This window comes from Eumetopias jubatus, unplaced genomic scaffold (genome assembly GCF_037043125.1).
Source record: "Eumetopias jubatus isolate StellerSeaLion01/CBP00866 unplaced genomic scaffold, mEumJub1_p1.0 scaffold_12, whole genome shotgun sequence".
NCBI classification, from domain to species: domain Eukaryota; kingdom Metazoa; phylum Chordata; class Mammalia; order Carnivora; family Otariidae; genus Eumetopias; species Eumetopias jubatus.
The window spans coordinates 93344256-93409438 of NW_028274818.1; the positions used below are offsets into that span (position 1 = coordinate 93344256).

At 56.9% G+C, this 65183-nt stretch overlaps 5 protein-coding genes and 1 long non-coding RNA gene across 14 annotated transcripts in view; 3 read left to right on the forward strand and 3 right to left on the reverse strand.

The window, feature by feature from the left end:
- Window positions 1-1094: 1094 nt before the first annotated feature.
- Window positions 1095-6958, reverse strand: CD19 (CD19 molecule). Of its 4 annotated transcripts, none has more exons than XM_028096924.2 (15): window positions 6831-6958; window positions 6336-6590; window positions 5826-6029; window positions 5400-5693; window positions 4262-4369; window positions 3945-3993; window positions 3574-3662; window positions 3030-3143; window positions 2794-2898; window positions 2643-2711; window positions 2478-2534; window positions 2322-2378; window positions 1683-1775; window positions 1474-1581; window positions 1095-1286 (listed from the first exon to the last, which is right to left on the reverse strand). In XM_028096924.2, the coding sequence occupies exons 1-14, from the start codon at window positions 6916-6918 to the stop codon at window positions 1484-1486; spliced, it is 1680 nt and encodes a 559-aa protein (XP_027952725.1). In that variant the 5' UTR covers window positions 6919-6958; the 3' UTR covers window positions 1095-1286; window positions 1474-1483. The 4 variants fall into 4 exon arrangements, with proteins under 4 accessions (XP_027952725.1, XP_027952723.1, XP_027952724.1 ...); XM_028096922.2 differs by having other exon boundaries at window positions 2478-2537; XM_028096923.2 differs by having other exon boundaries at window positions 4262-4372.
- A 4647-nt stretch (window positions 6959-11605) lies between these two features.
- Window positions 11606-24386, forward strand: RABEP2 (rabaptin, RAB GTPase binding effector protein 2). Its single transcript, XM_088029065.1, has 13 exons — window positions 11606-11772; window positions 12233-12442; window positions 15660-15817; window positions 17865-17975; window positions 18062-18409; window positions 18639-18734; window positions 18832-18930; window positions 20707-20862; window positions 22488-22665; window positions 22785-22796; window positions 22883-22938; window positions 23204-23320; window positions 23737-24386. Exons 1-13 carry the CDS (start codon window positions 11712-11714, stop codon window positions 23836-23838), a joined length of 1704 nt encoding a protein of 567 aa, XP_087885191.1. The 5' UTR covers window positions 11606-11711; the 3' UTR covers window positions 23839-24386.
- On the reverse strand, window positions 24342-39386 carry ATP2A1 (ATPase sarcoplasmic/endoplasmic reticulum Ca2+ transporting 1). Of its 3 annotated transcripts, XM_028096790.2 has the most exons (23): window positions 39160-39386; window positions 38802-38819; window positions 38308-38390; window positions 36762-36866; window positions 35960-36098; window positions 33948-34028; window positions 32985-33070; window positions 32535-32832; window positions 32222-32388; window positions 30606-30694; window positions 30226-30328; window positions 29872-30003; window positions 28409-28531; window positions 28062-28280; window positions 27042-27377; window positions 26688-26908; window positions 26360-26562; window positions 26084-26169; window positions 25859-25992; window positions 25614-25731; window positions 25339-25456; window positions 25031-25074; window positions 24342-24633 (listed from the first exon to the last, which is right to left on the reverse strand). In XM_028096790.2, the coding sequence occupies exons 1-22, from the start codon at window positions 39275-39277 to the stop codon at window positions 25070-25072; spliced, it is 2982 nt and encodes a 993-aa protein (XP_027952591.1). In that variant the 5' UTR covers window positions 39278-39386; the 3' UTR covers window positions 24342-24633; window positions 25031-25069. The 3 variants fall into 3 exon arrangements, with proteins under 3 accessions (XP_027952591.1, XP_027952588.1, XP_027952592.1); XM_028096787.2 differs by lacking the exon at window positions 25031-25074; XM_028096791.2 differs by lacking the exons at window positions 24342-24633; window positions 25031-25074; window positions 25614-25731 and having other exon boundaries at window positions 25375-25456.
- LOC114203445 (uncharacterized) lies at window positions 38838-43437 on the forward strand. Its single transcript, XR_003607983.1, has 2 exons — window positions 38838-38900; window positions 43108-43437. It is a non-coding gene; the product is annotated as an uncharacterized LOC114203445 (long non-coding RNA).
- SH2B1 (SH2B adaptor protein 1) lies at window positions 43408-51573 on the reverse strand. Of its 4 annotated transcripts, XM_028096792.2 has the most exons (10): window positions 51497-51573; window positions 48435-49465; window positions 48026-48127; window positions 47690-47781; window positions 47399-47574; window positions 45680-45892; window positions 45273-45484; window positions 44894-45121; window positions 44384-44483; window positions 44111-44200 (listed from the first exon to the last, which is right to left on the reverse strand). In XM_028096792.2, coding segments are annotated over exons 2-10 (2067 nt in total). In that variant the 5' UTR covers window positions 49377-49465; window positions 51497-51573; the 3' UTR covers window positions 44111-44198. The 4 variants fall into 4 exon arrangements, with proteins under 4 accessions (XP_087885190.1, XP_087885189.1, XP_027952593.1 ...); XM_088029063.1 differs by lacking the exon at window positions 51497-51573 and having other exon boundaries at window positions 44087-44200; window positions 44950-45121; window positions 48435-51387; XM_088029062.1 differs by lacking the exon at window positions 51497-51573 and having other exon boundaries at window positions 48435-51388.
- Window positions 51574-61542: 9969 nt separating this feature from the next.
- TUFM (Tu translation elongation factor, mitochondrial) overlaps window positions 61543-65183 on the forward strand; it is a 3712-nt gene continuing 71 nt past the window's right edge. Inside the window, exons 1-10 of the mRNA XM_028110213.2 lie at window positions 61543-61839; window positions 61943-62137; window positions 62558-62724; window positions 62961-63065; window positions 63154-63318; window positions 63459-63591; window positions 63679-63783; window positions 63899-64050; window positions 64153-64272; window positions 64891-65183. The exon at window positions 64891-65183 is cut by the window's right edge and continues 71 nt beyond it. Coding sequence (XP_027966014.1) covers window positions 61797-61839; window positions 61943-62137; window positions 62558-62724; window positions 62961-63065; window positions 63154-63318; window positions 63459-63591; window positions 63679-63783; window positions 63899-64050; window positions 64153-64272; window positions 64891-65064 — 1359 coding nt within the window. The 5' untranslated portion in view covers window positions 61543-61796 and the 3' untranslated portion in view covers window positions 65065-65183. The remainder of the gene's footprint in view (window positions 61840-61942; window positions 62138-62557; window positions 62725-62960; window positions 63066-63153; window positions 63319-63458; window positions 63592-63678; window positions 63784-63898; window positions 64051-64152; window positions 64273-64890) is intronic.

Consider the following 65183-nt stretch of genomic DNA (forward strand, 5'->3'; position numbering starts at 1 on the left):
TCATGAGATGGAGCCAGGCATTGGGCTCTGTGCTCAGCAGGGAGTCTGCTTGTCCCTCTGCCTGCCCCTGCTCATGCTTTCTCAAATAAATAAATAAAATCTTGGGTGCCTGGGTGGCTCAGTTGGTTGGGCGACTGCCTTCAGCTCAGGTTATGATCCTGGAGTCCCCGGATCGAGTCCCGCATCGGGGTACCTGCTCGGCAGGGAGTCTGCTTCTCCCTCTGACCCTCCCCCCTCTCATGTGTGCTCTCTCTTTCTCTCTCTCAAATAAATAAATAAAAATCTTTAAAAAAATAAATAAATAAAATCTTTTAAAAAAAGAAGAAGAAGAAGTAGTAGTTTATCAGAGAGTAGGCACACTGGCTAGAACTGCAGCCAGATTTCTGGGTTCATATCTAGTGCTGTGAAGCACCAGTCATGTGACCTTGGACCTGTCACTTGCCTCTCTGACATTCAGTTTCCCATCTACAAAATTGCAACCAGAAAGGGAGAGTGTCAAGACTGAGTATAGGCTCTGGAATTAGACTGTCAGAGTTCGAGCGCTGACCCCAGCTAGGCAAGGTTGGGCATGTTCCTTAGCTTCTCTGCCTCAGATTCTCACCTCTGAAATAGGGTTGATTATGAAGATAAAATGAGCTAATATACATAAACCTGTGTGTATAAATATATATATATATATATACTATATACATAAAACAGACATAAATACTTAAGATACAATCCTGGCACCTAAGTGCTTGATGACCTTGTGAGGTTATTGTAGAAATGAAATGGGTTGACTGGCGTGGGAACAGAGGAGATGCTTAGTAAAGGCTGGTGATGACCATGCATTCCTGTCCAGCTTCCTCTTCCCTGGGCCCCCACCGCCGCTGAAGCAACGATCACTGAACAACTGGACGGTGGCCATGGCAGGCAAGTGAGGGAGACAGGGGCAGGCAAAGCCACTGGAGGGAAAAGGCCCCTCCTTTGTACCCAAGATTCAGCTCTCCCTCTTCTGCCGGATTCAAGAGAGGGGTGGAGAACACGCATCCTCACCTTCCCTTCCCCTCCCATACAAGGGCACCCTCCCATATAAGGGCATTTACATCCAAGGATCGGAAGAAGTCATTGAGTTTATTGGGGGAGTGCAAGGGAAGCCAAAGTTTCATTGGTGTACACACACACACACACACACACACACACACACACACATCCAAGGCAACGTTGCTCCAGAGGTTGATGCTGTCTGCTCAGGGTCCCAGATTTCAGAATCAGGTATGGATCTCAGGGGCCTAAGGAGGCCCAGGCTATGGAGAAGAAATGGTGATGCGGAGGTTCCAGAAGCCCGCCCACCCCCACCCCCCACCCCCCCCACCCCCACCTCCGAACACCAGGTCTTGGGAACCCTTTCCCCTCTCCCTCCCTGAGAATCACTTCCACCCCTACTCATCTCCTTCTTTCTCCCCCTTCCTTAGAAGGCAGTTCCTGGCTCACGTGAAGGGAATCATCTAGTGCTCCAGGTGCCCATGTGGCCTCCTCCTCCCCATGCTGGTTCTGGCCCATTGGGATTATCCATGTCCATGTTCTCATAGGAGTCTGCATCTGATTAGCACCAGGAAAGGTAAGATACAGCAAGAGCCAGAAGTAGGCTGGGAGGGGGTGAGACTCAGAGGACAACAGGGGACAGAAGCAGAAGCACCCACCTTCCTCATGGTTGGGACCAGGCTGGGCCCGAATGGAGCGGAGCTGGGGGGCTGCATACAGGATCCCTCTCATATCCTCGTACGACTGGGAGCCTGCTTGGGCAGGAGAGTTGGTGGCCTAGAGCCACATTGGACTTGGGGAGGGGAAGTGCAGCCTAAGACACAGAGGGAATCTGAGGGGCAGGGGAAGGTGGAGGGCTTGACCCATGCTGTACTAGGAAAGAGAGATTAGGTTCGGTGTCAGATTCAAGGCCCTTGTTAAGGGTTTGGTCAGGTGTGGGTTAGATTATGATCACTGTCAAGAACAGAACTGGCAGAAGTCAAAGTCAAAGTCAGAGCCACGAGGAGGTTGTAGAGACAACTGAGGTCAAAGCTGTGGTTTGTACGGGGGCTGGCGTGAGGTAGAGGTCAAAATCCAGGCTGGAATCACAGGGGGCTCAGAGATTATGTTCATAGTTAGGGATGGGGTAAATCCTGGGATCAGGATTGGGGTTGAGGTTAGTGTTAGGAATCGATGCAAGGCCAGAACTACACCTGGGGTCAGAGTCAAGGTCAAGGTTGAGGTTGAGCCCGGAGTCAGAGCTGAGACCCAGGTCAACCCAATCGGCCCAAGGCAGGATGGTTCCTAGCATTTCTCACCAAGAGAGGTTGCTTCCCTGCTGGGGTCCCAGGCTGACCCATGGGGGCTCAGGAAGTCTAGAGAAGAGAAAGGAAGTTATTCCTCCTGGGCTCGGGCTCACACATACACTCCTGCCACCCCACAGCCCACATTAATGTGACTGTCCTCACACATACCTACTGTCCTGGTGACTGGCTGGGCCAGGTCTTCATCCTCATTCTCGTAAGACTCGGCTGCTGCAGGAAAACAGAGAACTCCAGGGGCCATTCCTGCCCTGTAGGGGCTCCAGGGCCGTCTGGGTCCTCCCAAGCCTCTGAGGCCCCACAAGGACCCCAAATTACCGCTGGAGAAGGAGTCTTCATCCTCAGGACCCAAGGCCCCATTCTCAGGGTTCTCATAGCCGCTGCCATCTGGTGGAGAAGGAGAGGGTCCAGCGAGGGCCCAAAGCCCAGCGCTGAGAAGGTGGGGGAGCCTCGGGGGGCGCAGTCCTACCCTGGGAGAGTTGGTCCTGCCCACGGTTGGAGTCGTTCTCGTAGAACTCGGAGCCCTCCTCACTGTCTGGCTCCTCATAGGCCTCCCCCTCCTCTTCTTCTGGGCCTGGGTTTCGGGATGTGAGTGGGAACCGAGTCACAGCCCCCTTCCTCCAGGCCCCAGTCCAGTATTCCAGCCGCAGACCGCTCCAACACCCCTCACGTGAGGAACCCCCCTCCAGCCCCACAATCAATCACCTGCCGGCGGCGGGCTCCGGGACCCCGCGGCTCCGGGCTCCGGGCCGTCGCTGCGCGGGCTTCCGTAAGACTGCACGGCGGCCCCCAGGCCTGCAGCCCACCTCAGGGCGCGTCCTGGCGGGAGGAGCGTTGTAGCGGGACAGAAGAAATAGGGGCGGTCAAGGCTAAGGGTCTGCGAGGCTGGCCAGGGGACGGGAAGCTCCCGGCTCCAAGGGCGCCTTCGCGGCTGGGCACCCCCCGCCCTCGCCCTGAGCCGAAGGGGCGGGATCTACACCTGGGGGCGTGGCCTCGGTCTCGGGGGCGGTGCGGCTCTCGGAACGGGATCAGGTCCCGCGCCCTAGGGGCGGGGCCATGAGCTCTGGGGGCGGGCTCTGGCGTTAGGGGCGGGGCTCGGATCTGGGCGGGACTCCGCGCCCCGGGGCGGGCTCTTTTTTCTGAAGGCGGAGTTCCGAGCTCGGGGAGGCTGGGCGCTCCGGGGATTGGAGTGACGAGGAAAAGGGGTGGGGCTCTAGCGCGGAGTCCGAGACCTGGCGGTGCCTCCTACCGGTGCCAGAGGAGGGCGTGGGAAGGGAGAGCACGTTCCCATACTGATTCTGGGCCCCGCTTCCCGGGGGAGGCGTCACTTTGAAGAACCTGGCGGAGGAAGGGGAGTAGCACTGTGAGACCGGGCCCTCAGAGGATAAAATGTAGTCACGTGTATTTAGCTCCTCTGTTCTGCCGCAGCCTACAGAGGGGTCTGGGATCGCTCCAAGGAGTCTTCACGAGGGGAGGTAGCTTTGGAGCTGGGCTCTGAAGCTTGGGCAGTATTTCAGCGGTAGAGGTGGGGAATGACACGCTGAGCCGAGGAAACGGTAAGTGCAAAGCTTTGAGCAAAAGTGCAGGGATGGGAGACTGCGGGGGCCCTCGCGTCATTACCTTCTGGTGGGATCTGTCATTCGCTTTCTTTTCCTCCTGAGGATCAGGGCTGGTGAGAGTTAAGGGGCGTGATCAGAGGAGGCAGGGTGAAGATTGACGGGGCACCGGGGAGGTCACTCGGGTCAATGGAGGGGAAGGGACTTCAAAGTCCCAGGGGCCTGGTAAGTTTGGAGGGCGGTTAGAGGAGTGGGGAGCAGGACTGGAGGTCCGTGGGGGAGGTATGGGAGGAGAGAAAGGTGGTTGTCAGACTGGCCAATGTGGGCCATCCTGGGGAAGATGGGGTAGCTTGGGCAGATGGGCTGGGGGACATGACTCACCTCTTCGAAGATGAAGAAAGCTCACCAGGGAACCCAGGCAGAAGATCAGATAAAGTAATGGCACAACAGGGACTTTCCAGCCACCAGTATCTAGCAGCCAATTCCTTACTGCTGGGGAGAAGCAGCTATGAGACGGGGACCCCAGGCTGGCGTATTGCTTCCCAGCCTCAGGACCTCAAAGGGCCAGAAGTCTGGGGGACACGGACAAGACACAGATCTTCAAAATCACAAGCTACAAGGAGGGCTGGCCTCCCTCTGAGGTTAGGCACTACGCCCCAGAGCCTGACCTGGGGCCTGGGATAGTATCTATGCAACAAACCATGACTATAGTCAGACTCTATGTTAGGATTCAGGGGAACATGATGATAAGCTTCCTGATGCAATTAAGGACAGTCATGTTCAAAGTGAGGGCCAGAGTCAAGTTCACAAGGTGAACTTAGAGGTGGGAAGCAGCAGGGTACTGGAGTGAAGTGTGAAGTGAAATTTGAGGTTGAGGTTGAGAACTGTGGTTAGGGTAGCATGGGAGGATTGTATTAAGGGAGACAGAAGGGGCAGAGCACTGTGACCAGTTTGATGGATGGATGGGTGAGGAAAAGGAAGGATACCCAGGTTTCTGGCTTCGGCCCGTGGGCAGGTCCTTCACTGACACAGAGGCACCCAAAAGACTACCCTTGGGGAAGATGTTGAGTTTGATTTTGTATATTTTGAGCCTGCGGGGGCATCAAATGACAGGAAATGGCTGGGGGTGAGGTGTATGGAGCCTGGAATCGGGTCACTAAGGCATGCTGGCCTAAGGAGCCGTGAGAGTAAAGGAGGTCAAACAGGAAGAGAGTGTAGACAAGGAAAAGAGAAAGTGCTGATGAGGTGAGACAAGGCCTCAGAGCTCCAACAGTGAGGAGTGCAGGAGGAAGACCCTTCCAAAGCGGGTGGGACAGAGCAACCAGTGGTAGGAGAAGACCCAGAAAAGTAGCAATTTGGAAACGAGGGAGGACAGAGGTGGAGTCAGTGGTCAGTATAGAAGCTGGGGTTTGGGATGAGTCTGGTACTAGCTCTCAGTTTGGGGGAGCCAAGGTTGACTGGCTCCCAATTCTTCCCAGTAGCCCCCACACAGATGCCCCACAATTGGGAGAAACTCTACCTGACTGGGCAGTGACCTTCAGCTCCATCTTGATGGTCATGTTGCCATGATAACAATGATAGATGCCAGCATCTCGAACTGTGGCCTGGGGCAGCAACAGAACAGCCCCTCCCCTGAGGGTGCCCAGGACCCACATCTCTCTGCCTGGGTCATCCTCCCTCAGGTTTAAGCTCAGCAAGGAGATGTTATGCTTCTTAGGGCGCACGTGGGTCCAGGAGATGGGGCCTCTGGCCACGGAGGCAGGGGGCACCTCACAGGGCAGCCAGAATGTGGAGCCAGGGGCTACGGTGAGGTCTGGGGCAAGGAGAGCCAAGGCTAGGAAAGTGTAATCCTTGGGGTCTCCCCCGCCCGGCAAACCCTCTAGTTCCCAATCACCATCCCCCATCCCTGGAACCCCCACTTTCTGGCATCTCCCCAACACCTTACCTTGGTTGAGGCTCTGCTTCAGACTGCCCCTGGGCAGGGCACATTCAGGGTCTATCTCCCAGATCTCAGGGTGGTCTTTGGCCCACACATACACCTGGGAGCTTGTGGGGTAACCAGAAGAGGGCTTGGGGCCCTCTGAGGACCTGTTCCCCAGCCCACAGCCTGAGTCATTTAGGGCCGAAGCATTCCACCGGAACAGCTCCCCTAGGAAGAGACCCAGAACCAGATACGGACACATCCAGGAGAGGCAGAGAGATACAGAGACCCAGAGACAGAGACAAAGACCCAGAGAGAGAGAGAGAGAGAAATGACAACTCAGAGAGAGAAGAGAGTGAAAGACGGAATAGCTCAGTGCTGAAGTCATGAGGCCACTGGAGTTCTGAGGAGCCACCTAGAACTAGCTGCGTGCTTGTCCCTCAGCCCCTTGAGCCCCTCCCTCCAAATCCGTTTTAGCGGCCAGATGTCCTCCCTCTTCTCGTCCACCCCTCCCTGCCCCGGCCCAGACCTCACCACTGCCTTCCACGCTGACTGTCCAGCCAGACTGCCACGCCTGCTCGGAAGGGGGCCCTAGCTGGCACAGGTAGAAGCCCCCCATCTGGTCAGAGACGTTGAAGACGAACAGCTGGACGCCAAGGGACCCCTTCTGGATGCCCAGGCCTTGGGACCTGTGGCCCAGCTCTGACCGAGACCCCTGAAACAGGGCCTGCTGCAGAGGAAGACCATCTGAGGAACCTTTGAGGCATGGCAGCTCAGCTTGGCCTCCCTCTGAGGAGAGAGAAAGAGGGAGAGGAACTCTTCGCCCCCTTCATTCCTCACACTGGGTTATTACCCAACGACCCCACCAGCTGGGAGTGGATAAGCTCTCAAGAGTCCTTCCAACCCCTCCCTGAATTTTACAAATAACAAAATGAAGGCCCAGAGAGGGTAAGTGACTTGGCCAAGAGGACCCAGCCAGACCCAGGTTTTCCAGCCCCAATTCTTTCCATCTGTACCCTCTGGACATACCTTTAGCCTCCACCAGCTGTGGTTCCTGGGGCCTGACTCCCTCGGGTGTGAGGAAGAGGAGGAAGAAGAGAAGGAGAGGAGGTGGCATGGCGGCCCGACTCCCCGGGGCACCCAGCTTGGCCGCGCGGGGGATGCTGGGGCAGGCGGGGGCCTGGGGGGCGCTGAACCATGAGCGTCTGTGGGGGCGGGCAGGCGGGTAGGCAGTCCCCCCAGGGAGGAAGGGGTGGTCACGCCTCCAGTCCCCTTCTCCATGCACCCCTCCAGACCCACAAAACTTGTCTCCTCCCTGCCACACTTTTATTTTCATCCCGACACTTACCACCGTGTGAAATGACCTTGTTCGTGTGTCTGCTTGTTCACTTTCTGTTCCTCCCACTAGAATGTAAGCCTCTTGAGGCAGAGCCTCGGTCTTGTTCAACACCACATGCACCGTGCTCTGGGACAGTGCTTGGGGCATCGGGGGCGCCCAATAAATATTTGTTGAGTGGCTCCAGTTTTAAGGGCTCCATCCTTCTCCCCCTCCCTCCTTCAACCCAAGGCTCCAAACCCATTTCTCTTCGCACACACACCCCCATTCATTCACTTGGGCCACATTTCTTGGGCCTTCTTCCCACTCTGTACGACCAGCCCATCCCATATCCTTTGAGATCTGGCCGACTTGACTTTGAATCCTCCACGTCCACCACTTGGCTAAACGTCTTTCTCGGCTTTTGTTTCTTTCTCTGTAAACTGGGGATAATAATAGTGCTTTCAAAATCTTGTTTGTGAAGATTAAACAGGGCAGGGGCGCCTGGGTGGCTCAGTCGTTAAGCGTCTGCTTTCGGCTCGGGTCATGTTCCCAGGGTCCTGGGATCAAGCCCCGCATCGGGCTCCCTGCTCCGCAGGAAGCCTGCTTCTCCCTCTCCCACTCCCCCTGCTCATGTTTCCTCTCTTGCTGTGTCTCTCTGTCAAATAAATAAATAAAATCTTTAAAAAAATTAAAAAAAAATAGGGCGCCTGGGTGGCTCAGTTGGTTAAGCGACTGCCTTCGGCTCAGGTCATGATCCTGGAGTCCAGGGATCGAGTCCCGCATCGGGCTCCCTGCTTGGCAGGGAGTCTGTTTCTCCCTCTGACCCTCTTCCCTCTCGTGCTCTCTATCTCTCATTCTATCTCAAATAAATAAATAAAATCTTTAAAAAAAATTAAAAAAAATAAATAAAAAGATTAAACAGGGCAGTATACGTATGGCACTTTTAGCCCAGGGCCCGGCATGTAGTAGGCCCTCAGTTAATGAGAGACAGCATCAGCCAACGGCCGAGCGCAAGCCAGGTTGCCCCTGAAGTGCGTGCGCGGCAGTCCCGAGAAATGACTGGGGACCAATGCCCCTTTGTGTCCCACTTCTTCCCCAGGAAGCCTCTGCTTCAGTTATGGAAGGAACCCATTTAGAAATGGGGACATTGAGGCCCCCAAAGGGCAGGGTGTTGCCTGAGGTCACACAATGAGCTGGTGACTAATAAGCACTAGAACTCAGGGGTCCTGACTCTGAAATCTGTGCTTCTGCCCCTCCCCTCTTCACAGTCTCTCTCCTCCTTCCTCCTCCTCTGGCTCTCTCTCTCTCTCTCTCTCTCTGCATGTTTGGTGTATCTCTGTCTTTCCCTCTGTAGTCACTCAGGGAAAGGGTCCAGGGACCCAGGAGACCTGCTCTCTCAGTTGCCCGTTCCCAGGCCCGGGCTTGCTGGGCTGCAGCTTCCTGTTTGCTTTAGGCAAACCCCAAGGGACCCTCCAGCTGTCAGGGCCCCCACTTCCCTTTGGTCGGTTTGGGGTGGCTTGGAGGGGGAGCGTAGGACATTGGGGCATGCAGAGGGTGAGGTGGCAGGACCCCGTTTGCCTTTCTTTCAACAAAATCCCTCCAATCCCCTTCATTAGCTTTCCATCAGTCTCACAGGCGGTTTCCTGACTAGCGCACATCAGTCCCCTGCTCAGAACGCTGTGGTGGCTTTTTCTCTACCTCAGATTTTTCTCTACCTTTTTCGCTGCCCTGCCCCTCCTCCAAACAAAGCCTTCACACTTGTGCTCTTCCTCCTGGATCCCTCCTCAGCTCTTCCGCACCCTTGGCTCCTTTTCATCCCTCAGGCCTCCATTCAAATGTTACTTCCTCAGAGAGGCCTTTCCTGACCCCTCCCCCCCGTATTTTGATTTCACACACCTGGTTTTTTTTTTATTAAAATTTTTTTTTTTTTAGATTTTATTTATTTACCTGAGAGAGTGAGAGAGAGAGAGAGAGCACATGAGAGGGGGAAGGGCCAGAGGGAGAAGCAGACTCCCTGCTGAGCAGGGAGCCCGATACGGGACTGGATCCCGGGACTCTGGGATCACGACCTGAGCCGAAGGCAGTCGCTTAACCGACTGAGCCATCCAGGTGCCCCTATGCCCCTGTTTTATTTCCTAACCAGCATTTGCCCAGTTCCCAGATATGCTTGTTTCTTTGTTAATCTCTCATCTATTTCCTGCCCCAGAATGTTCGCTGGCTCTTCCACAACAGGAATCTTTCCTGTCTAGTTCCCCGGTATCTAGTAAGTGCTCCATAAATATTTGTTGTATCAAGTGTGAAAGTTCATAAAGGGAAACCAGGCCAGAAGGGGGAGCTCTCACGCTGAACCACTACCTCAATTATAGGAAGCGGGGTCAATTACCCAACAGAAGACCCCTCCACAGGAAAGAGTCATCAGTTACAGGCCCCAACAGGAAAAGATGTACATTCGTACATTGCATCTCCTACAAGAAATCGACCACCCCTGCAACTCAGCCAATGAAAAACCATCATCACCCTGAACTCCTGCTTTTCTCCAATGGGCTTTCTTCCAAACAACCCCTCCCAACTTCCTCCTTCTCCCTAAAATAACATTCCTCTCCTTTGTTGGTTGGGCTAGCCTATAGTTTTTGCTGTAGCTTGCTTATCCTGAATTGCTATTCCCCAACCCAGTTATTGCTGGTAAAGTACCTTTTATTTTCAAGGTCCACAAAAGGAAGGAAATTCGGAAGAGCAAAAGAAAACTTTCTCTTCACTTCCCTCTCATGCACTCAGTCGCCAAGGCTAGTCCAGTTTTCATCCTAAATATTTCTAGAATCAACTTCCTCTTTTTTGACTCTTCCCTTCCCAACCAGAACCACTTCAACAGCCTCTTTTCTGGGCTGTCTTCTCTTTTGCTTTCTGCCTACACTTTACACAGAAAGAATTTCCTTGGTATTAGTCATGTGCTTCTCATGCTCAACAGCCTTCAAAGGCTCCCAGGGTCTCAGGATAAACTCCAAGCCTGGGAGTTGACTAGCGCCTTATAGTCATTATTTCACCTCCTTCTCAAGAAACTCTGCCTCGCACACAGAGAATCTCAGGGCAGTAAGCTACTGAGGGCAGTAAACTGCTGGGGATTTATAAGCAGGAGTTAACCTGGCCAGATTTTTTTTTAAGTTTATTTATTTGTTTTAGTGATCTCTACACCCAAGGTGGGGCTGGAACTCAGGACCCCAAGATCAGGAGTCACATGCTCTTCCAACTGAGCCAGCCAGGTGCCCCACAAACTATCATACTCTGTTCCAGGGTGGCTATACCATTTACATTTACCACCAGGAATATAAGAGAAATCCAGTTTTTCCCACACACTGACCGGCATTTGGTATTATCACTGCCATTCTGGTAGGTGTGCAGTGTGCAGTGGTATCTCCTTGTGGTTTTGCCTTTCCCTAATGGCTGATGATGGTGAACATCTTTTCGTGCACATATTTGCCATCTGTGACATCAGTGAGTTGTCTATTCCTGTCCTTTGCCCATTTTCAAATCGGATTGAACTAGAAGATTTTAAGCTGACATATGATCTGTTTCGCAAACATCACTCTAGTTGCTTTGAGAATTAACTAAAGGAGCCAAAAGGGGCCACAGGGGAACAGTTAGGAGGTGTTGTAGAAGTTCAGGAGAGAGATGGTGTTGCTGCTGGAGAAAAAGAAAAAGGGACACTTTCTGGAATATTCAGTCCTTTGGAGGTAGAGCTTACAGGACTTAAAGGCTGCTGGAATGTACTTCACAGAGGGAGAAACGGGTTTGGGAGAAGAGGAATCCAGATTCTGGATTTAAGTTTGAGCTGCACGTCACCGTCCAAGGGAAGATGTCAGGTCGCCTGTTGGAAAGTTCACAGATAGAAACCTTGATTTAGGGCAGTGGCCCAGGGAAGAGAGGAGGGATTTGCGAGGCCCAGGGAGGGGGAGGGGGGATTAGCAGCAAACCCTGACTGGTTGAATATGAAGGTGGGGGTGGGGACGCAGAAGTTTCTGACTTCTCCACCGGACTACGCGGGACTCCTGCGCCCTGAAAAGTGACGCCGACCCAGCCCTGCCCCGAGGGACGTTTCCACCAGGGCGGAGGTGCAGGCAGGCCCGGCCACCATTCGCTGTAATATGAGCCAGGCCCCGGCGGGAGGGGGCCAGGGGACCACGGAGGAGCTAGCTGCGGGCCTCGGAAGAGACCGCGAGAGCTTCGCCCCCTTTAGGCTGAGGCCGACAGGCGTCCCGGAGGAGGTGTAACTTGAGCAGACCTTCCAAGGTCACGCGGAAACGCCAGAAAGCCTTTGATGAAAGAACTTCAGGGTTTGAAGGACAAGCGTCCTTCTCGAACAGCGCTGCCCAGGAAAGAAGGCGGGGAGGGGCGGGGCGAGGGCCCGCGGCCGGGCTCGGACTCGGACTCGGAAATCTTCGGCCCGGGCTCGGCAATCAGTCCCCAACTTCGGCCGGGGCCTCGAGCCCGGGGCCGGTCCGGAAACAGCCGAGCGGATCCGGAAACAGCCGAGGGGACCCGGAAGGGGTGAGCGCCGTCACCAGGGAGTGCTGGAACCCGCCGTTTGCGCGGAGGCGATGGCGGCAGCTGCGCCGGCGGCCGCGGGCGAGGATGGCCGGCGACGGCGGCCGGGGGCCGGTACGTGAAGGCGCGTCCATGCACGCGAGGGGCAGCAGAAGCCGGAGGCGGGGCCGAGCTCGGAGCCGGCGGATGGGGGGGTGGTGAGGGGGAGAAAGGGGCGGGGCCGTGCCGTCTGGAGAGAGGGGGCGGGGCCTGCGGCCACCGGAGGAGGGGGCGTGGTCCGGCGGTCGAGGGGTAGGGCCAGTGGCAGGTGAGAGGTGGTCCAGTGAGGGAAGGGGCGGGACCATTGGAAGGGAGGGTCTAATCTGGGAAAAGATGGGGGGGGAAGGCGGGGCTCCAGGCCGCACGTGGCATAGCGAGGTGAGAAGGAGGCGGGGCTAGGTGAGCGGGGCGGGGCCAGGTGAAGGTATGAGGATCGTGGCTGCAGTACTAGGTTGCAGGACTTGTAGATTTGATGGTCCCGGGTACAGGGGGCCCGGGAGTGATGGGAAAAGAGGTTGATCCCCGTCCCCCACAGCCCTGGACCCCCAGCCCCAGGAAGGGGCGAAGGGTGAGGCCGAGTCCGAGGAGCTCGGCCAGCTGCGGGCCGAGCTGGCAGGCGCCCTGGCAGAAATGGAGACCATGAAGGCCGTGGCGGAAGTGAGCGAGAGCACGAAGGCCGAGGCCGTGGCTGCAGTGCAGCGGCAGTGCCAAGAGGAGGTGGCTTCACTGCAGGCCATCCTGAAAGGTGAGGCAGAGACTCTTCCCAGACTCCCCGGCGGCCCCATAAGAGGGAAGTGCATGACAAGCAAGGGGTCAGGGGGCACAGATAGGCTGTGGGTTAGGTTAGCTGCGCTCCTAGCTCAGGGCAGGCTTCAGGGTCCAGAGGAAGGGGTGCCCTTTTCTGATTTGCATAGAGGTGCTTCCCGTGCTGGAAGCAGCTCTGTGAGTTCCAGCTAAGTTTAGCTCCGAGCTTCTACCTGTTCCCTTGCCCGGTGTCATTTCTTGTCCCTCACTGATGACTGATCAACCCTGAAAGATGAGCAACTTTTCAGTTCCTGGAGCCAGCCTCATGTAAGCCTCAATCTCCGTGAGTCTAACCCTCTGGTTTCCTTCCTTACTGCCCCATACATGTTCAGATCTCCCCTTCCATCCTCGGTCCTTGAGATGTACCGGCTCCCCGCCCCCCAGATCCCCCAGCCTCTGCTCTTATTTCCCCCTTCTCCAGTCAGAGGCCAGAGTCTCTGAAGTAGCTTCCAGCCCCGTCCCAACCCTCTGCTTCCGTGGCCCCAGCTGGAGTGACAACTCCCCTGGCCCATGCCCCAGCCTTCTCGCAAGTCTGGCCCTGTAGCCTGGTCTTGACATTGGCTTCCAGAGTGAACGTCCTAAAATTCCCATCTCACTGTGTCATTTCCTTTTCTAACAACCACTGCTGGCTCCAGACTTCTCTGGGGCCGAATTTCCCACATTTCAGGCATCCACATATCACCCGTGCACCATGGTTGTCTCCTTGTACAATTTACTCTGTTATCTACTTAGTACTTGTTATTTAAATAGACCCAGTTTGGGGGGAGGGGGGGCTCCCGGGTGGCTCAGTCAGTTAAGTGTCCGAGTCCTGATTTCGGCTCAGGTCATGATCTCAGGATCGTAAGATCGAGTCCCACATTGGGCATCACACTGGGTATGGAGCCTGCTTAAGATTCTCTCTCCCGCTCTCCCCATCTCCCCTTAAAAATAAATCAAAAAGATCCATTTTTAAAAAACTCATATACATTTATTTTAAAAGGAACTTCAGGGCGCTTGGCTGCCTCAGTTGGTAGAACATGCAACTCTTGATCTCAGGGTTGTGAGTTTGAGCCCCACATTGGGTGTAGAGACTACTTAAATAAATAAACTTCAAAAAATAATAATAAAGAAAAGAAACTTCCTATCATGTAAGAGAAACTTAAGTGTGTCCTAAATAACAATAGGTTTCCCCCATCATCCAAAAGTCGAGTGTTCCTATGAAAATTTTCTAAACCAAAATAGCATGTAAAATGAAGGCACAATTACCATTAATTTATATGGAAAAATTTTTATTTAAAAAAATTTTTTTAAGATTTTATATATTTGAGAGGGAGAGAGAACATGGGGGGGGTCAGAGGGAGAAGCAGACTCCCTGCTGAGCGGGGAGCCCGATGCAGGACTCGATCCCAGGACCCTGGGACCATGACCTGAGCCGAAGGCAGATGCTTAACTGACTCGGCCACCCAGGCGCCCCTCAATGTTTATTTTTATTTATTTATTTGAGAGAGAGAGCGGGGGGTGGGGGGAGGGCAGAAGGAGAATCTCAAGCAGACTCTGCGCCGAGCGCAGAGCCCCACACAGTGCTTGACCTCACGACCCTGAGAGCATGACCTGAGCTGAAACCAAAAGCCGGATGCTCAACCAACTGTACCACCCAGGCACCCCAGTAGTTAACATTTATTGAGCACTTACTTTGTGCCAGGCTCTGAGTTAAATTCTTTATGAGTATTTATTTAAGTTTTATTCATTTAAGTAATCTCTGTACCCAACATAGGACTCAAACTCACAACCCCGAGATCAAGAGTTGCATGTTTTTCTGACAGAGCCAGCCAGGCACCCCAATTTATGAGTATTTAATCTTCATAACAATCTCCGTGAGGTAGGAATTAGGATCTGTTTCCATTTTGCAGGGGAAGCTCTGAGGCCCAGAGAGGTTAGATAACTTGCCCGAGGTCATACAGCTAGAAAGCAGAAGATTGAACCCAGGCAGTCTGGAAAGAGAACCTTTAGTTCTAATGTTAGTACATGTTAAAATAAATAACTATGCAAATAAAAACTGGTGGGGCGCCTGGAAGTCTCACTCGGTAGAGCATGTGACTCTTGATCTTGGGGTTGTGAGTTTGGGCCCCACGTTGTGTGTAGAGACTACTTAAAACCTTAAAAAAAAAAATCTTTAAGGGGCGCCTGGGTCGCTCAGTCAGTTAAACATCTGACTCTTGACCAGCTAGGTCATGATCTCAGGATTGTGAGATTGAACCCTGTGTCAAGCGCCTTGTCAGGCTCTGTGCTGGGCGTAGAGCCTGCTTACGATTCTCTCTCCCTCTCCACCACCCCTGACTTGCACATGCACACTCTCTCTCTCAAAAACAAAAAAAAATCTTTAAGAAAAAAGTGGCCCTGTTCCACCTAGCATCCCCTCCACCTCCCACTGACCTGTAGGATAAATTCCAAACTCCTTGGTGTGGCATTCTCGGCCTCAGGAGGCATCCACTGCCACCGTGTGCCCCCTTTTCAGCATCTGTCCTCGGGCGCCTTCACTCTAGCCCTTACAGCACATGCCCACCCTGCCCCGGATACACCGTCCGCTTTGCCACCTCTGAGTCTTTCCTCATGCTGGTCCCGTGACTCCGTCTGTCCTTTGTCACCTCCCGGCGTCCTCTCACCACCAGGCGGGCAGAGCAAAGAGCTCCTTCCTCTGGGACCCACAAGCCCGGGAATGGTCCTCTCGGGGCTGTTCTCCTGCCGCTTTGTAACTGTTTCCACAGCTGCCTTCCCCATCAGAATGTGGGCTTCTGGTGTCAGCGTTTGTGTTTGAGTCATTTCTCTATTTCCAGAGTCCAACTCGGACTCTGGTCCAGAGTAAAAATTTACTGTACTGTTGGAGGCTGCTTGTTCCTGGTACGTATCAGTGGGAATAGAGATCATATCTTCAGCGTTTATTACGTACCGGCTGGAGGGCTGAACACCTTGCAGATGTTGTCTCGTTTGCCAGCAACCCAGTGGGGTCGTCGTTAGTGTCCCCACTTTGCAGCCCAGGGCCATCTCCCCACAGAGCCCGCTGTCTCCGTCGCTCTGGTCAGCTGCCTCACTGAGAGCGGCGACGGTAGCGAGCCCCCCTCCACGCACAGGTAGGGCCAGCGCCTGACCCTCCCTCTCCTCGGCCCTTCCTGTCTCTGCAGACTCCATCAGCAGCTACGAAGCCCAGATCACTTCCCTGAAGCAGGAACGGCTGCAGCAGCAACGGGACTTTGAGGAGAAGGAGCGGGAGCTGGGACGCCTGAAGCAGCTGCTGTCCCGGGCTCACCCCCTGGACTCCTTGGAGAAGCAGATGGAAAAGGTTGGGGTTTGGAAAGATGTTGAGGCAGCCAGGGTGGCCGTGGGGCAGAGGGAGTATTGGCGTCCCATTCCCAGATCACTGGGAGCAGGGCGCCCGGTGATAATGCTAGGTGTAGCTCATACTAGCTCTGTACTCGGCCAGGTCCTGGCTCTGCCACTTACTGGCAGGATGGCTGGATTTGTTTGCCTCCAAAACGAAGGAGATGATGCAGGGGGGAGGGAGCTAACCCTTGAGGACAGCACTCATGGACTAGGCACGGAGAACACTGCTTGACGGATTCTGGCTCTCCAGTCTTTCCCCATCAGACCCATTTCACAGATGAGTGAGGTGAGGTTCCGAGAAGTTCAGGAAATCTCCCCAGGTTATTGCACAGAAAAAAGCAGAGTAGGGATCGAAACATCTAGGTAGCCTGGCTCTGAAATTCTTGTTCCTAATGTCTATAGCTTATCGCCCCCTTTATTATTGGTGTCCTTGACAGTGGTAGGGAGCTGATTTGCCAAACTCCATCTTTCAAAGCAAGTTCACATCATTACCTCATTGATCCTCACAGCAGCCCTGTGAGGTAGGGTAGGTGCTTCCCGCATTTCACGCAGGAGGAAACTGAGGCTCAGGAAGACGGCCTGGGTAGAAAGACAAAGATCAAAATAGGAGCCCAAGAAAGGAGGCTTGCAACCCACGGCTTCCCAGCAGAGGCTGATGCTTGCATTCCCAGCGATCCTAGGGAGCAGTCGCACGGGAGGGCGGGGTGGGAGGGGGTGAGGGAGAGGGCCCTGCCGAGCAGGAGCCCAGTGCAGCGAGCAGAAGGACAGCAAGCCTAGAGTCAGGCAGTTCAGTCCTGGCCCACCTCCTGCGTTCGGCCATCGGCCACCCAGGGCATGGGCATCCGCAGCGTGTGTCTTTCAGGGTTTCAGATGGGACCAGAGGTGTTTCGTTTCTTTTGTTTGGGCCATGCAGACTCATCCTGCGTGTTGCAACTGTTTCACATAGGGATTTGGAGGGTTAAACTGAGCTTGCTTGAGACAGGTTCAAGAGGTAGAAATGGCATGGATTGGAAGGGGATGGATGACTGGCAGATTGCGGCCTTGGACAGCTGGGTGGGTGACCTAACACCCATAGGAGGGGAAACGGTCTTGTGAGTGGTTCGTATTTGGCCGTACTTGGGATAGAGGAGTCTGTGTGACACCCAGGTGGAGATGGCCAGAGGCCATTGACTGTGTGGGTTCAGCAGGATCCCAGACCTGAAAACAGACCAAAAAGAAATGGCCAGCAATGTTGGGGGGATGGGGGTAAAGGACATATTAGTTAGGATGAGATTTAAAAACGCAAATCAACGGTAGCTTAAATAAGATAGAAGTTTATTTTTCTTAAAGTCCACACAGATAAGACATTCCAGGACTGACGTCAGCTCAGCAAGGCATTAGGGACCCGGATTCCTCTTATGGCACTGTTTTGCCATAGGCAGCTTATTGCCACATGGTCCAGGATGACTGCCAGAGTCCCAGCCATCATATCCACAGTCTAACCATCAAAGAGGAAGAGGAGTAAAGAAAAGCACACCCTCTCCCTTAAGGAGTTGTCCTGGAAGTTTGCATTAACATCTCATTAGCTGGGACTTAGTCGTGTGGCCGTGCTTAGTTACAGGGAAGCTGAGAAATGTAGATGGTGTTGTAGAATTTAGGGCATGTGAGCATCTGTGATAAAAGAAGTAAAACTGGATGTTGGGGAGGGAAAGGGTGAGGAGCAAGTGGGCACCAGGCAGATTGTCGTGACTTCGGCCCCTTTGCATGCTGGGGGGCCTGGGCATGTCGTGTAAGTACTCAGAGCCTCTGTGTTCTTATCTTTAAAATGGGGATGGACAGCACTTCTTTTTTTTTTATTTTTTTATTGTTATGTTAATCACCATATATTACATCATTAGTTTTTGGTTGGACAGCACTTCTTGGGAGGTTTGGAAGGGCTGGCGTACTTAGAGGGGAGGCTCAGAACAGACCTGAGGGGTCCAGCTCTTGGGAGGGGGGGCTGCTGCTGCCTAACCCCCTTCCTCCAGGCCCATGAGGACTCGGAGAAGCTTCGGGAGATCGTGCTGCCCATGGAGCAGGAGATTGAGGAGCTGAAGGCGAAACTGCTCAGAGCGGAGGAGCTGATTCAAGAGATCCAGGTGAGGGGGCGGCTGGGGGGTGCTGCGCGAAGAGGGGGCGCTGCAGGACCCTGGCCCCCCAGCCTCTTCCCTGCCCCTTCCCCTAGAGACGGCCCCGGCACCCCCCTTCCTTGCATGGCTCCACGGAGTTGCTGCCCCTGTCCCGGGACCCGTGGCCCCCGCTGGAGCCCCCGGAGGAGCCGAGCGGAGACGGGGGCGCAGCGGCCGAAGCCTTCGCCCACAACTGTGACGACAGTGCCTCCATCTCCTCCTTCTCCCTCGGCGGCGGGGCCGGCAGCACTGCCCTGCCCCGCAGCCGCCAGGGCCTGAGCCCCGAGCAGGAAGAGACGGCCTCTCTGGTGTCCACGGGCACCCTGGTCCCCGAGGGCATCTACCTGCCCCCTCCTGGCTACCAGCTTGTCCCGGACACCCAGTGGGAGCAGCTGCAAGTGGAGGTGAGCAGAGTGGGTGAAGCAGCCTGCCTGGGGTGTGCGCACCGCCCCGCCCCCAGTGCTCACTGAGCACCTGCTGTGCGCACGCCCAGAGCTAGAGCCGGGGCTCAGGCAACAGAAGCAGGGCAGCCGGCCGGTTGGGAGCCACCCCCCCGCCCCCCTCCCCCACCGCGGAGGTGCAGGAGGCAGGCCTCCACTTGGAGGCCGAGACTGAGGCCAGCGTCTGTGGCAGGGGCAGCAGCTGCAGAAGGACCTGGAGAGCGTCAGCCGGGAGCGGGACGAGCTGCAGGAGGGTCTGAGACGGAGCAACGAGGACTGTGCTAAGCAGGTGGGGCCCCGCTGTGTCGCCACCAACCCTGGCAAGGCCCCTGGCTGGCTGCCTGCCTCCTGGCCCCGACCTCACCGTCACCTCCTTCCACCCACAGATGCAAGTGCTCCTGGCCCAGGTCCAGAACTCAGAGCAGCTGCTGCGGACCCTGCAGGGGACCGTGAGCCAGGCCCAGGAGCGGGTTCAGCTGCAGATGGTGAGGGCTGGGGGCCGGGGCACGAGGGACAGGAGTGTGCCGGGAACTGGCTGAGAGGGGCGTGCGGATAGGTCAAGGCACCTGTCCTGCCCATCCCGCCCCGCCCCCCGCCACTCCAGCTGCGCCCTGGAGTCAGCGCCGGGTGCATAGAAGGTTTCCAGGGCCCCGGGCGCTGCAGTCAGAGCAGGGGTTCTGTGTTCCCACCATGCCTCAGCTCGGAGCCCCTGCCTTGCCTCCTTGAAATCCAGATGGTGGGACCTAGCTTGCAGAGTTGTGAGTGAGGCTTAAAAGCGAGGCTTGCAAAATCAGATGCTCCCCCCAAGCCTGGACAGGAAGTATAAATGATTCAGTCGGGCCAGGTGTAGACGGGAAAGAGCAGTGTGGCAGACTGGGAGGCCCCTGGGGCTCTCTGATGGGAGCCACGGGGGAATGTGAGCTCGATGCTGCCGCAGTTTCTGATTTGTCCAGAGAAGCCAGAAACCCGGGTACTTCTGTATGTTGCCCCGTTTTTATTTTATTTTTTTTCAAGTAGGAAATGATTTTTTTTTTTTAAACTTTTTACTGTTATGTTAATCACCGTACATGACATCATTAGTTTGTGATGCAGTGTTCCATGATTCATTGTTTGTGTATAACACCCAGTGCTCCATGCAGAACGTGCCCTCTTTAGTACCCATCACCAGGCTAACCCATCCCCCCACCCCCTCCCCTCTAGAACCCTCAGTTTGTTTTTCAGAGTCCATCGTCTCTCATGGTTCGTCTCCCCCTCCGACTTAACTCCCTTTCATTCTTCCCCTCCTGCTATCTTCTTCTTTTTCTTTTTTCTTAGCATATGTTGCATTATTTGTTTCAGAAGTACCGATCTGTGATTCAACAGTCTTGCACAATTCACAGCGCTCACCATAGCACATACCCTCCCCAATGTCTATCACCCAGCCACCCCATCCCTCCCACCCCCCACCACTCCAGCAACCCTCAGTTTGTTTCCTGAGATTAAGAATTCCTCATAACAGTGAGGTCATATGATACATGTCTTTCTCTGATTGACTTATTTCACTCAGCACAACACCCTCCAGTTCCATCCACGTCGTTGCAAATGGCAAGATCTCATTCCTTTTGATGGCTGCATAATATTCCATTGTGTATATATACCACCTCTTCTTTATCCATTCATCTGTCCATGGACATCTCGGCTCTTTCCACGGTTTGGCTATTGTGGACATTGCTGCTATAAACATCGGGGTGCACGTACCCCTTCGGATCCCTACATTTGTATCTTTGGGGTAAATACCCAGTAGTGCAATTGCTGGATCGTATGGTAGCTCTATTTTCAACTGTTTGAGGAACCTCCATACTGTTTTCCAGAGTGTTGCCCTGTTTCTAAAGTTGGTAACTAATTGCAGCTGTTAAACCCGTATGGACCCAATAAAACATTCGAGGTGGCCTGCCCCTTGTGACCTCCAAGCCATTGAGGAGAGTGTATAAAGAGCTTGGGGGTCAGGGGTGCCTGGCTGGCTCCTTGGTGGAGCATGCGACTCTTGATCTCGGTGTCATGAGTTCGAGCCCCATGTTGGGCATGGAGCCTACTTAAAAAAAAAAAAAGAGCTTGGGGATCAAAGGCACTTAATAAAGGGTGCTTCTTTCTTTCTTAGCAGAGGAGGGTGTGGGCTTTCTGGCCGTCAGTGGTGTCAGAAGGAGGGTTCAGGCTTTGGCCTCACAGGCCACTGGCGACACCCTCTCCCGCCTCATCCCCTCCTACTAACCGTCCGTCCCCAGGCGGAGCTGGCCACGTCACATAAGGGCCTGAGCCACAAGGTGAAGCGGCTGACTGAGGAAAACCAGGGGCTCCGGGCCGAGCAGCCGCCGTCTTCAGCCCCCCAGGGTCTGGAGCAGGAGGGGGGCCACGAGGAGTCGCTGCCCAGCTCGGTGCCGGTAAGGGGAGTGTGGGTGGTGAGAACCTGGGGCCGCCCCACTGGCCCTTGCCCTGCACACACGGCAAAGGCATTGGGCCTGCGACCAGGGCCCTTGGGGGCAGACCTGGGCTGCTGTGTATTTGCTGCATCACCTTGGCCCACCCCCTTGACTCCTCGTCTGAGAAATGGGAGCACGCCCCCTTCCCAACCATGGCGTGAAGAGAAAATGAGTTAGCAGAACGCGTAACATGAAGGGAGGCGTAACAGGGCTGGTTGGTTATTTTTAAGTGAGACCCACAAAATTGATCCTTGTCTTGGTTTATAAGAAGCTTGCCCTTGGTCACCCTGCCCTTGGTCGCCTGGCCCTTGGTCACCCTGCCCTTGGTCGTCCTGCCCTTGGTCGCCCTGCCCTTGGTCGTCTGGTCCTTGGTCGCCCTGCCCTTGGTCGCCCTGCCCTTGGTCGTCCAGCCCTTGGGCGTCCTGCCCTTGGTTGTGCCCTTGGTCATCTGGTCATTGGTCGCTCTGCCCTTGGTCGTCTTGCCCTTGGTCACCCTGCCCTTGGTCATCCTGCCCTTGGTCGTCCTGCCCTTGGTCGTCCTGCCCTTGGTCGTCTGGCCCTTGGTCGCCCTGCCCTTGGTTGCCCTGCCCTTGGTCGTCTGGCCCTTGGTCGCCCTGCCCTTGGTCGCCCTGCCCTTGGGCGTTCTGCCCTTGGTCGTCTGGTCCTTGGTCGCTCTGCCCTTGGTCGTCTTACCCTTGGTCACCCTGCCCTTGGTCATCCGGCCCTTGGTCGTCCGGCCCTTGGTCGCCCGGCCCTTGGTCACCCTGCCCTTGGTCGCCCTGCCCTTGGTCACCCTGCCCTTGGTTGTGCCCTTGGTCATCTGGTCCTTGGTCGCTCTGCCCTTGGTCATCTGGTCCTTGGTCGCTCTGCCCTTGGTCGTCTTGCCCTTGGTCACCCTGCCCTTGATCGCCCTGCCCTTGGGCGTCCTGCCCTTGGTTGTGCCCTTGGTCATCTGGTCCTTGGTCGCTCTGCCCTTGGTCGTCTTGCCCTTGGTCACCCTGCCCTTGATCGCCCTGCCCTTGGGCATCCTGCCCTTGGTTGTGCCCTTGGTCATCTGGTCATTGGTCGCTCTGCCCTTGGTCGTCTTGCCCTTGGTCACCCTGCCCTTGGTCGCCCTGCCCTTGGGCGTCCTGCCCTTGGTTGTGCCCTTGGTCATCTGGTCCTTGGTTGCTCTGCCCTTGGTCGTCTTGCCCTTGGTCACCCTGCCCTTGGTCGTGTGGCCCTTGGTCACCCTGCCCTTGGTCGTCCGGCCCTTCGTCGTGCCCTTGCTCTGTTTTGGTTTCTATTATACAGACACGCTTGCCTCAACAGCGGGGTGCTAACTTCGGTGGTTTGAGCATTACAAGGGTGTCCTGATCTGGGGATGGGGGGATGGGGGGGATGGGGGGGATGGGGGGATCCTCCCTCGGCTCCGTGCGCGGGGGGTCCTCCGGGCCCTGGTGGTGTGGCTGCTATAAACCTTCACCTCCTTGTGCTGGGCGCTTAGGTTGTTCCCCTTTTAAGTTTCCTCCCTTGGCCCGCACCCCCGGGATGGTGGCCCCTGTGGCCCCCCCCCGCCCCCCGGCAGTGACCGGCCTCCCCTCCAGGAGCTGCAGCGGCTGGTACGCCTCACGAGGCAGGAGGCGCGCGCCCAGCAGCAGGCCCGGGAGCACGAAGCCGAGCGCCTCCGGATTGAGATCGTGACGCTCCGCGAGGCGCTGGAAGAGGAGACGGCGGCCAGGGCCAGCCTGGAGGGGCAGCTGAGGGTGCAGCGGGAGGAGACAGGTGAGGCACGGGGAGCGGGGCCACCCCGGCCTCGCTCCCGGGGAGGCCAGGAGCGGGCAGCGAGGAGCCGGTGTGTAAGAAGGAGGAGCCTTGACCTCTCTTTTTTCCTTTCCGCACAGAGGTGTTAGAGGGTGAGTAGGGGCCCGGAGCCCGGCCGGGCGGGGCGGGAAGGAGGGGGGCCGTGGGCCTGACCGCTGGCCCCTGCCTGACTTCCCAGCCTCCCTGTGCAGCCTGAGGACGGAGATGGAGCGGGTCGAGCAGGAACAGAGCAAGGTGAGGGTGGCCTCCTCCGAGGCTGGACTCTGCGACGGCGGGCGGGGCGGCAGCACGGAGACCCTCCCCGGCCCCTCCTGCCCTTTCTGTCCCCATGAGGCCCGGTGGCAGGAAGCCGTGAGGCAGCCACCGGGCCCGGCCCCACGGAAGATGTCAGAGTCAGGGGTGGTGTGGAAGGGGCTCCCCGCCCCCGCCCCGTCCAGACCTCACGTGTCCCCTTGCGGCGCGAGGCCCCAGCCCTGCGTCCTGTCCCCCCCCCGCCCAGGCCCAGCTCACAGACCTGCTCTCAGAACAGAGGGCGAAGGTGCTGCGGCTGCAGGTGGAGCTGGAGACCAGTGAACAGGTGCAGAGGGATTTTGTACGACTGTCCCAGGCCCTGCAGGTACAGGATGGTCCCTTCCCCTCATGTGGCCGGGATCCAGGCAGCTCGTCCTAGGTCCTCCAAGGACGGCCTTCCAATTAGGGGCGTCCCCGTCCTCCTCCCGAGGCCGGCATCCTCCTTCCCTCCGGGCTGTTGCTCGGAGGCAGCGGAAGACCTCGCGCGCCCGGCTCTGTGGGCCGTGTGAAGCCCTCGGCCCCGAGCCTGGCCTGCGGCGCATGTGTCAGCCGCGCCTGCCCCTGCCCACGCTTGTCAGGCCGCTCTCTTAGGACCCGTTTCTTCCCTTGAATCCCAGTTTCACCGTGGGCTGGGGAAGGCGGGCCCCTGGGTGGCGGCGGGGGGCGGGGGGGGTGGGCAGGTGGAGCGGGGGCTGCATTTCCCCACCAAGGGCCCTCTTCCTCCCTCACTGGACCCCACAGGTGCGCCTGGAACGGATCCGCCAGGCAGAAAGTCTGGAACAAGTGCGCAGTATCATGGATGAGGCGCCCCTCAGGGACATCAGGGACATCAAGGACACCTGAGGGGCTAGAAACCCCCCACCCTGGGGGAGACTGCCTTTCCCTGCTCCTGAACCTAGAGGCCTGGGCTTTTTGCCGGGGCGGGGGCGGGGGGGGCGGCGTGTCTCAGGATAGAGTCTTCATCCCCTCCAAGCCTGGGGTTGGGGTGCTGGGGCCACCACTGCCCTCTCTCCAGCACCTCCCCCCAGGGGTGGCTGGCCTCCTGCTCCCAACGACGACACCTGGGCAGGAGTCCCAGCCCCCTCCAGGAACCAAAGGTGTAGGCTTAGCCCTGCGGCTTTCTGGCTGCCATGCTGCCTCCTGGGTCTCGGCCCTCCTGCCCCCCTGCCCCCAGCCAGACCGGCAGCTGGGCCCCGGGTGGTGGCTGTGAGCCTCTGGCCCACGGCAGCTGGGCCCTCCACACGCGCACCCCGGGACAGGCAGCTGCTTTCTGGACTGCATGACACTAAGATGCTTGTCCCCAGGGGCCCGACCCAGGCCCCGAGACGTGCACAGAGGCAAGACCAGACTTTTCTGTCATTTATTTTCAATAAATAAGCAGCTCAGCTCAATCCGTCGCCTTGTCCCTGCAAGCCCCACAGGGTTGGGGAGGAGGGGCCTTTCAAGAGCAGAAGGGAAGGTGGGCTGTCGAGGAGGGTGGAAAAGTGAAAGGGACCCTCGTGTTTATAAACAGAAAACTGTCGGGGAGAGGAGGGGACGTGGGCGTCTGTACCACAGCTCTGGCCGAAGATGCGTCACTATCAGGGTGGGGAAGGAGGGGCAGAGGGACTGGTTACTTCCTTCTTTCATCTTCTGGATCTGGAAGGAGAGAGGGAAGGGTAAGGCAGGGGGCCGGAGGGGAGAGCAAGAGTCCGTCCCAGGCTCTGCGGCCCCTGTCCCCGGCGCACGCACCTGGAGGGTGCCCCCGGGACTCACCTGTGTCCCAGCCCCCACTCGTCCCCCAGCGCGGCAGCCCTGGCAGCGGACAGCTCAGCCCCCAGCCCCCAGCCCCGCAGCGGAGCTGGCCCAGCCGGCCCCATGGCCCAGGCCGCAGATCACCCCGCCGGGAAGCCTGGCCGTGGCAGCAGGGGCTCCAGGGGGAGCAGCGAGCGCAAGTGACCTCGTGTGTGTGTGTGTGTGGGGGGGCTCTCGAGGGGGTGAGGGGGCGCGCAGGGGGGCACAGCAGCTGGGGGCGAGGGCGAGAAGGGGGTGATACCTGTGACACGGTTCAAAGAGGTGGAGGAGGGGGACGGGTTTATCCTAAGGCCAGAGAGGACAGAGAGACAGAGTTACGGGGGGGGGGGGGGGGAGCGGAGGGCGCAGAGGGCCAAGGAGGGCTGAGGAGGCTGTGGGCGCCCGCATGGGTGCAGGGGCGTGGGGGCCCGGGGAAGGGACACTGGTCGTCTCAGGGCCAGAGCACCCTGTGGAAAAGGAAGCGGGGTGGGGGGAGGGGGTGGCGGGCGCCTTCGCAGCGCAGAGGGAGGGCCTGGGGCGAACAGGGCTCGGAGGAGGGCCACGGCTTACCCTCCAGGTAGTTCCGAGCAATGAACTTGAGGAGCTCATCGAGCAAAATGACTGGAAATGAGATCTTGAGGACCATGAGCCAGTGGGTGAGGTCCAGGGCCTGGAGCTTGAAGATCATCTGGGAGGGTAGGCGGAGGTGGTGAGGACCAGTGTCCCTCTTGGGAGTGGCCGGGCAGGGGCCAGGGTTCCGGCACCGCCCCAGCCTGACTCCCTCCTCCCTCTGTGCGCGCCCCAGCCCACAGAGGCTCCCCGGCTGCCGCCCCGAGTGGGCTCACCGGCAGAGGGTCGATGTAGAGGATGAGAAAGTGGAGGGACATGGAGAGGCAGATGGAGCCCAGCAGCCAGATGTTCACCCAGGGGGGCATCCGCAGGAGGGACTGGTTCTCAGAGAGGCTGCGAAGGGGAGGCCGGGCGGAGCCCAGGGTGGGGGATAGCAGAAGAGAACAGTGGTGAGCGCAGAGAGGAAGGGGGAGGACACAGCGGCCTCTGGAGGCGGGTGGGGCGGGCGGGCAGGCCCCACCTGTTCAGAGCGTTGCACATCTCAATGGTGACCAGCACGGACAAGGCCATGGTCATGGGCTCGGGGGCCTCAAAGACCTCGCAGTCCAGGCCCTCAAAGTCAGGGTTTTCCTCGTTGCACTGCATGAAGTGAGTCTGCAGGGGGAGGAGTGAGGAGCTGGGATCCCACAGAAGCCTCTGCGCCCCCCTCCTGCTCCCCGCCCTCCCCCCTCCTGCATCCCCCTACCAGCTGGCTGTAGGTGACATGAGGCCCGTCATCTGCGTACAGGAACCACCAGGCTGCCGCTCCCACAGTGGCCGCACCCACGTAGCCTGCGGTGGAGAGATGGGAGTTGGGGGTCACGGCTGGGGGCACGGGAGGTGTCAAGGGCTCGCAGCCGCCAACGGCTCGTTGAGGAAGAGGACCCATCGGGGTGGCTGCCCCAAGGGAGCAGGTGTGCCAGAGAGGGGTTTGTCCCAAGGGTGGGGAAGGAGTGCGGGGTCCCCCCTCTGTCCTGCTCACCCCCAATCGCCATGTAGCGGAAGAAGAGCCAGCCACTGATGAGGGGCTCCTTGGGGCTCCGGGGGGGCCGGTCCATGATGTCCAGGTCTGGTGGGTTAAAGCCCAGGGCCGTGGCTGGGAGCCCGTCGGTCACCAAGTTCACCCACAGCAGCTGCACGGGGATCAGGGCCTCGGGCAGCCCTAAGGCGGCGGTCAGGAAGATGCTGCCAGAAGGAGGCAGTCCCGTGTCCGTCCTGCCTCCAGACATGTGGCCAACCCCCCACCTCGCCGCCAGCCCACCCCACCGCCCCGCGTTCCTGCCAGGCGCCCGCCCGCCCAGGCTGCTCACCAGACCACCTCGCCCACGTTGGAGGAGATGAGGTAGCGGATGAACTGCTTCATGTTGTTGTAGATGGCGCGGCCCTCCTCCACCGCGGCCACGATGGTGGAGAAGTTGTCGTCGGCCAGGACCATCTCGGAGGCCGTCTTGGCCACGGCGGTGCCGGATCCCATGGCGATGCCGATCTCAGCCTTCTTCAGGGCGGGCGCGTCGTTGACCCCGTCACCTGTCTGATGGCAGAACGAGCAGGTGGGATGCAAACCCTCCTTGGGGGCTGATCCTCCCCTGTGCATCTCAGTCCCCCCGGGCCCCACCCCCATGCCCCCCCCCATCCAGCCCTGCGCAGCACCACCATCCGCTCACCATGGCCGTGATCTCATCGTAGGACTGCAGATACTCCACGATCTTTGACTTATGGGACGGTTCCACGCGGGCAAAGCAGCAGGCGCGACGGCAGGCCGCCCGCTGCTCGGTCAGGGGCAGGTCGTCGAATTCCCGGCCGGTGTAGGCTCGGTCGGCAACCTCCTCGTTCTCCCCGAAGATGCCAATTCGTCGGCAGATGGCAATGGCTGTGCCCTTGTTGTCCCCAGTGATCATGATGACTCGGATTCCGGCGTCCCGGCACAGCTGAATAGAGCCCATGACCTCCTTGCGGGGTGGGTCCAGCATGCCCACCACACCGATGAATGTCAGGTCCGTCTGGGGAAACGGCCGAGAGCGACAGGGTCAGGGAAGGACTCAGAAGATGAGCCAGGGAGGAAGCTCAGGGGTCAGGGGGGATGGTGGGAGATGGGGCCTGGTGTGCAAATCTCAGTGGGGCCTCGTAAGCCCAGGGGCAGGAGACGTTCCTTGTTCACACGCACGCCTGCAGGCCTGGCGCTGCCTGGCCCAGCGGAGGTGGCTGCCCATAGATATTTCAAGGAAAGAACTAGAACGGGGAGTTAGGGTAGTGGTTTCTGCCTTCGGCGGGCCAATCCAGGCTACCTGCCGGGCCACCGGGTCCCAACGAGAAAACGAAGGGGTGGACGCTAGTGCTCTGTGGAGAGCTGGTTCACTGCAAGGTAAGGCCCAGGCACCAGAGCGCAGGCAGGTCTAGCCCCGCTCTTGCATCGGGAGTATCTCACTGTGGAACCACGCACAGAACCGAGAACGCCCAGGGACCGCGTGGGTCTCTGCTTTGGCGGCAAGCGCCTCACCTCATCCCGGACAGGCCCATGGCCACCGGCACAGTAACCCTGGACCAACTATATGGTTCCTATAGTCCTTCCAGATTCTAGGTTCTTTCCTGTGATTCGAGGGGACGTGACGCAGCAGGACCCGACACGGGTGGAGCCAGGGAGAGGCGGATGACTTGGGGGCGAGGGGAGGCTTCCATCTGCTCACCTCGTACTCCATGAACCTGGCAGAATCGTCCAGGATCATCTCCTCTCGCTTCGGGGGGGTGTCCCGGGTGGCCAGGGCCAGGCAGCGCAGCGTGTCCCGGCCCGTGCCCCACTCCTTGATCACCGACATGATCTTGTCCTTCACCGGCCCCGTCATGGGTACCCGGGTGGTGCCAACTCGCACATAGTTACAGCGGTCAATGACCCCTTCGGGGGCGCCCTAGGAGACCAAGAGAGCTTTCAGAGACCACTGTCTTTCTTCCAGGGCACAGTGATGGGGAGCAGGGATAGGAGAGGGCTCTGGGATTAGGAAGAAGAGAGGGACTGAGGCCCATTCTGATTTCTGACCTTGACAAACATCTTGTTGCCCACAGCAGCCCGGGATTTGGCTGGGGAGCAGTAGACAGACATGGACTTCCTGTCCCGGGAGAACTCCAGGGTGAATTCCTTCTTCATTAGCTGTCGGATCACCTGGGAAAGAGGAGACGGAGAGGGAGGGGCCAGACGTGAGATTGGTGGGATGAGAATGACGATGCTGTGCTAGAAGGGCAGATCCCCAGACCCCTTAAAACATAGTCAAAAAGGATCTGGAGGTCAGAGCAGACCACAAGCCAAGTTTCAGACTGGAGCTCAGTCTGGTACCTATAGTGCAAATGGAGAGAACTTCAAGACTGTTGCTGCCGCTTTCTTACAGTGTCTAGTTTAAAGCACGACTGAAAGGGCGCCTGGGTGGCTCAGATGGTTAGGTGTCTGCCTTCGGCTCAGGTCATGATCCCGGGGTCCTGGGATCGAGTCCCGCATCGGGCTCCCTCCTCAGCAGGGAGCTTGCTTCTCCCTCTCCCTCTCTCTCTCTGTCTCTCATGAATGAATAAATAAAATCTTAAAAAACAAACAAACAAACCACGACTGCAACAGGATGGCACAGTATGGTACCGTCTAGAACTTTCAGTGATGGTGGGAATGTTCCCTAATCGGAACCATCCAATACGATGCCACTGAGCACGGTTATTCAGCATGGAAAATGTGGCTGGTGCAGCCAAAGAAGTGAATTTTTACTTTTATCTCATCTTAATTAATTTAAATTGAAATAGCTACACGTGGGCTCCTAGAGACATGTTATGGGACAATGCAGACCTACTGCCTGGCATGCAGTAATAAACACGCCACAAAAATGAACGCGATCCTTTTTCACCAAAGGCATCACAGAGATTTCAAAAGAAAACAACAGTTAGAGTAACAATAAGTAAAAAATCAGGTGATGTTTATATTAGCATTTGTAAATTCCTTCCACGCACTCTCTACTGATAGATATTTCAGTTGTTTCATGATTCCTGTCCTATTAGGTCAAGCAGCAATGGGCGTCTTACGTATATATATATAAAAAAAAAGAAAACAATGAGGAATGTGAAGAACATAATATACATTATGGAAATATTCATAGCAAGATCTTAGGAACAGAGTGGGGTTTGTTCACGTGGACAAGGGAAGCACCGCGATGGGTGTCCAGTCTCTGTGCCCGGCGCCACCCCTTCCAACTAGGGACACAACAGGAGGAAGGGTCATCGAGGGGGGCTGCAGCGAGGCAGTGGTGAGGGCGCATCGGTCCAGGGGCCACAGGGCCTTCCCAACGTTGGCCGGGCCAAGAACAGCTGTGGAGAGGCTGGCTGCCCATGCCGGCTGTGGTCCCCGCACCGGGCACAAGGCCCTGCCCGGCCGGACTGGTGGCCTCTGCCCCCTGAGGGTCCCTGGGTCCTGGCCTGTGCGACCCGGGGCCAACAAGGAACCCCGCGGGAGGGTGCGCCCAGACTCACCGAGTTGCAGGCATTGGCCCTCTCCACCTTCGAGAGGTTTCTCACGTCGGTGTTGAATACATTCATCTTCTCCACCAGGGTGGTGAGTGCGGTCTCGGTGGCCTCGCCCACCTTTTCGTAAACACCTTTGGTCTGAGAGCACGGAGGAGCAAGAGACGGTAAATGCCCTGCACTCCTGGCCCCTTGCTCCCACCTTCCCCCTAGAACGGGAAGGGCGCCAGCCACTCCCTCCGCCTTCCACCCAGGAGAGGCCTTGGTACAGGGCGTCCCCTTCCCACGTGGCCTGGTGCAGAGGCCTGGCCTCAGCCAGCTGGAAGGGGACGGAGGGGCTGCGTCAGGGAGCGGAGAGGTTACCTCATTGAAGTCCAAGGAAGAGTCATTGCAGAGGGCACAGATGGTGGCCAGCTCCACCAGCCCATCGTACTGCCCTGAGCGGACTGGCTTATCGTTCTTCAAGCTGGCAGCGGGGCGGGGAGGAAGGAAGGCAAAGAGACAGGTAGAGGGGAAGGAGAATAGGGACCGAGGCGCAGAGAGAACATGGGGAAAGTGGTGAGGGACCGTTGGGGGCGTGGTCACCCATGTGGAGGCCACTCGGGTGGGAGAGAGAACAAGGTCGGGAAGGAAGAGGAGAGAGAAAGGAAGATAAAACTAGAGGGAGGCCCCCGGGGAGAGAAGTGGGGAGGGCTGTCTGCGGGGGCCACGGGGAGCTGAGGGGAGGACTTCCGGGGACTTACACCTCTCCCTCTGGAGCGTAAGTGGAACCAGTGATGGAGAATTCGTTCAGGACACAGATGTTTCCGTCCACCTTGTCGATGATAAACATCTGCAGGGAGAGGGGCATGGGCACAGGTGTCTAGTTGTCACCATCCCCGAAGGCGGTCGGCACCGAGGGGAGGCTGCTGCCCCATCCCTCTCCCGGCCACCCCTGCAGACTAAGTGAGCCTCCCCGCCACTCCCTTGCCATCATCCTCCATGTCTGGTGCTCGTGGCCTCCAAACAAAAGGCCCTAGTTTCTGCAGGCCACACTGGAGGCTCCTTTGGACGAGTCAACAAAAGGAGGCGTGCGCAACAAGGGACACGAGAGCCTGTGGCCCCGCTGTCGCTCCAGCCGCTCACGGCCAGATCTTGCCGTTTTGCAGGAAGAGCCTGCAAAATTCAGGGTTTTCTTCTGTGAAATCTCTTGACTTTCAAATGGGGGCAATCAATTCACTTTTAGGAAACGGCAGGAGCCTGTGGTCTGGCTTTGAAGCCTGGGCTTTTGAAGGTCCTGGAGAAGAGCCGCCGCCCTGAACTTCGGCCCGCGGCGGGAGGGATGGGGCTTCAGACGGGCTCCAAGAGACAAAGGTTCTGCGGTCAAGTAAGTGTGCAAAACGCTGGGTGAAATGAAGTGGAATGTCCCCCTCTCTTGACGATGGGCCTTCTCTGAGGCTTTCAAGTGCGAGTGAGCACGGGGGTCTCCCCAAGGAGTGCACGGTACAGCCCTTCTCGCCCTGGTTTGACCGCACAGCCCTCGAGTCTCAGAACGACAATGTATGCTTCATGGACATGCTCTCTCACAGAACCCTGTTTAGGGCAGGGGCTCTTTGCCCGGGGTCCCTGAATGATCCCCCCGCCCACACACACACACCTCTTGACCCCCTGCCAAGAGGTGTGGGAACTTTTTGGATGGCAGGGAAAAAAAATGACACCTATTTTCTCTCTGACATTGAGCATTTCCTCCCAATCACGAATGCGAGCCTCGGACCACATGGATATCAGCAGCACCTGTGACTGCCAGTGACAGGCCCAAAGCTCCTTTCCTAACACATCGCACTGTTGCAGAGCCCTCAAAAAAGCTCACTGCTTGAGCACTGCTGGACCTGCTATGGAATGCATTCGTCCCAAAGTGGAGGTGCGACCGCAGCACAAACGTGTTTTTAAGATATTTTGATAACTGTATTTCAATCGCTGGTTTCCTCTGTAACCCAGTGCATTTTTTAAATGAGAGTCCTGTGTATTTTATTTTATACATTTGGACTATCATCCCGAGAGGAGGTCCAGACTGCCGAAGAGTCTGGGGTGCAGAAGAGGTTAAGAGCCCTGGTTTAGGAAATGCTGTTCCAGATCAGTGGGGCCGGGCTACCCAGGCCCTGCCACAGAAGACCAGTCTGGGGGGCTGGGAGACAGAGGAGTCCCCCCCATTCATCCTTTTCACAGCTGGTAGGGTGGCAATCTACGCCTGCCCTCCGCGCATTTCCTTCCCCGGCCAGAAGGAGAAGCTGCTAGGGATGAAGGGCTGACCCCATCTTTGGAGGGCTCATGTCACCCCAAAGGCCGTCTTGGGAGTGGGAGTCGCCCACCCTTCCCTGACCTTGCACACAGACATCTGGTTGGTGGTGAGGGTGCCCGTCTTGTCAGAACAGATGACAGAGGTGCAGCCCAGAGTCTCTACGGAGGGCAAGCTCCTCACGATGGCATTTTTCTTTGCCATCCGCCGGGTGCCCAGGGCCAGGCAGGTGGTGATGACTGCAGGAAGGCCTGTGGGGAGGAAGGGGAGGGCGTGAGGGACAGCACCCTAGGAGGTCGGGTCCCGATCCCTGGAGCCGGTAAATGTTACCCTACTTGGAAAGGGGGCCTCTGCGGATTCGATTAGCCCATGGCAGGAAAAAGGGAGCTTGCCATACCTTCTGGGATTGCGGCCACAGCCAGGGCCACGGCGATCTTAAAGTAGTAGATGGCCCCCCGGAACCAGGAGCCCCCATGGACAGGATCGTTGAAGTGGCCGATGTTGATGAGCCACACGGCCACGCAGATGAGGGAGATGACCTTGGAGAGCTGCTCCCCAAACTCATCCAGCTTCTGCTGCAGGGGGGTTTTGTCCTGTTCTGTGGCGGCCATTTGGTCACGGATCTTCCCAATCTCGGTGCTCACACCAGTGGTGGCCACGATGCCCACGGCCTTGCCAGCGGCAATGTTGGTACCCTGAAGGGCGGACAGGAGGTGAGGAGTCGGGCGAGAGGCGACCCTCCCACTGCACCCGCCCAATGGCGGGCCTCATCTCCTCATGCCGCCAGGTCTCTCCCCTGCCGGGGCCTCTGGCTCCAGCGCATGACAGCTGGCCCCGCATGGCTCACCGAGAAGAGCATGTTCTTCTTATCCTGGTTGACAGCTCGGGGGTCAGGAACAGGGTCTGTGTGCTTGATGACAGATACGGACTCGCCTGCGGAGAAGGAGCCAAGAGGTTTTCAGATGACATCATGTCCTCCCATGCTTCCCAGCCCTGACTCTGGCCCTGCTTGGCAGGACAGGGCCTGGTGGGGACCAAGCAACAGTTCTGGAGGAAGGCTGAACTCTGGCAAAAGCATGTGGGAAATCCATCACACTTGGAGTAAAAAGACCTTGACCGGAGCCCCAGCTTGACCACTTACAAGCTGCATAACTGGGGATCACTTAACCTCTGTTCTCTATAAAATGCGGACGATAATATATAGACTTCAGAACCAGGTCTTGGCGAAAGTCAAAGAAGCTTTTTTATGGGACAGGGCACGGTCAATGACAGAGCACGTTCCTGGGAAGGAGACGCCCCCGCCCCTCACTCCATTGGGCAGGGGCTCAGGCAGCCACCTCAGGCCAGCCCAGCCTTGCCTCCTTGCCCTGACCACAGGGAAGGCTCGCTGGCTCTTCACCCTCTCTCTCCCAGTGGAGAAACAGAAGCACCTGTGGTTTTAAGTGCGTTTGGACCCCCCCTATCTTGTCCGGGAATCTATGGTTCCTCACTTGGGGCTGGGGGCGGGGGTGGTGCTTTTGAGGCAACAAGGCAGCTCTCTGGACGTCTGAATGTCCATGAGGAAGGATGGGGTCGATGACCGTCTGGAGAATGGGCACAAACGTCCTGCCCTCTCCCATGACCCCTTGTGTTTCAGGCTCGCGACGGTGAACAAAGCTGAGCCATGCTGACGTCACTGGCGTGCTAGGGAGCCAGGAGGGGGCTGGCTGCTCTCTTTCACCCACCTGCAGTTTCATCCCTGTGTGTCCACTCAGCTCCCCACCTCATCCCCACGCCCCCTTGAAGCGTCCTCCCAGCCGGCCCACCGGACCTGTCAGGATGGACTGGTCAACCCGGAGTGTGGTAGATTTGATGGTCAGGATGCGGATGTCCGCGGGGACTTTGTCCCCCACTGTGTGGAGAGAGTAGATGAGAGTGAAGTCAGTTGAGAAAGGAGCTTTCTTCCTTCCCAAGAAAAGCCCAATCTTTGTCTGACTACCTCACCTCGTCCTTCAGGTCGCCGGGGCTGGGTGCCCACCCTGGGCTTGAGTCGGGCCCTTGGCGTGGGCTCCTGTAGCCCCAGCAAGCATCCCCCTCTCAACACTCATTCCAACTGCTCCCTTGTTTCTTTTCTCCCCTCCGTGGGCTGTGAGCCCGTGAGAGGGCCCGGCGCATGGCCTGGCACATAGCATGTGCTCAATAAACATCTATGCTGAGTGGCTGAAGGGAAAATTAGGAATGATCCAGTTGTGTAATGAGACAGCAAAACAGAGAGGGACACAAGAGCGAGAAAGGTGGGGAGAGAAGGGCAAGAAAAAAACGAAAAGAAACAGGGTGAATTTGAGAGATGCGCCTCAGAGGGGACAGGAGGTCGTGGAATCACAGGGGGGGCATGAGGGACCAGGAAGAACCAGGAGAAAATACGAGAATTGAGAAAATCTGTGTCGAGCAGGACAAAAGGTGGAGCCAAGGGAAGGGTGAGAAGAGCAGGAGCTACAGGAGAGGGAGGAGCCTCAGGGGCGGATGGGAACGGTCCCACAGGGCCTGGTGGAGAGCGCCCAGCAGAAACCTGCCAGGCCCCGGTCTGCATACCTGAGGGAAGGCAGGAAGCCACGGTGGGTGAGGTGAGTGAGCCGGGGAGATGGGCAGGAGAGACGGAATGGCGGGGCAGGAGGGAGCCGAGCAAGAGTGGGGTGGGGGGGCAGGCCACAGCAGTTGCACGGGAGGGGGTCACCCCAGGAAACCACCTTGCAGGTAGGCTGACAAGACAGATGATGCCCCCCCTGGACTTCAGGGCCTTTGAGGAGGCTAATCGCCTCCCAGGGCCTCTGCCTCATCCCGCCTAGTCCCACCGATGGTACTGGGGACGGGGTTCGTTGGGCCGCTTCCTTTCCCTGTTTCTGAGGTTCCTCCTCCTAGGCCAGAGGAAGCTGACGGAGGAGGGAGGAGGTCGGCCACGGAGTTGGGCGGGACACCCTGTCACCCAAGCCCAAGCGATATTTATAGACATTCATGGCCCTGTGACTCCAAACTGTCACCAGGGCAGGACGGCCCTGTGATGGTGCCCCGGGGTCTTCAGCCTGCCCTCCCTCCCTCTCCCTAGGCCTCCCATGGTGGCAACTGGGGAGTCTAGTGGAGGCAAGCAGGCCTAGATACTTTCCCCTCTGCCAGGGGCCTAGAGATGTGGGAAGGCCTGTGCAGGGCAAATATAAAAACCGCTGAAGGGGGCAGAATCCCAGTAATCTTAGCCACCCGGCCCCCACCCCTCCCTGGTCAGGCATTAAGTGTCCCTCACCGGAGAGGCGGGGCCCTTCCTTGAGCTCCCCTCCTCCCAGGTCCCGTGCTCCCTGCTGGGGCCTGAGTTTCCCTTACATGGTTGGGGGCTTGAGCCTTTGGCCCCCCTCCTCCCTTCCCCTTCAAGAAGCCTCAAGGGCACCGAGAGGTCAAGATTTAAAGCTGACCAAGCTTGGGGGTGGGTGGAAGGAGAGAGAAGCCAGGCCTCGGGAGGGGGGTGGAGACAGGACCATTGGCAGGGACTGGGTTCCACCTGTTGCTTGCAAGTGCAGGGGAAGAGGAGGGGGAGCAGGGGGTCCGCCTGAAGCATCAGGGACAGGACTGGCTGTTCCTGCTGAGACTCTGACAGGGAGGGGTGCTATGGCCACAGTGCCCTCGGATGACCTCCTGAGGAGTCTGAGAAGGAGAAGCGAAGACTCTGCGGTCCCGGCTACCTCCCGGACATCAGAATCGGCCCACCCCCCCTGCCCCGCCCGCCCTCACCATACGCATCCTCTCGGCCTCGAAGTCAAGGCCTCCCTTCCTGGACTACTCACTCCCATCACTCACCGGCCACCTCCACGATGTCCCCGGGGACAATGTCCCGAGCCTTGATCCTTTGCACTGACTTGCGGTCAGCCCGGTAGACTTTCCCCATCTCGGGTTCATACTCCTTCAGAGCCTCGATGGCGTTCTCTGCATTACGCTCCTGGAGGGACAGGGTGGAGGAGACGAGGGTCATCAGAGGGAGGAAGGTTGTGGAATGGGAGGGCACTGGCCGGGCAGGATTAGGAGGGGCAGGGGCCAGAGTCCTGGGGGAAACAGGGACATGACAGAGGAAGAGGCAGGCCACGCAGTCCTGGCGCCTGGCATCGGGGAGTAGACAAACCCTGCATGAGGGTAGGTATGTGTGTTGAGGTAAGGAGGTTCAGGGGAGAGAAGAAAAGAGAATCAGAGAAAATCAGCAAGCAAGGGACAGGAAAAGTAGAAGGTGGTAAGGGAAGAGAAGGAAAATCAAGCTAGAATTTATTGACCTGCTACTATATGCCAGGCACAGGGCTGGGCACTCCACAAGCATCATCCTATTCCAACTCAGCACAACTCAGGGGCAGGATTATTAGCCCTATTTTATGAGTGAGGACACTGAGGCTGAGAGAGGTGAAGGAACTTGCCTGGGTTATGGAGCCAGCTAGTGACAGTGGGAACGCCGGTCTCCCATCTCTTTCCTGCACTCCATCCCCTTTCCAAACTGGGCATTGGGAACGGAGAACACTTCCCAGAGGAAGTGACGGAGGAGGAGGAGACTGGGAAGGGAGGCTGGCTCTGTGTTTAGTGTCAGGATGTGAAGGAGTGAGGAGGGGTCATGGCTAACCTGCCAAACCCCCACGATGGCGTTGGCAATGAGGATCAGGAGGATGACAAAGGGTTCCACAAAGGCTGTGATGGTCTCTTCGCCTTCCTCAAACCAGGCCAGCACCTGGGGAGCGGGGGGGGGGGGGGGAAGACTAATGGTAATAAAGCCCCTCCAACACATAAAGAAGGGCAACTGGGGCACAAACGTGCACAGGAGCAAACGGGGCTGGGCATCACAGGGATACGGCAGCCCCTCATCGGTCTGAGGCCCGACACACTCCGAAGTGCAGACTCACACAAGCGCTGCCGCCGCTCTCATGCAGTGGGAACCGGCAGGTGTACACATGCACAACTCAGGGTTTAGCTGGGAATGCTTTGGGTTTTCCCTGGCCAGGTTGTTGGACTGCAAACAAAGCTCACAGGACACCCGGGCCAACGACGTCCTGCAGCCACATCCATCCCACGGGAGCCAAAACTCCATAGGGAAAACCCTGTGGTCCTTGGAGACGCCGGGGGGGGGGGCACAGCCCTCTCCAACAGCCCAAGGCAGGGAAGCTCCAATTTCATGAGGGAGCAGGAGGGGGGATAGTGTTACGGGGCCTCCTGTACACACCCCACCCCAGCTGTTGCCACTGCCAGGCAACAGCCACAGGCAAATGTCAAGGAGCAAATCTGAGAAGGGAGAAGGGAGAAGGGAGAAGGGAGAAGGGAGAAGGGAGAAGGGAGAAGGGAGGCCCTGCCAGCTAGTACTCAGGGGCCCAAAGGGCCTCCATGAAGGAGACCCGGGGACAGGGAGACTTCTTTGCCCCCAGTCTTGTCTTCCGGCAGGACTAAGATGTTAAGGAAGAAACTCCAGGAGGCAGGCAGGCTGCTGGGGTGGTGGGTGCTGGGGTGGGGTGGGGGGAGCTCCCAGGCCAGAGAGGTGGCGGCCCTGCAGCTGCGAGGGGCCCCCCGGGGAGGGCGGGCAAGGTCAGGCCGGGCGGGTGAGGAGGGGTTCCCAGGAGTTCCAGCCCTGATGGGCGGCCGGCAGCGGAGCCCGGGGACAGGTGAGGGGTCTGGCTGGGCCTTCGGGCGCACTCGCACTCGGAGGCACCCTCACACCAGCCGCTCTTTCCCGCCTCTGGGAGGAAGTCTTTGCCGCGACCAATCGGCGCCAAGAGGGCGGGGCGGGGGCGCCAGGAGGCTCGGGGATTGGTGGAGCGGCTGCGCGCCCCGGGGCATGCCGGGAGTGGTGGTGGCCGGAGCGCAGGCGAGTCTGAGCCTGAGCCGGGGAGCCCGGCGCTTGGGGGGGTAACCCGAGCCCTCGAAGCCCTTGAAGCTGCGGGGGTGGCTTAGCTTCAGTGTTTTGGCTGAGAACACCCTTAAAGCTTAAAATAAAACCTGCCTGTGGGGTGTGGAGGAGGACCGAGGCGTACGCGCATCAGCGCCCCCCGCCCCCCTCAGTCTGGAAGAGGATGCTGAGGGCTTGGACCAGAGGAGCTGAGGAGGCGGAGCCCCCCGCCCGTAGATGCTCCAGACCCCCGACCCACACCCCAGCCGGCCCCTGGATGCCTGCCCACACTTACGAAGGAAATGCAGGCGGCCAGGAGAAGGATCCGCACCAGGAGGTCTTCAAACTGCTCTACCACCAACTCCCACAGGGACTTCCCTGGGGGCAGAGGCAGGGGAGGGGGCCCCTACGGGTTAAGGTCTGGCGGATGAATGGCTGGGACTCTTAAGTGCAGGCTGGGATCTAGGGCCTGAGAGTGGCCTGACTTCCAGCCTGAGCAGGAAGGTTCTGGGGTGATGAGCAGGCCTCTTGGTACTGAGAGGGGACTGAGGGAGCTCACTAGGAGTCCAGAAACAGGCTCCTTAAAGTGGTAGTGGGCAGTTAGTTGCTCAAGGGCTGGAGGCCTCATGGAGAAAGTGCTTGGAAACTCCTGTCCCCAGCCAGACTCTAACCTCTGGGGAAGGTATTTGCCTCAGGAGTCAGTAGGGAGAAGGTGGGGAGAAGGGAGTGGGGCACGGTTGGCGGGGAAGGGGGGGTCATTAAGAGAGCTTAGGGATTCCAGTAACTTACCTTCTTCAGCAGGGAGCTCTACCCAGGGAAGAAAGAAGAAAAGGACATATTCATTTGGGGTTCAGTCTAATGCCTCCCACACCCAGGATTCTGGCTAAGGTAAGAGAATCAGGCCACCAAAAGGGCATCTGAGGTTCACCAAGGTCATCCCATAAACCTCCCAAAACTCTGAGTCTCAGGGACCTTGTCTTGTCAGTATCCTCTTACCCCCTGCAGTCACTGGACCATGGCCCAGCTCGTCCCCAAGGTACTCTGGAGGGAGAGACTCCAGTGTGTGTAAGTGTGTGAGTGTGTGTATGTGTTTGTGTTGTGGGGGAGCAAGAGGGCGTTACTGGCCTCTCCTCCAAGAGACACTTACCATTGGGGCCATATTTCTCCAGATGCCGCTTCACTTGGTCCGGGCTAAGGCCTGCAGTCTCGCTCACCCCAAAATAGGCCAAACATTCTTCTGTGGTCTTGGAGTGTGCAGCCTCCATTGTGCTCCCTTCCTGGGGGCCAGGGGGTGGTGCGCTCCTTCTGGGGGGGTTCTCACGCTTCGGGGGCCTTCCTCAGTGTACACCTGCCTGTTTGTCTGGGGTTCTTGCTTTTCTCTCCTGCCCCCCCCCCACGTTTTTCTTCCTTCCACGAAACTCTGACCCCCGTCCCACTTGCAGCAGCCGGCCACCCCCCCAACCCCCAGCTGGTCCTTATGAGGGAGTAGGGGGGGCCAGGCTCCCCCCCCCCAGATCAGGGATTGGCTGGCTGAGGCTCTGGCAGGAGGGGTCAGAAGAAAGATATTTCTGCTGACAGAGGGGGAACAGTGGGGCTGCAGCCTGAGATGTCACTCATAAGGGAAGCTAAGGTGGCCCCAGCCCCAGGGAAGCGGGGGCAGGGAGAGACTTCACTGTCTGTGTTTTGCTGACCCCTCCCTCAGTTGTACCGAATTTCCCGTTCCAAAGTCATCCCCTGCAGTTCTTCACCCTCCTACTCCCTGGCCTCCACCTTTCTCTTTCCCCTACTCCCTCCCACCCCACCCACTCTCAACCTGTTTCTATTGCCAGCCTCCTTCCTCACCCGGTTTGCTGAAAGGGCAGCAGATACTCCAACCTTCAGGGGACGGAAGAGGGGGACATCCTTTGGGGGCCAGAGGAAATGGCTCTAGAGGGACAAGGGGAAGTAGGGAGGGGAGAGGGTCAAGGGGGCAGGGCAGAAGACGGTAACCCTACCCTCGGGAGGGGTTGCTGCAGCCATCAACAAGGGATTTAGTGTCCAAGCCCTGGTGAGCAAAGCCAGGACTGCTTGTCTCTCCCCCAAACTACCCCCCCCATCGCTCTAACTCGGCCTTCGGGGCCCCCTCCATCCCTGGCAGGGAATCCCCCCCCACAAGAAAATGGGATACCCAGGCAGCCAGGTAATCCAAGAGGCTACAGAATGTGCTGATGGCAGAGGAGGAAAGATCAATGTTTCAGGATGGGGGCAGGAGTCACCCCAAGTCCTGGAATGAGGGCCTCATCCCCCACTGTGTTAACTCAAGGAGTTCACATGGCAGACCCCAGATGGTGTGTAGTCCACAACCCACCCTGGCCCTGAAGTATCTCCTCCAGGGGAGAGAGGATCAGAGGCTGCGTGCTCAGGTGCTGGGCATACCCCACGGGAAGAGGCGTAAGGGAAGAAGGGGTGTCAAGGAAAGGGGGCTGGGAAACTGGATAGAGCAGAGGCTCCGGGCCAAAGGAGTGGGGAGGGGGCAGATTGATGGGGACGGGTCTAGGGGAAATAAGGACAGAACAGAGCTGGGGAGAGAGAGACAGGGCTGCCAGGGTCAGAGGGAAGTCTGGGGAGCAGTGGGGAAAAGGGACAGCAGGGAACTGGCATGCGGCAGCCAGGTGGGTGGGGGCCCAGGACTGGGTGCAAAGCCACAAGTTGTTGCTGAGCGGCTGGCCTTGGTGTCAGCTTCCTCGTCGAAGCAGCTGCTCTGAGCCCCCCACCCCCACCCCTGCTCCTGGATGGGGGCGTCTTTTGGTTACTATCAGGGCAGCTGCTGGAGGAGCAGACCCAGGGTAGCCTGGGCTGTGGGCAGGGGAGGAAAGGGGGCAGCGAGAGGAGAGAGTTTCAGTGAGAGTTAACAGTGGAAGATCAGGGAGGGGAAGAAGGAGCCTCAAGTCCTTCCTGCGTCCAGGCCTTCAGCTTCCTGAGCTGGACAGTCAGAGGAGTGTGGGCCACTGAAAGGGTTCTCCAGGCACTCAAGTTCCTGAGCAGATGATGGCAGAGGAGACGGCAGGAGAAGGAAAGGGAAGCCTCACTTTGGGGAACAGGCAGGCCAGCAGGGGTGGATGGCACTTAAGAAATTAGCCCCCCATATTTATCCCTTCCTCTGCCTGAACTTGGGGGAAGGGGAGCCTCCTGGGTGAGTTGAGGACTTGGTGCTCCTTCCCTCCCCCTTTTCATGGTTCCCACAAACCCCTCCCTTGAGCTGTGACCTGAGGAGGGGGGCTCAGACAATGGGGTCACATCCACAGGCACCTCCATCTGGCCCAGCACCCACCTTCTTAGGCCAGAGTCAGGCTCAGCATCTGCCAGGCCTTTTGGTGCTCTCTGGCTTCTCCCTGCCACCACCTGGAGGAGTGACCGGGGCGCTGTCTGAAAGGAACAGGAATGCCCAAACATGGAGAAAGGGGAGAAGACTGGAGGGATTGAGGCTTCAGGGGAGCTGGGAGCAGGAGGCTGAGGACAGGAGGCAGCCTTTACAGCACGCTGCCGCCAGCGGGGCCCTTTAAGGTGACCCCTCCCACCTCCCCCAACTTCCCAGAGGGGAAGCTGAAGCCAGAGAGGGACAGCCACCCAACTGGAGCTGCAGAAGGCGGAGCTGCAGAAGGCGGGGCATCAGGGGGGAGGACGGGGAGGCTGGGGCTGGGGTTTTGGACGGGGATGGAAGAAGGCGCTGGTTCTTGGATCCCTCCCCAGGGGGTCTCCAAGGTGTTCCTCCCCTCCTAGGAGGGCTGCAGCTGGGAATGGGAGAAGCCTGGTTCTGAAGGACAGGGACATAGAGCCTGGCCAGTCCCTGACAGGTCCCGAACTTCAGCTCAACCATCCTTAAAGGGAGGCTTAGAGGGAAACAGTCTCTTAGGCTCCTCCAGCCAAGGCATGCACATCTTGGGGTGGGGGTGGGGGGATGCTCCTTGGCCCCTTCCACCACCCCTCTTCAGGAGGCAAGTCCCTGAGGCTGGCAGGGTTTCGGGGGAAGGGGAGCCTCGCAGCACCAGCTGCTGCTAGATTAGGAGGGGATCAGGTCCTGCTTACCCTGGGGCGTCAGAGCCTTCACTCACCACCTCCTTTTCCAGAACACAGCGTCCAGCTCCCCAAACCATCCCCTCCTTTGCAAGGCCAGTTCTATCCCCAGTCTCCTGAGGTCAAGGTTTGGGGGAGCCCCAGGGATTATACAAAACTGGGAGAGCCAGCAGGCTTTCCCAGGCTAGCCCCCAGCCTGGGTGGCCTGTGAGCCCAGCTGTCTGCTGTCCATCTCCCAACAGGACGCAAGGCCCAGAATAGCAAGGTCATAAGCATGGCTAGGGCCTCCTGGAGGTGGGGACAGTGGCTGAGGGGTGCGAGAATATAGGCCCCATGCTGCCTGGGAAGGAAGGTGAGAGGCAGCACTGGGTGGTGAGGAAGGGAGCGGGCCAAGCAAAACAGGTGGGATTTTTCAGAACCTGGCCCCTCCTTGTGGGTACCCACCACTCGCAGAGCTGAGAAACCCAAGGGTGCCCTCCACTGGAGGGCATGGCTGCAGTTCAGTTCAGAGAGCAGAGCCTGGGCTGGATGGGGTGCTGCAAGGGGGTGGGGGATGTTGCAAGCTCATCCCCATGGGGCTGAGGTCACGTGACCTCAGTGGGCCAGTGGGGATGGAGCAGATGTGGAAGGTGGAAGGTGGAAGGCAGAGCACGGGAGGCTGGATCTTCGGATTTTCAGGAGAAGCCGGTAATCTGAAGTTCTGTGGGAAATCCTAATGGAAACGCTATCCAGGCCAAGCAGATCATGTCCGCAGCACCAACCCAGATAAAACTTCCCACTTGACAGATGAGGACACTGAGGCCTAGAGAGGCTAACACCTTGCCCAGGCCAAACAGCAAAGGAGAGGAAAAGCCAGGAATGAAAGCCAGTGTTCTTCTGTATCTACCCTCCAGCTTCCCAGCTTGGCCCCGGGAAGGGGGGCAGCCAGGCTGCCCTCGGGCCCCTCTGCAGCCAGGCTCTGTGGCTGCCACATTACATCTCTCCCAACACAGCCACCGTGCCCCAGCCCCGGCCCAGCGGTCTCTGCCTGCTTTCTCCCTAGGGTGGGAAGCCTTCACTCAAGGATTCGGAGCAGGAAGGGTCCTCAGAGGTTGCCAATCCTGCTGCTCACTGTCCTGTCCCATTAAGAGAACTCGGCTGGGGACCCTGGGAAGCACTGTTTGGCTCAGCCAATGGCACAGCCCGCAGGGGAGCGATGGGCCCGAAAGCATGGGGCTGGAGGGCAGGGGCACTTGACCTGACCCAGCCTTCCGGCCTCTCAGCTCCGGAGTGGGCACCGAGTGGGCTGCCTTCCTGACCCGCCTGTCCCAGCCCCCACTGCAAACACTGGCCACAGCCATCGTGATGGAACTGAAATAAACCCTTTTATTTATTTATGCTTCTCCATTTTGTTTAAAACAACAACAACAACAACCTTAATATAACTGACAGCCCTTCCCCCTCACCCCTCCCCGGGCTGGGGGGCGGTTAATGTGGAAATGGCCCCCAGGGGTGGGGCTGACCATAACAGCCCCTCAGGGAGGTAATGGAGCCCAAATCCCCTGCCCAGGGGATGGGGCACCTGTAGTGTATGAACTGGGGAGTTAACAGGGTTCTTGAGCCTCTTCTTGTACCAACATAGATGCCCTTGGCCGTCAAGGGTCAGGAAGCACGTGGGGCGGGGATTCCTACCGCTCCTCTCCGTCCCTGCCCAGCCCCAATCTCACCAACTAAGGGCTGGGGAGCAAGAAGAGTGGAGAAAGCGCGGGGTAGGGTGTCTCACACGAAAGAGTACTGGTTATTAATGGCTCTGGGATGGCCCCCTTCTTCTCCATCGCCCCCTAGTGGTAACTGCTGGAGCTGCACCATCGCGGTGGCCCCCGCAGCCCCACCGGATCCAGCGCCTCCCTGGGCCTCCGCGCCTGGGGCTACCGCCTCTTCCAATTCAACCATGGGGACCAGCTCAACCATGGGGACAAGCTCTTCCTGGACCCCTCCAAAGCCCGCTTTCTCTTTCTCTTGCCTCTCTTTGGCTGCTGTGGCTGCTGCTGCCGCCACTTCTGGCGCCCCCGTCGCCTCTTCTGCCCCAGGATGTGGGGGATCTGTCCATGAAGGGGGCTCAGGGGGCTGGGGTGGGTCATGGGAGGTGTTCGGTTCTGGATAGGAACGGTAAGAAGACAGACTGTGGAGGGAGGCCAGCTCTGGCGGGGCCCTCCCCTGCACTCGCCCCCCAGGAGCCATGTGCTATCTCCCCCACACCCCATCTCCTGAGCAACCCCCCCCCGCCCCGGCCATGGAAGATGGATCATGGGCGGCGGTGAGAGGGGGACCACACTTACACACAGTCACTCGCTCCGAAGGGCATGAGGGTGGAGGAGGCATCGGGGTAGCATCGATCTCCCTCGCACACCCCTGCATGGCTCCCGGCCTGCTCCCGGCCTGGGGGGGGGAGGGGCAACGTGGGGACAGATGGGACGTCGGGGTGGGGAAAAGGAGAGATCAGACAGGGACATCAGACGTCAAGGGAGGAGGGGGGTGGGGGATCAGACCAAGCATCCCCAAGAAGAACAGGCCCAAGGCAAGACCGACAAGGGGCAAAGACAAGGCCGAGGAGGATGGATCCAGGAGACACACAGGTGATGGAACACGGGGGTCTGATGGAATGGGAATGCACCAACCCGACTTCCGCTTCCTCCCGGCTCCGACACGGAGCCCGCTGCCTCCCTACGTCCTCAGTGTCCTGCTCCCCCTTCCAAAGCCCCACACCCAAGGACCTTCGCTACCCTACTCTCCCTCACGAAGCTGCTCCTCCTCACAGCCCCCCCGCCCCGTCTTTCTGGCACACACACCTCCTCACTTCTTGGGTGCACGGGCACCTCCTCCCCTGCAGACCTGCTCTGCTCACCCTGCTGTCGCTGGGAGGACACGACATAGCTGACAAGAACAACGTCACTGGAGCCTCCAGACTCCAGAGGGATGGGGTGCACCCGGAAATGCTCGAGCATATCGAAAATGGACTGGAACCACAAGTGCTGGACCCGGCACTGACCCTCCTCGTTCAGCGACAGGCGCAGGTGCTGAGGGCAGGGCAGGCAAGGTGAGGCAGGAGCCCACGCCCCTGCCCGCTCCAGAAGCCTCCTCCCCGGCTCCCCTGGATGGCCCCGTTCCCCGCCCCCCCCCCGGCCCCAGCAAGCTCCCCGCAGGGAACACAGCCTTTTCCTCCCTCACCTTGGCCTTGCCCTGGAAGTTGAAAGTGAGCACGTATTCACCCCGCCTCGTCTCACTCTGCCGTACCAGGAAAACACCGTGGGAGCCGGTGCCTCCGGCTAGCACTAGCTGCGCAGCCTTGAGTCGAGAGAGCATCCCGTGGAACCAAGGGTACCCTGAGAGGGGCTGGTCCCCTTCACCTCCCTCTGACTCCCCCTGGAACAGGAATGATCCTTCAGGAAGGAGAGAGGGAGGGAAACCGGGGTGTCAGGGAAGCCTCCCCCATCCTGGGAGAAGAGAAGCCTTGCTTTCCCTCCACCTGCCGCTCCCCGCCCCCACCCGCCACCCCCGTCCGATCCCTCAGAATCCCGAGACAAGAGTTTCGGGAAGGTGGGCAACCAGGCCCGGAGGCAGACACACGCTCTCACCTCTGGTACCTGTGGCCGCTTCTGGAGTGTCCAGGGGTGGGTAGGGGGCTGCGAGTGGATGAACTGTGCCCGCTGGGGGCCCCTCTTCGATGGGGATGCGGGGGGGCAACTCTGGGGGAAGCAGTTCCATTGAGTCAAAATGGGAAGCAGCAATGGAGGCGGAACTGGGGGAGATGGACGCCGAGGGGCGGTCTGAAAGGCCCCCATAGGCCCCTGGAAAAAAAGGGAGGAGGGTGGAGTTGAGAACTGGAGAAACTACCCTGTGTGTGCTGGCGGTCATCGGGCTGAGGTGCCCGCCCCTTCCTCGAGCACTGGCCCGTCAGTCTGACCGACTCCTGAGGCTCCAGGCACTGCTAAGGGGCCGCAGCATTACTGCAAGGACGTCCTAGGATCCAAACCTGCCCGTTTTTCCTGAATCAACAGCTGAAATGACAGCGACTGTTACAGGAGAGAATTCCTCAAGTATTCTCGCATTAAAAAGCATCCTTTTTTGGCCTACAGGACGAAGTCCCCAACTCTCAGAGGCATCAAAGATCCTCCTTCTATTAATTGGCCCAACCCAACCACCCTCTCACGTTAGTTTGTATTCCTGGAGCCTCTGCGGGAGCCTGATCATCCTGTCTCATTCTCCCAAAGCTCTAGGGCTCTCCCTACCTCGCGGCTGTGCTCTGGCCATCTGCTTCCTTCCTCCAAGCCCTGTTCTTTACTCTCACCTCCCCTGTGTGGTATGCTGTCTATTCCACCTTCCCCGATTCTCTTCCTCCTCTGAGCTCCCAAGGCGCTTCCCGCTTGTGCTGCTCAGAGGACACTAAGCCCAGGCTCTCCACTTCGGAGTCCTGCTTTCCAGAGGGAGTGATAGCTTGTCAACTCAGCTAGACTGGGAGCCCAAAGAGAGGACAGGAAGCGCGTCTCAGGCATCTCCAGGTTTCCCCATCCTGCCCCAGAGCCTAGCACACGGTCAGGTATGTACTCAGGCCCAAGCCTACGGGAATGCTGTAGCTGTGTGTGGGGTCCGGAGAGCAGGGGGGCAGGGAGCAGACTGGCACAGCCCCAGTCTTTGTCAGGGCCTCTCAGGTGCCCTCCAAAAAGCCATTTCCCCCTCCCTGGTCTTAGCTGCCTGAGGGGAATGGAAATGAGGGGACTTGTGAGGTCCATCCTAGCTCCAAGATTCTTCAGTCCATTTGTTTACTCAGTGAGCACAGCCAGGGTGCCTGGCACCACGAAACCTAAACCAGAACAGAGGAGCAGGACAAAGGGGATAGTGGCATCTGGAAAGGTGAGCTGGGCCAGCTGGACTCACGTCTCTGGGCGTGTATGGCTGGGCCTGTGTATGTCAGGCCAAGAAATAGAATCTAGATCTGATAGCAACGACATACGTACAGAAATGCAGAGTAAAAGCAAAACAAATATGTGAACGAAGTGCTCCAGAAGCTTGGGGAAGAGAGCTGTTGTCTCCAGCCAGCGCGGAGGTCTGCATGAGGCTTATGGAAAAGGAGGAAAGGCCAGGCACAGAAGGCTGGAAGGGAGCTGGCATGGGGCTCATGCAAAGCGGGCATGGGGATGGTTCTGAGTGGCCGTCTGTGGCGTGGCACGTCCTGGGACAAGTGAGACATTCGGTGGGAAGGGGTGGGCAGCTGAGGGGCAGGAATGGGGTGCACGGTCGAGTTGGGAGAGAGGGGCCCAGGCCTGGTCCGCAGCCCTCTGAAGTTCCGCCCTTACCCTGTGACAGGCGGTCGTTGCTCTCGCTGGCTCCCAGCAGCAGATCCTGGCTGGGCAGACTCTCTGAATGATTGAGGCAGGGCAGCTCCAGACTGTCTGTGTTCTCCCTTGTAAGGAATGAGGTCCCAGGGGCCAGGGGGAGGGTCATGGGGCGGGGACTGGTGGCAGGGCAGGGTCTGCGGAGACAGAGACAGGGGACACGGTGCTGTGAGGAAACCCAGCGGGTGAAAGGCCCCAGGCTGCTCCCCCGCCCCACCTGGGTCCCTCAGTGACAGCAGACAGGCTCCTCACCCCGGGCTCAGGCACTCTTGGATGTCAGACACCCAGGCCTTCACATGCAGAGCATCGGCTGTCTCCAGGATGTACTCCGAGGGGCCTTCCACCTACGGGGACAAGAGGAGGCCCACAGGCCACTTCCAGGTCCGGGGGCCATAAGCCAACCCTAAGGAGAATGAGAACATCCTCCCTCTCTTCCCTCCTCCCAGGGAAGCTACAGCCCCAGGGACACGCTCTCCAGGCCCTGGACACACAGGCACCTCTTTCCACGAAGGCCCTGGCTTCAACCTGCTCCGCGAGCTTGCTCCCCAGCACAAGCGCTCCACGAGGGCGGGAGCCCAGAGCTCCTACCTTAACCACAAACGTGTTCTCCCGGTCAGGCATCTCCAGGGCTGTGGTTGTCCGCACGTCCGTGATGGTAGAGCAGGGAATGCTGAGGCGAGGCCGAGACGCCTGGGCAGGGAAAGAGAACAAGTTCCAAACTGTTGGTGTGCGGGGACCACCTCTCACTTCCCTCCAGAGATCTGTCATCTTTCCTTCTCTGTTCTAAGGGAGTTAGACAAAGGGTCCTAGCACTACTTTTCCAGTCCTGCCCATAGTCACTACCCCAGCGTCAAGAGCTAGCTTTAAAAACCAAAGTGAGCAGTAAAACAAAACTAAACCGAACCAAACCCAAGCGAGCAAAGCTAAGCACGTGGGCTGTTCCACTCTGGTGGCTCAATGGTCTGCTCCCAGTCACCCGCCCTCCTCGGGGCCTCACCTTGGGCGGTACAAAGAACTCCAGACGACTTCCTCCTCCGCCTTCTCCTTCGCTTCGGAGCAGCAAGCGACACTTCTGCCACTGAGGCTGCCCTCCTCCCCCTGAGGTAGGCCCAGCTGCCCCTCCTCCTCCCCGGCCCACTCCAGCTGGGTCAGGGGCTGCCTCTTCAGCCCCCATGAAACTCAGCAGCTCTTCCCTCTGCACCATCCCTGCTCCATCCTTCAAGGCCCCCCCTCCCCGACTGAGTCTCAGCCTCTCAAATCGGTGAGTCCATCGGTCCCCAGGGGATGTTCCATCACTAACTGGTCCCCTGCCAATGGTCCCGGCCCCACCAGAGGAGTTGGAGTTGCTGTTTCCACCCAGGACTGGGGGGCCTGATGAGGTCTCGAGGGGCCCGGCCGGGGAGGGAGGGTCAACCGTCCCCCGCCACTGCAAGATGCCACGGACTGAACCGCGGACGGAGCGACCCACTGAGCGGAGGGAGAAGCGTTTCTTTAGCTTCGGCTTCGAGGAGGTCGTAGAAGAGGAAGAGACTGAGGAAGGGAGGGGGCCGGCCAGGTCCTCAGATGATCGAGAAGGGCCCAGCACAGCCAGGGGCCCGCCCACCCTGCAGCTCTCAAGGGACAGGTCATGTGGCTGGATCTCCGCAGCAGGACTCAGGGGAGCCAGGATGGGTGGCGAGAGGGAGCCGGAGGCCCGGGCCACCTCAGCTTCAAAGTGCTGCAGGAAGAGTTCAGCAAAACGGCGGGAGAAGGCAGCCTCAGCCCCGGGCCCTGCGTACTGGGGGTGGGAGGCCAGGTAGAGGCGAAAACGGCGGGCAAAATCCAGGGCAGCAGCCCGGGCATGGGACTCGCAGAACTCCCGCCAACTAGGAGGAGGGGGTGGTGGCAAAGGCGGAGGAGAGGGGGAGGCCCCATCCTCCGGGGAAGGGGCACCATTCATGACGGTCCCCAGGAGGCGGAGAGGGGGAGCCTGTGGGGAGGGGCAGCAAAGAGGGAAGCGGCCAGAAGACACGGGGTGAGCGGCAGCAGCTGCAGAAGGAAGAGAGGCACATACACCGAGTCACTGCTGAGGGGGGACTGGGGGCCGAGCCCCGCCCCCAGCCGGACTCCCCACTCTGGTCAGGACTCCTTGGAGAGCCATGGGGAACACCACACCGACCCCCCCCTTTCCCAGATCCTCACACCGCACACGCACACGCCGCAGTCAGCTGGCTCCCCGGGGTCCAGCCCCGCACCTTCCCTGCTGTCTTCCCAACCCCACTCCCCCTGGCTCGGGTTCCAGGAGTGACAGACGGCCGTGGAGCACCTTCCTCTAAAAAGGAATCTTTATCACTCACGCCACCTCCCTTCTCTAAAACAGGTCCTTCAAGATTTATCACATGCTTCCCATGTGCTGTTCTTACCTTTCCCTGCAACAGGCTTTAATAACCTTGACAACAGATGAGGAACCCGAAGTTCACAAAAGTTTCAGAACTCCAAGCCTACGGTTTTGCCCACTGCATAGTGCTCGTCCCCAGGGACTGGCTGCCCCGGCCTCAGGCACGGCCCCTCACGGCCCCTCACTGCCCCAGCTCTCAGGGGAGCTAGGTCTGTAGCACTTACAGACCCTGTCTCAGGGGATCCTGAGGTCCAGCTCTGAGGAGGGAGGCTGCTCAGGAAGGAGGATGGATGGATGATGGATTGAAACCGCACTTGTCCTGAAGGCGGACCCCAGGGCCCAGCACCCCGGCACGGTGTGACCGAGGCTCAGAATGGTCACAGCCCGCTTCTTTGGTGCCTTCAGCCTGGGGCCCAGAGGCAGCAGCACCAGGCGGGGAAAGACTGTGGGTTGGGTCAGAGCAAGTCTCTGTTGGCCACAAAGTAAATAAAACATAACAGGGAGCTGGGGCCCTAGGCTTTTTCACTTCCTCTTCTTTCACTGGGGAGTGTGCCCTAAAGGCTGGTTAGCCTGGTGGTTAAGGCTATGGGATCTGGAGTCGGACTCGGGATGAAATCCCAGCTCTGCCACCTACTAGCTGGGTGATCTGGAACAAATTATATGTCCTCTCTGAAATGCAGATTTATAGCTATAAGGCAGAGCTAATGATCCCTAACCCATAGAATCGTTGGGAGAATTAAATGGAACATGTCAGGGCTCGACACAAAGTAAGCACACAATAAACCGCCGCCATGACTACTATCTTTATGGGTTCCAATTCTTCTAAAAGAGAAATGAAAAAACAAGAGGGCTCCCAAGATCTTACAACTAGCAAGTGGCAGGGCTGGGCATGGCATTTATAACCCATGGCTCTTTGTTAGTGTTCCTCCCCCATATTATACTGGAAGATGACTGGCACCAGGACTGGGGGGGGGGGTGTGTGTGTGTGTGGGAAGCTCAAGAAAGTCTCCCCAAACCTCAGACTCCTGCTCAGACCGACAATCAGCGACCCCTCCCCTTCCTCCTTGGCCTAGACCCTACACATTCAGATGACTCCAACCGCGGGGACAATTCCAAACCAATGAGAAGAAGCCAAGAGATGCAAGAGTCATGGAGCACAGGGGAACCGAGCCAAGAAGTGCAGACACAGCAGGGAGACCAATCTCCAGGCAGAGGCCACCTCAGCTCACACAGGCCCACCCAACCCTCTGCACCACAGGCAGACCCAGCCCCCTTCAGGCCCGCTGACCCTGCGGCTCCTGAGCTGGTGACTCAGTTTCTCTTCTGCCAGGCAGGACTCAGACACATTTTCCCGGTGCACCTGCCTCTTGGCTCAGTTCTGAAATTTCCCGAAGGGCGGGTGGTGGAGGGTGCAGGCTCCGCTCCCGGCTCGGACCCTCTGGGCCCGGTGGTCAGTGCACTCCGACCCGCTCCTACTCCCTGGACACCCTCGACCCACCCATTCCCCGGGGCCGCAGCCGCCTCGGGACCAGCCCGGTCCGCAGCACTCTGCGGAGCCGAGCACCGCCCCCGCCTCTGGCCCCCCTACGCCCGCCCCCACCCAGGGCTCCTCTCAGGCGCCGGGGCCGGGTCGCGGAGAGGGAAGAGGTACTTGAAGAGGGGGGTTCCGGTTCCGGTCCCACCTGCATCTCGGTCCCCGCGGTTTGCTCCGGCGGCGGCGGCAGCTCCCGCTCCCTGCCCCTCCCCCCGCACTCCGCGACTAGCTCCCCGGCCGCCTCTGCGCAGGCGCCGGGACCCCTTTTCCCGTCACCGAAGGAAGCGACCATAGAGAAGAGCGGCGAGAGGGAAGGGCACCTAAACACTTACTTCCGCCATCCTCCTATTCCGCGCAAACCCTTCGAGGCCTGAGAGGTGGGGATTCTCTGGAGGCTCAGGGGCTTCTCCGGTTGCACCTAGAAGGGACCACAAAAGCCACTGTGGGAAGGGGTTCCCACCAGGTGCCCTCCCGGAGGAAACTCGGCACAAAGGAGAGGTGTCAGCCGTAGAGAAGCCAGCTTAGGGCATAGAGTTCCGAGGCCCTGCTGTAGGCTAGAGTAGCCGCCGGGTACCGGAAGCCAGCGAGATGAGGTGGCTCTTTGCAGGGCACGCCGCTGCCTAGAGCGCCTGGCCCTGCGGCTGAGGGGTTCGCGGACACCGCCCCCAACGAGCCCAGCGAGGGAAGACGCGGGTGACCTTGGTTGAGGCCCCGCGAAGAGGCGGAGCCTGAACTTACGACCTTGGCTTCGCTGAGCAAAGGGACTGGAGGTCTAGTAGGTTCCATCTGAGACGGGAAATAAAGATAGAGGGCAGAAATAAGGAGATCACTTTGGGCGTGCCTGTGGGACGTCAGGGGGCAGGTGGACATACGGTCTGGAGCTCAGTAAACACATCAAGGCCAGATACAGACATTGGGAATCGTTAAGGTATAGAGAGTCGTTGAAATCATAAGCGGGGACAATTCCAAACCAACGAGAAGAAGCCAAGGGATGCAAGAGTAAGGTCTGTCACTAATCCAGCTCCAACTGGCCTAAGGAATAGGGGAATCTTGGCTGAAGCAATTGAAAAAAACGGATTGAGCTTCTTCAGAAACAGCTGAAAAAAAAAAAAAAAAAAAGCCAAAAGCTGTGAGGAACCTGTGGTTCACCTTCTCTAGCCTCTGCTTTCCCCATGCCTTTGGCTTCACTCGCAGGTAGGCCTATCTCAGTGGCAAAATGGCTTTACATGGCTCCAAACTGAAGTCCTAATAGCTTAACAACTCAAGTAGAAGGAACCTGCTTCTTTTCTGAGATTTGCCATAAAATTTCCAGAACTGGACCCCCCCTCCCCCCCCAGCTGATTGGCTTCGATCAGATACTCATCCTGGAACACAAGAGACTGGAGATGGATAAAGGCCCTAATTCACACAAGAACGTTTATTCAAGGCTGAGGCTGGGTGGAGTTGGAAAACTTCATTGTGGAGGGCAAGTTCTGGCCTAGCCAGGCCTCGTCCCCCAGCTCTCCTCCTGTTCTAACCAATCTAAGATCAGCTCACAGATGGCCTTTGTCAAGGTCTTCATCACCATCTTTGCCCATCCATCTTCCCAGTTCAGAGGAAGATATCAATGGAAAAGACTCTCGTTCTGTGGTCCCCTCCCTCTCCCCTGAAGCCCTTATGCACCCTTTCTCTGTAGTTTCTAGTTTCTGTAGTTTCTGCCCACTGTTTCTAGGAGAGAGACACAGTTGAGGAATATAGAAAGGCAAGGGTCTGGTGATGGTGAGTTAGGTTTGGAAATGTGTCTAAGCTGTCCAATAAAACTTTCTGCCATGACATATGTCCTATATCAACACTATCCAGTGTGGTAGCCACTAGCCATAGGTAGCTCTTGAGCACTTGAAATGTGGCTGGTGGGACTAGGGAACGGAATTTAATTAATTAAAATAGCCACGTGGCTAGTGACTAGGGCATTAGCACAGGGGGTGCCTGTGGACAGCTAGGTGGAGCTGTCCAGCAGAGAGGGAGCTACAGTCTAGCTGCATAAAGGAGTTTGGGGATGATCAGAAGTGAGTAGTGGTTGAAGCCATGGACATGAGTGAAATTGTCCAAACAATATCTGTAGAGAGAATAGGGCCCAGGACCTAATTCTGGAAAACAAGCCACATTTATCAGGTAGGCAGCAAAAGCGGAGCAGAAAGTGCTGAGATGGTGTCTTGGGTCAGGTTTCTCAGAAGCAGACCTTGAGCTGAGGATTTGTGTGCAAGTGATTTCGTCAAACAGTGCTACCAGAAGAAACCAGTAAGAGTGAGAGAAGCAGGAGAGGGAAGGAGAGGAAACCAAACAAACGTGTGATCTCAGGCAAAGAGTAGTTCAACTTGATCTTGCAGGGGAGCTCTGGATGAAAGTTACGTGTCAGATTTGTCCAGAAACAAGGGGATGGGGCCTTTCATATACCGACATGCCTCAGCTGTTGACCAAGCGACACTCTCAGAGGCGTCGATTCATCATCAAGGCAAAGCCTCCAGTAGCCTGGGGGCATTCCTCCAAAACAGAAAAAAAATCTGGACGTTCTAACTGTTGGAACCATACAACAAAGACCGGGGGTGGGGGTAGGAGCATAGAATGTGTGCATGTGTAGGGGCACTTGGTCAGACACATCACAGGCAAATGATTAAAAAAGGATCCAGGGCACTGCCATTGTCTCCTGCAGAAAACATCCATGACTAAATGATACGGGGCTGTGAGTGGACATTCAAAAAAGAATTCTTGAGATGTTTTTGGTGCAAAAAGGTGTTTTTATTGTAGCATGGGGACAAGACATGTGGGCAGAAAGAGTGGCACCTTTGCTGTATGAAGCGGGTGGTTATATGCTTAGTGTTCAAAGGGGGAGGGGATGTGCAGGGAGTATTATATCGTAAATGTTTTCTTCGAATTTCTACTCGTAAAACTACTTTCGCAAGATTTCTCTGGTGCTTATCGTTCAGTTGGATATTAACTATCGGTGACACGTACAGACAGTCATGAGACTCTTTAGAATGTAGCAGCCAGCACGTATTTGATCCTTATCGGAGCTATTCAGGCTTTAGGTCAGCTTTCCGGGCTAAAGGTGAATATTTTTCTGCTTCTATCTCTCATCAGCTAACACTGTTTCGGGACTTTGGTGATTTTAAGGAAGTGGTAGAAGCAGAAGCCAAATGGTAGTGGACTGAGGAATGAATGGAAGATGAAGAAACGGGAGGAGGAGTATGGAGAGCTGTCCTGAGGGAGACCTGATCATGTGGAAAGTCTAAAGGGAAAGGAGCCAGTAGAGAGGATAGTCATTGGAGGAGAGAGGTTTGGGGAAGGTGGGAATGGTAGGACCCAGGGCCCACATTAAGCCAATAAGACTTTTTATTTATTAATGTAAAAGGGAGAACCACGTGTTCCTCAGGAACAGGGTATGTGATAGGATGCTTTTAGCTACCAGTAATGGAACCCCCCATCCACTCCCACTTTAAGGTAGCTTAAACATGAAAAGAGGCTCACAGAATTGAAAAATCCGAGGTAGAATGACTTCAGGTGTGGCTGAAGCCAGAGGCTCAAATAATGTCCATTTGAACTTGGTCTCAGTCTCTTAGCTCTGCTTTCCTGTGGACTGTCTTAATTCTTAGGCAGATTGTCCCCTCGTAGGTAGCAAAATGGCAACCAGCAGCTCCAAGCATACATCCTACTAGCTTAACATTCATAGTGGAAAAAGATCATAGCTTTCTCAATGGCTCCAGCAAATGCAACAGGATTGAGTCTCATCAGCTCCGCCTGGGTCACCAGGTATAATGAAGAATTTGGTTTTTGTCCCAGCTTCCTGGCACATAACTTTACAAGTACCTGGAATTTACCAAGTAACAGAAGTGCACCTTAGATCACACCCAAGTTTTAGCTAATGAGGTAACTAATGGTAAGCTCCTAGATTAGCTTCAGGATAAGGGTTGGTTACCAGAAAGACTATCCTGGTGATTAGAGGGTTGGGATTTTTTAAGATAGATTTATGTACGTATGTACGTATGTATGTATATAAGTAATCTCTACACCTATTGTGGGGCTTGAACTCACAACCCCTGAGATCAAAAGTCACCTGTTCACCTGTTCTTCTGACTGAGCCAGTCAGGTGTCCCACAGGGTTGGGGTTTTGAGGCAGCTGGATCTCCAGGGAGGGGAAGGGGACCTAGAGACTTGAGTTCAGTCACGTGGCAATGATTTAATCAATTGTGCCTAAGAAATGAAACCAGGTCTCTCAGACCCCACTCTATGTCTTTCTTCATTTGGCTGTTCCTGACTTGTATTCTCTACTCTAAAACTGTGATCTTAAGTATAGTGTTTTCCTGCATTCTGTGAGTTGTTCTAGCAAATTATCATACCTGAGGGGGAGGGGGTCATGGGAAACTCCAGATCTGTAGCAAGTTGGTCAGAAGTGAAGATGACTGGGGGACTCCACTTGCAGCTCACATCTGAAATGGGGGCAGTCTGGGGAGGACCGAGCCCTTAATTTGTGGAGTCTGAATTAACTCTGGGCACTTAGTGCCAGAACTGAACCTCAGTACATTAGTTGGGGTTGAAACAGAACACTAACCCTGAACCAACATTTGTGATCACAAGGGATAGATTATGCTGACTGGTAAACACTGGCTCAGACACCCATCATCTGAGATTGGGATGGGCTGAGCACAGCAGAGGTGGCTCTTCAGATAACCAGGGTCTCTGACAGAAGGGGAAGTGGTTGCTTGTGGTATTCTTCTGGAGGTTGACCCTCACCCCAAGAGATGGGGATTTCTCCTATTTTGTCTTCTATTCTGGGATGTCAGAATAGTGCTTTGGTCAGGACCTCCTGCCCCCTCCAAATCATACTCTGCTCACCCAGGACATTTTGACAGCCTAAAATACTCCAGCTTCACTTAGCCTCTGCCTCTGAACCTCCATACACCCGTTTCCCCCACTTCTGCCAATCTTCCTCCCTCTGGTTTCAGGCTTCAAAGTGTGGCCTCCTCTAGGAAGCCATGGACAGCCAACCCACCTAGGCCACCTCTAAATTGCCTTCTACTCAGTAGCTTTTGTGTGACATTCACGAAGTGTTTCCAATGGGAATGTCTTCAGTCACATCTGAGTGACGGGGGTAATCAGATTTCTGTTTGGAAGGAAATCCAGAGCCAGTATGGGGGCGGGTGGGAACCAGAAGCAGAGAGGAGACGGGTGCTGTGGTCCAGGAGGGGCTGATGCTGACCTGGCCAGGGCAGTGCAATGGGGTTAGTACCAAGGACAATAGCCAGTGAGATTTCTAAGGAGGCACTGCCAAGGCTGGCTGGTGGGAAAGAGTGAAGAATGCCCTTGAACTTCCAATAAGTCTGTTGAGGGGCACTGAGGACAAAGCTCTGGGCCCTAGTGCCCCATTTGCCACTAAGTTGCTGACCAGCCTAGTACTCATTTCAATGACACCAGACCCCACCCTCCCTTTAGAGGTTAGAGCTGCAAGAAATCTTAGAGATCATAAAGTTTAACTTCCTCACTCCATCCCCACTTTATGGATAATAAAGCAGAGACTTCAAAAGTTAACAATGGTTCACCTTTATTTTTAACATGAATGTGAATACAAAATTTGCTTTCCATCGAAAACATCAGGACACTTAATAAGCCCAACACACATACTCAACTGAAATAATTCAACACATAATTCCTTTAACGAATACTTCTTCACCTGAGTGTTAGTTGGGCACTGTTCATAGAGTTGAAAAGAAAAAAAAAGCTCTTACTGTCATGACCTGGTAAGACAGGAAACAGCAACAATCCCACAAACCAACCAACAAGTGAACTAATAAGATAATTTTAGACATTTAGGTGCTATGAAGAAAACCAAAAAGGACCATTGAGAAGAGGGTGGCTGGGGGGGGGGGGCGCTACTTTAGATAGGTGACATCTGAGGTGAAGCTGAAGGCTGGAAGAAACAGCCCTGGGAAAGGTACCAGGAAGGACACTCCAGGGAGAAGGAAGAACATCTGCAAAGAGCCCGAGGTAGAAACAATTGTGGGATATTCGCAGAACAGAATGGCCAGTGTGGTTGGGGGCGAGTGAGAGGAAATCATCCGAGATTGGGTCAAAGAGGTGGGCCACAGGGAGGCGTCTGGATTTTTATATAACAGTTTTATTGAGATATAATTCACCTGCCATACAGTTTGCCCACTTAAAGGAGTTGGGATTTTATTCTAAGTGTAGTAAGGAGTCACGGGGCGGGGGGGCGGGGAGTGTAATTTCTGATCCACGCTTAATTAATTAAAATTTGAAAGGAAATCTTTAATTTATTTATTTAATTAATCTCTACACCCAACGTGGGCCTCGATTTCACAACCCGAAGATCAAGAGTCGCATGCTCGGGGCGCCTGGGTGGCTCAGTTGATTAAGCATTTGCCTTTGGCTCAGGTCATGATCCCAGAGTCCTGGGATCAAGCAAGGAGCCTGCTTCTCCCTCTCCTTCTGCCCCTTCCTCCCCCCAATCCCCTGGCTCATGCTCTGTTTCTCAAATAAAATTAAAAATCTTAAAAAAAAAAGAGTCGCATGCTATACTGACTGAGCCAGCCAAGTGCCCCTTCTGATCCACATTTTAAAGGCTGATGTAACTACTGTGTGGGGATGGATTTGCCAGGTATCGAGAAGAACAGGAGCTTGGAGATCCACTGTAGAGGCTGTGAGCTAACCTAGGTGACAGATGATCCCAGACTGAGCCACAGGGTCAGCAGTGGAGACAGACAAATGGTCACATCTGAGATATATTTCAGAGAGAGAACCAGCAGGACTGGGTAATCGGGGTTGAGGGGAAGGGAAAAAAGTGGCATTGTTTGTTCAGAGGTGGAAGCAGAGCCTGGGAGAGAATGAAGGGTCCTGTTTTGGACATGTTAGGTCTGTAGCACCACTTGATGGCACCCTTCAGTTTGGAAAGCTCATTAATAGGTCAGGGGCAATCATGCAGAGCCCTACGGTGGCCAGGCAGAGGATACAGACATAAAGGAAGTCCAGTCCTGGCCCTACTCAGGCCACTTGGTCTCAGACAAATGAAACCAAGAAATATGTCTCAGGGTATCAAGTGGTGTAAGACAGGTTATCTGTTAGGAGGTATCTGAATGCAAACAGACAATTGTGACATAGTCTGGCTTAAATAATAAGGACATTTGTCATCACACCACAAGGAGTCCAGTCTTCTAAAATCCTCTGTTTTGCCCTCTTCTGGATTTTGGCTTCATCACTGACCGGAAATAAGTTGGGCAGAGTAGTTCCAGGCTTTGCATCCAGACCCAAGAACACCCAGAGTCAGAAGGCAGTTCATCTCTTTCTTGTCTCCTTGAGGGTGAGGGACCCTTTCCTGGAAGCCCCCCAAAGGAGATCTCCTCTTACCAATCACGGGCCCCAAAGAAGTCACACACCCAACCCTAAACAAAGCCCCTGGCAAGGAGAATAGGACCACCAGAAGTAGACGCGGCCTGTCAGGATTTATTCCTGGAACCGGGGAAAGGACCACTGTGAACAAAATCAGGGCCCCGTCCGTAGGAAGATGGAAAAATGGCTGTTAAGCAGGAGCTCAAAGGCACAGACTGCTAGGGGGGACCCAAACGACCATTTGATTTCAAGAGCGTCTTTTTTAAAGAGTTCAAGATTCTGCACAAAGAACGTGTCTTTAACTATAATCACCCAAAATACATGTCTGAAAGAGAAAAATCTTTCTGCAAGCAAATTCACAGCCTCCTAAAGCCCTGATTGTTCTCCACTTCTTTCATCGTCCGCCCGCCCGCCCGCCCGTCCCACCAACCCCCACCTGCTATGTTTCTACAGCAGCCAGCCTTCCTTCTTCATCTGGCACTGCTCACAAGGCATTTTCCCACGTGGTTGGCTCCCCTGGTCTCTGCAACTCTGAGCCCACTCTATTACTACCTCATCCAGTGGCTATGCCAAATTGACACTCCCACAGCCACATGCTGGACGTGTGTTCCCTGTGCTAGGGTCCCAGGCATGGCTGGGCATCTGGGGAGATTCCCGCTAGCATTCCTGCTCTCCAACATCAAAGTTAGGCGGCTTGTCTCAGGCTCCTCTGTACAAGACACGGACACAGGACGATCCAGGCTTCTCCAATCAGACGCATTCAAGGGAGGCTTTGGATTTGGCTGACTTTGGGGGCAGGAAGGTCGGGAGGGAGGGAAGGCCACTTTCTTGAGGCAGAAGTGGCTTTGGTGCCATGAACAGGAGGTATCGTGGACGAATCTAAGTCCTGGCCATTAGTGTTTGGTGGCGGTGGCTGGAGCAGCGCTCTTCTTCCCACGTCAGATCAGTTCTAAGGCTTGGGAGCTGTTTCTCCAGCCCGTTCCACAATTCTGTAAGCTGACTCAAACCCTTAAACAAATCCTTCTTCTGCGTAAGCCAGCCAACGTAAATTCTGTTGTCTGTAAATCAAGACTTCCAGCTATTACACAGGATGCTAGTCAACAGCTCTACAAAAAAATCCTCTCCCTCTGGACTCTTTTCTGACTGCTGTGTTTCTCAAATTTCAGTCATTCATGTACCACCTGCCCCCAAATCTGCCATATGTTTATACTACCCATAACATCACCTACCACATGCTGTTTTTTAAATTGACTCATTTTTTAATCTCAGTATTTGCCGCCCGTTTTTTTTTTCAAACTAATACACATCCAAATAAATATAGCACCACTAAAATAGAAAGCATTCATTCAAGTACCACATCCCAAAAATCTTACATTTTGATAATGGCCAATAGTGTCTTAGAAGAAATTCCCAGGAATGGAGTGACTGAGGTACAGGATAAAGACAAAGAAAACTTTAGTTATGGCACCAGCCCTTCCTAAGCAGAGCTGATGGGCTGGAAGGCCAGGAGGACAGAAGTCTTAGCAGGTTCTTCATTTTATCTGAGCAGTAAATTGAAGCTGAATGACAGTACCAGGTGCACTTTTTTGGAGTTCACTTGTATTGGGTTCCTAAATCACCCCGATGCTCCGTTTTCTCACCTGTAAAATGGGGGAAATAATGGCTCCAACCACACAGGGTAACACAGGGTGCGCTGAATGTGAACCAATACAAAGCATTTGCACAACGCCTGATCCATGCAGAGCTCTGACTCTGAGTTTCCCAAACTCCTTCGAGCTTGGGAAACCGTGTGTGTTATAAATAAATACAGTTTCCCTGTCTGTACTCAGACCCTCCTGAATCATAATCTTCAAGGGAGGAATCGGGGCATCTATTTGAAACCAAAAACCGTCCATGGAGTCTTAGGATCTGATGAGTTCGGGAAACATCAATCAGGGTTAAGCAGCTGCTGTTCTCATCCCAGGGTGATGAGATGACGGATGTAAAAGTTAAAGGTCATATGCTAGCCTTGCACTCACTCATTCAGTCAACACAAATTCCCTGAGCGCTCGCTGGGTGCCCCGCCCTGTGTTCGGTGCTGGGGCCACCGCGGGAACAAGACTCAGGCTGCCTACACAGGCACCTGAGGCCGGTCCCTCACCCTGGGTATCATCTGTATAACCAGGTGGGCGGGTGGGGCGACGATCAAGGGAATTAGTCCCTGGCCTGCTGAGGGGACCCAGGGGTGGACGGCAAAGTTGTCTGTCCCCGCAGGCTGTGAGCCAGGAGGGCGGTATTTGAGGGTCAGGGGCTGTGGGACCTGGAGGCCCCTGGCCTCCATTCCCGCCTCTTGTCCAGCTCATTTCCTCTCAGAGCCAGACGTCAGAATCTCCCCATGAGGTAGATACTACTGTTTCCATTTTACATATAAGGAAACAAAGGCTCTGCGGAGAGATGGGTCACACTTGTGCCCCACCCGCGAATGGCTCCCAGGCCCGTCTCCTCCTCCGTCTGGCCGTAGGGCCTGGTCCTACCTCCAGCGGCAGCTCAACGGCCACCAGATCTCTCGCCAGACCCGCGCAGTGGGTCGGACTCCAGGAGGGTCTGGGCCAGGACGCTCCCGAGCAGGCCGCGCCGGAGCCGCCGCCTCGGCCTCCGGGAGACCGGCACCCTCACTCCGGGCCCGGCCTAGCCCCTACCTGACTCCCACGCCCAGCGCAAACACAGCGCGCCGCCCTGGGAACTACAACGCCCACGAGCCTCCGGGGCGCTGGTACGCGACGGGATGCTTCACGTCGCTTCCCCGCGCCGCCAGAGAGAACTGCTTCGCTCGCGTCAGTCCGCGAGGCCCGAGAGCGCCTTGGAAACCGTCTCCCTCCTTCCCCGCCCCGGGGACACCAGCCCCTTCCTGGTGTCGTCTTTGGTCCCACGCCCGGAAGTCGTAAGATGGCTATAAAAACTGGAGGCTAGAGGGACCCAGACTTGACCTCCGGGCCTTCACTTCCGCCGGAAGTGGCCTCCAGTCGCCCGTACCCTTTCCTTTTTGCACGCGCGGGCGCCCGGGGCCCGATACTCGGGGCGCGAGTACGACCACGATGGCGGCCACCACCCTGCTGCGCGCGACGCCCCTCTTGAGTGGTGAGGGGGTGGGGGAGGCAATGGCGGCGCGGGGCCACGTGGGGGTCGTCGGGAGCGGCCAGGCTCGGACCGGCGCCCTGACTCCAAGCCTATGCCCCGGCAGGCCTCGGCGCCGGCCCGAGCCCACTGCTGCAGTGTGTGTTGCGGCCGCTGAAGGTGCCGGCACTGCCTCGCTTGTGCCGTGGCCTGGCCGTGGAGGCCAAGAAGACCTATGTGCGCGACAAGCCCCATGTGAACGTGGGCACCATCGGCCATGTGGACCACGGCAAGACTACACTGACCGCGGCCATCACGAAGAGTAAGCGGGGATGGGTCGGTGGCGTCCGGAAGCGCCCGCTCTGCCGGCGGGACCTGAGCCCGGGAGGTGCTGCTGGAGGTGTTGTGGCCCCGGGCGCTGGATTGGATGATGCATTTGCCCTGGGCGTGAAAGATTTTGTGTCGCATAAGCTGGGGAGCCCGAATGGCTTCTCTTTAGCCGTGGCCAGTGTCCTGTAAGCAGAGGCCTTATCCTAGAGAAGTCGCAGGGCTGGACCTAGAAGCCCTTTAACATTTCCTTCTGACCCGGTCACACCCGCTGCAGGAACTGAGGGAGGGGGTCACGGACGCATTATTCTCCCAGACTGTCCTTTGCATAGTAGGTGGGAGGGACTCGGGTGTGGCTTGAGCCCTGCCTCTGCCTTTGGAACTTTATCTGATTTATTCTCCTCCTTCCCCTTAGTTTTAGCGGAGGGAGGCGGAGCGAAATTTAAGAAATACGAAGAGATTGACAATGCTCCTGAAGAGCGAGCCCGTGGAATCACAATTAATGCGGCTCATGTGGAGTATAGCACTGCAGCCCGCCACTATGCCCACACCGACTGCCCAGGTCACGCAGATTACGTTAAGGTGAGAGAATTGCTGGGTACAGGGCCATGGGCTGTCTCCTGCCAGAAAAAATGTTGGGACTTGTGGGGAAGTTAGGATACGCAAGATGCATGGGTTGAGGTCATGGATTTCTGGGCATGACCACTTAAAGTGGGTGGTAAGGAGATGACAGAGAAAGGTGGGCCTCAGCTGCTGTGCTTGCCTAGATGGAGCTGAGGAGGTCCTTGAACTAGGCTGTTTCCTATCCTTCTACCCAGAATATGATCACAGGCACCGCCCCCCTCGACGGCTGCATCCTGGTGGTGGCGGCCAATGACGGCCCTATGCCCCAAACCCGAGAGCATCTATTACTGGCCAAACAGGTACTCGGAGCCTGGGGAAGGGTGGAAAGAGGAAGAGTGGGGAGTTGGTCCATTCAGGACACCACTTCTGCCTCTTTGCCATCCACAGATTGGAGTAGAGCATGTCGTGGTGTACGTGAACAAAGCAGATGCTGTCCAGGACTCTGAGATGGTGGAGCTGGTTGAGCTGGAGATCCGGGAACTGCTCACTGAGTTTGGCTACAAAGGGGAGGAGACCCCAGTCATCATAGGCTCTGCCCTCTGTGCCCTTGAGGTGAAGGCGGGGTCAGGCAGGGGCTGTTAACTGGCAGAGGATGGGGCTGGATGGGCGTCCAGAGTTCTGCTCTGAGCCTGGGGAGTGTCTCTCAGTAAGAGGAGAATGAAAATTTCAGAGTCCTGTCACCTCCCCCATAGCAACGTGACCCTGAGCTAGGCGTGAAGTCTGTGCAGAAGCTGCTGGATGCCGTGGACACTTATATCCCGGTACCCACCCGAGACCTGGAGAAACCTTTCCTGCTGCCTGTAGAGTCCATTTACTCTATTCCTGGTGAGGACCGTGTTCACTTGCACTCCTCTCTAGCTATATAGCCTGGTCCAGGGTCCCTGATGTCCTTCCTGTCCTATTGCTTTCCAGGCCGGGGCACAGTGGTGACAGGTACACTAGAGCGTGGCATTTTGAAGAAAGGGGATGAGTGTGAGTTCCTGGGACACAGCAAGAACATTCGCACTGTGGTGACAGGTATAGGAAGACGCCTTGGGACCCAGGGGCTGGGTCCAGGATTTCCCTTGCAGATCCTTCATGCCTTCCTCTCTGCTCTAGATCCTTCTCCCTTGTCTCTGCTCTTCCCTCCTAGGCATTGAGATGTTCCACAAGAGTCTGGAGAGGGCAGAGGCAGGCGACAACCTTGGAGCCCTGGTCCGAGGCTTGAAGCGAGAGGACCTGAGGCGTGGCCTGGTCATGGCCAAGCCAGGGTCCATCCAGCCCCACCAGAAGGTGGAGGCCCAGGTGAGGGCTCCAGGCGATGGGCAGCGCTGAGCCAGACCATCCCATGCATAGGCAGCCTTTCCGGCCAGCATAGCTTCACACTTGTTGCTCTCTTTTTTCCAGGTTTATATCCTCAGCAAAGAGGAAGGTGGCCGCCACAAGCCTTTTGTGTCCCACTTCATGCCTGTCATGTTCTCCCTGACTTGGGACATGGCCTGTCGTGTCATCTTACCGCCAGGGAAGGTATGGATATAGGGAACGTGAAGGAGTGGAAGCGACACTCTCACATCAGCTCCCTCACTCTCAGTTCCAGAGCTGTGCCAACATGGGTGACTTTGCATTGACTGCTGTAGACAAAGCTAGTGATGGAAGGGTCTGGCTGGGTGGGTTTGGGGGGAGTGAGTGTCCCCCCAGTATTCCCTGGGCGGAAGTAGGTAAAAAAAAAAAAAAAAAAAAAAAAAACCAAAAAACTTACCCATGCTAGCATTTACCCACAGATCTCCCAGAAAAGGATTCCCTGTTGAGAGTTCCACCGTACACAATGGCTCAGAGAAGTCTTGTGACAAAGAAACCTGCATGACCCATAGTTTCCTTGACTTTCTTTTCAAGAGTGAACATTTAGGAACACTGGTCACAAGTCCTTTCCTGTCTTCACATACAGTTTGCATCTGCCTGGCAGCTGGGGTGGAGCTATCTCCACAAAAAATCCCCCTGCTTCATTTCCCATAACTTTCTAGAAATGCTTTTGATTCACATTCAATTTAGTTCACATGGATTCCCTTTTAACCTTGGTAGGCAGCAAACAGTTGGGAACAAGGTGCCCTGAGGGCCACGCATGAACCCTGTCTCTGCCCCCACCAGGAGCTTGCCATGCCCGGGGAGGACCTGAAGGTCAGCCTTGTCTTGCGGCAGCCCATGATCTTAGAAAAAGGCCAGCGTTTCACCCTGCGAGATGGCAACCGGACCATCGGCACTGGCCTTGTCACTGAGACGCCAGCCATGACAGAGGAAGACAAGAACCTCAAGTGGAGTTGAGTCTGGACTCTTGCTCTGACTCTAGCGTTGAAGGCTGCGCTAGCCCATGTTCTTTGCTGCTGCTGCAGCCCCCTCCCTAGGGCACAGGCTGCCGTCCAGCAGTGCAGCTAGCCTGACAC

Excerpts from the sequence above, each read along its gene's own strand:
- SH2B1 (XM_088029064.1), bottom strand. The coding sequence starts at position 49,376 with ATGAATGGTGCCCCTTCCCCGGAGGATGGGGCCTCCCCCTCTCCTCCG. Across the intron at positions 45,485-45,679 it reads AGCGGCCACAGGTACCAGAG|GATCATTCCTGTTCCAGGGG; the intron begins GTGAGAGCGTGT and ends TCCTTCCTGAAG. Across the intron at positions 44,201-44,949 it reads GTCCTCCCAGCGACAGCAGG|AACCGAACACCTCCCATGAC; the intron begins GTGAGCAGAGCA and ends GTTCCTATCCAG.
- ATP2A1 (XM_028096787.2), bottom strand. The coding sequence starts at position 39,277 with ATGGAGGCTGCACACTCCAAGACCACAGAAGAATGTTTGGCCTATTTT. Across the intron at positions 36,867-38,307 it reads TGGCCGCCTGCATTTCCTTC|GTGCTGGCCTGGTTTGAGGA; the intron begins GTAAGTGTGGGC and ends CCCGCTCCCCAG. Across the intron at positions 26,170-26,359 it reads CCGCTACATGGCGATTGGGG|GCTACGTGGGTGCGGCCACT; the intron begins GTGAGCAGGACA and ends TCTCCACCGCAG.
- RABEP2 (XM_088029065.1), top strand. The coding sequence starts at position 11,712 with ATGGCGGCAGCTGCGCCGGCGGCCGCGGGCGAGGATGGCCGGCGACGG. Across the intron at positions 18,735-18,831 it reads ACGAGGACTGTGCTAAGCAG|ATGCAAGTGCTCCTGGCCCA; the intron begins GTGGGGCCCCGC and ends TTCCACCCACAG. Across the intron at positions 20,863-22,487 it reads CGCTGCCCAGCTCGGTGCCG|GAGCTGCAGCGGCTGGTACG; the intron begins GTAAGGGGAGTG and ends CCTCCCCTCCAG.
- CD19 (XM_028096927.2), bottom strand. The coding sequence starts at position 6,918 with ATGCCACCTCCTCTCCTTCTCTTCTTCCTCCTCTTCCTCACACCCGAG. Across the intron at positions 3,663-3,944 it reads ATGACAGATCCCACCAGAAG|GTTCTTCAAAGTGACGCCTC; the intron begins GTAATGACGCGA and ends TTCCTCCGCCAG. Across the intron at positions 2,538-2,642 it reads TGAAGACTCCTTCTCCAGCG|CAGCCGAGTCTTACGAGAAT; the intron begins GTAATTTGGGGT and ends GTTTTCCTGCAG.